Source organism: Candoia aspera, chromosome 3 (genome assembly GCF_035149785.1).
Source record: "Candoia aspera isolate rCanAsp1 chromosome 3, rCanAsp1.hap2, whole genome shotgun sequence".
Taxonomy (NCBI): Eukaryota; Metazoa; Chordata; class Lepidosauria; order Squamata; family Boidae; genus Candoia; species Candoia aspera.
In genome coordinates this window covers 147,499,191-147,571,279 of record NC_086155.1, presented here as the reverse complement: position 1 = coordinate 147,571,279, position 72,089 = coordinate 147,499,191, and the positions used below count along the sequence as shown (strand labels likewise).

General features: G+C 37.8%; 2 protein-coding genes across 2 annotated transcripts in view; both read left to right on the top strand.

Annotated features, from left to right (window-relative positions):
- The first annotated feature begins 12,987 nt into the window (after positions 1-12,987).
- SALL3 (spalt like transcription factor 3) lies at positions 12,988-34,239 on the top strand. Its single transcript, XM_063300218.1, has 3 exons — positions 12,988-13,042; positions 26,467-29,981; positions 31,836-34,239. The coding sequence occupies exons 1-3, from the start codon at positions 12,988-12,990 to the stop codon at positions 32,265-32,267; spliced, it is 4,002 nt and encodes a 1,333-aa protein (XP_063156288.1). The 3' UTR covers positions 32,268-34,239.
- Positions 34,240-55,347: 21,108 nt separating this feature from the next.
- The window catches only part of ATP9B (ATPase phospholipid transporting 9B (putative)), a 172,587-nt gene continuing 155,845 nt past the window's right edge, over positions 55,348-72,089 (top strand). The window contains exons 1-2 of the mRNA XM_063299021.1: positions 55,348-55,491; positions 68,688-68,861. Coding sequence (XP_063155091.1) covers positions 55,397-55,491; positions 68,688-68,861 — 269 coding nt within the window. The 5' untranslated portion in view covers positions 55,348-55,396. The remainder of the gene's footprint in view (positions 55,492-68,687; positions 68,862-72,089) is intronic.

Genomic DNA, 72,089 nt, shown 5'->3' with positions numbered 1-72,089 from the left:
CATGCAGCGTATTCAGGGAGGGAATTCTGATTGGCCCACCATATTCATCCAAGGAGAAACATCTTAAGAATTTGATTCTTACGTATGTGTATGGCCACTTCATAGAATTGCCAATGTATGATACAACTGGTAGGTATCTTGGAGAAGGCCTCCCTATACACTAGGTATGGATAAATATGTGAAGTGGGATATAATATGCCTTTGTACAGAATCCCCCAAGCTTGATCACACCCTTCTTGTCTGCCCAATCTGGAAGCTACTCCTTGATCTGAACGTGGCCAAGATCTGATACTTTGTTCAACAAAAGAAATATATGACATTTGAATCTATGTATTTAATGTATGTTTAAGAGGAGAACTAAATATATTTGTGTAGGCATGCACATGTTATTACAATCTAATACTTTCATTTAGCTAAAGATATTTATCCATCCAACTAACATATCGCAATGGAGAGAAACATATTTTAAAAATTAAATAAACACATATTAGAAATATATGTATTAAATTATGGTAGCTCATTACGAATACCATTCTGAAAGCAAAAATAAAACTAGAGTCTGATTCAATGGGGCAAAGCTTAGTTTGCTTTGCAAATTCATTCTCTGTGCAAGGAGACAGAAATTGGACAGAATGTTAGACTGAACAATTGATTTTCATCTCAAGAGCAGTGAAGATTTGGCTAATAATGGCCAACCCACACTATCAGAATATTATTGCACAGATTTAAGTAAATGCTCACCATCCAAAGGTGACACTTCATAAATTTTGCCTGTGTGTGTGTTTTTTTAAGCCCACAGCCTTTTATACATTTTGATGACAGAAAAACAGAAAGTCAATACTTCTGCTGCCATATTGCTTTACCTTGAATGAAAGTGTTGTCAGGTGACATTAGCAAAAGCACAGAGTACACATACGCTCTGTAATGTGCACAATTGTGTGGTTGTATCGTGAACCGTTCAAATTTTGTTTAACAAAATATGTTTTGACTCTGTCAGCTACTAAGAGGCTGAAAAAATAGAAGTGGGTGTCACAAGTAAATTCCCTCCAACTTCGATATTTATTTCAGCAGTATGAATGGGGTAAAGCATTTTCAAATTGTTTACGAACACCTAAATAAATAAATAAGTAGTTTGGAACAGCTGTCACCAAACTTTGGATTGATCTATAAATTAGCATATACTAAAGTGGTACTCCAAATTAATATTTTCCTGGCTAGATTAGGAAAAGAGCTCTAAATCATTTCATCTAAATAGTATCCTTATTGTATTCTTTGCAGTTAGAGGGCCAACTTTATTGTCGTGTTCTAATAATTGTTCTGTGGTTCATTTTTTTGTTTCTGCCAGGTAAGACTGTTCTTCTCTTCAGATCATGTTAGTAAAAGTTTCAGAGTGCTGGTGTGATGTGGCTGTTACGTTTTTACAATCCTACTTATTTAAAATGGTACATATCCTCTAATGGATTTTGGAGGTTCTAATCCTCAAAGTTACTTTGTATTTTGCCCATTAGAACATTGTAAATGTTGACACCAAACAATAAATCCTTCAGGGCCCCATCTCCACAATGACATTAGCCAGATTCCAGTCCCAGGACTCTACCTCCTTGCCCTACATGCAGAACACCTGCAATATAATCTCAGTTTGCCACCTTATTTTCTGCTTGTTACTCGTTGGGTTCATACATCATGCTAAGTCAGAGAGTGCTTGATTTAAGGTGTTGTGCAAATTTATCTATTGTTGTTTGTAAATCAAGATTTCTTGCTTAGCATGTTGGTGAGCTCAGTCAATTGCAGTTATTCAATAAACCATGGTTAACCAATGCTTGGTTTTGTATATGTAAGATATAAACCCATCTTACAGTACTGTCCTCTCAGTCTTGCACTGTTTCAGTTTCCATATAAGAAATTATATTTTTAATCCTCTCTCATTCTTTAAAAAAATCCCTGAAAAACGTTCATATCAAAGGATGTATTTTATTTTATATCTTCACTTTTTTCATTCTTTGTAACTAGCATTTTAAAGAAGCTTCCTTAGACCTATAGATTGTTATGAAGAATTGCTGAAGCACTGCTGTTTTAGATATTTTAACAGGATGAACATTCCCTGAAAATACAATGACTCCAATATGTTTCACTAATTTTAAAATGCTCATTTTAGAGCACATTCATACAGCTCACTTTATATATTATAGTTATACTTACCTATGAATCAAACATTTGTGAAAATTCCATAGACTCTGATAAATGCCAAAACACATTAAACATTAGTTATATTTTCCATATTATATACTACATTAACATATTTAAGCAATGTTTATCCAGATGTTCACGCACACACCCAAAAGACAGCAGAGAGGCCCCTGGAGAAGTTATTGTGAAGGTGGTTTGGGTGACTGTTAGACAAAATAGGATTTGCAGCAAAACTTTGCATTGTAAATTTCTTCCTTTCAAAATTGTCAATTCTTTTTTTCCACGCATCTCCATTTTGTGAGTCTCACTCCTAACAGTTCCATGCTCACTGAACATGCTTAGTCCTTATTAGTTATTTGCCTTTTTAAACATTTTTTTTAACATTTTGGGTATTTCCTCAATAGGATATTGTTTTGTATGTTTGTATTGTTGCAGCAGGATACCAACTGTTGTACTGCCACAACAATAGTATTCTAGTTTGGCTACCAAAAGAGTGGCCTTTTGAACATGAAAGTCATTATTAATACATGGAATAAAATGGCTTCTATTGTATACACACTTCAATACAAATCTTGAAATCAGTGTGCCATTTTGTTTTCCTGTTTTGGAATGATTAGTTTTCGATCCAGAATTAGCTCTCAATATAGCACACAAATACATAGTCAAAGGTGTGCAGAATATGGACACAATATGGACACCCTACAAATCAGAAGTTTGGTCTGAGCATCAACTAGGCTGGGAGATTTTTTAAAAAAAGGATTCTCATCAAGGTGCTGCCTGTAAATAAACAGAATAATCTAATTTGCAGGTAGGTGACCTATATGTCTGGACATCACTGATTATTTATTTAACTATAAATAATCAAATCAATCAAATTATATTGTATCATTTGATGAGATGATGTTCACTCTGCTGATCGTTGTTGTTGTTTTTACCAGATAATGTGAATTGATTCTAATCTATATTACCTTTGTTCGTCATGAACTCCTACACCTTACCTCTGTCCAAGGGAAACATGAATGTATTTTTGCAAAATTCAATAGCCCACAGCGTTAGCTCATAGCACTGAGATGCACTGTTGCATAAAGGGCGCAGCCACCACCACTTGATTAGCAAAGCTTTGTCGATGTGTTAGCAGTTCAGGTGTCAGAAGACTTTTCAGTTCCCACTCACAAACAAGCAACACTGAGGCACTCGCAGAATTCTATGTGCGTGCACCTGCACACATATCTAGGTCCATGAGCATTTGTGCTTTAATTGTGTACCTGTATCAAAATATAAGGATGACACATTACATCCATTTAGACACAGACATTCTTAAAGTTACACATTCCAATGTTTACAAATCCATGTGTATGGAAATTTCTTTAGTACAACCCTTTCTCTGTGTATATTGTAAATGTAGATCCCAAATTCTTATTCACAGAAGAGGCAGGGTTTTTTTTTAAAATGTAAATCTGGAAAAATACCTGCTGAGAACATCAATGAGCAAAGCATTGGCAGGTTTACTTCTAATAAAATATGTGCATCTGTGGGTTTGTGTGTGTGTGTGTGTGTGTGTGTGTGTGAGAGAGAGAGAGAGAGAGCAGCAGTAGCTATAAGACTGCAGTTTTGTGTAAAGACAATGGAAGGAGTGTGTGTGTAAAAGGGAATCCTGCCACTGTGTATGCTTCTGTAGATGACTGAATGACAAAAGGGAACTTCTGTATGCCTGTAAAATCAAACCCCAAACTAAATTCCCTGAAATGCTGAAAAATTTGCCCCAAGTCTGTTAGCTAAAAGTTTAGGGGTCTGAAAGGAGAATTGTAATTTGAAGGGTATTTTTGGTTCTAAGATTGTATATTCCTATTCTAGCCTGCTATTCCTTCTAATTTTTCATAATAGGACTGGGTACTTTTCTCAGTCTCCTGTTTTTCAAACAAAATACCTTAACCCTGTTTATTATACGAAATTAGGAGTGATAAAGCCTCAGCTGCGTGGAGACTTTGGATTTCTCTTCTCTGATCTTTGTGGTTCCCTTTTGATCCTTGAAGCTACAAGGCTATGCACGTGTCAGTCAGTCCCTACGGAGCCCCAAGGGGCTTCCTCTGACACCTCTCCCTTTGGCCATCCCCTATCTCAGACAGATGGATGCTGTCCAAGCTATTGCCACCTTCACCTTGCTGTTTCCTTCCTGGCTCCTGCACCAGGTCTAAGCGCTGCCATCTTTGTGACCCAGAACCACGGCCAGTGGGAACGAACACCAGAAGCTCTTTGTGGTGTAAGGACAGTGCAGCGTGTGCCCGTCTTCTACCCCGGCACCGATCCTGCATGTTCTTCCTTATTCCCCGCCTGAAAACGAAAGAACGCTCTCGCCCCGATTTGCCCTCTATGAAGTCTTTGCGCCAGCAGGAAAACAGGAGCCGTAAAAGTTGGCCGGGACGTTGGTGGCGGTCGCGGGGTGATCGACAGAGGGGGCGGTGCGCGCCACCAGGCGAGGGGTGGGAAGGCAACTCCAGGCGGGGAATCGGGCGGGGGAGCAACGGGGGGAGACAGCGAGGGAAGGCTGGCGAAGAAAGCCGAGAAGGCGGCCGGCGAGCCCATAGGAGAAGCGCGTCCTCTGTCTGAAAACTGGATTCCTTGGAACGGGCGGGGGGAGGAAAGGCGGGCTGGAAGGCAGGAAGAGCCGGCTGCGTTTGGAGGCGCTTCGGAGCACTGCAGGCGGATTCAAATCAATCCCGCTTTGAACGGGATTTGTTTCCAGTAATCCATAAAATCGCAGCCTCTCCTCCGTTTTATGTCACCCTACTTTCCTGCCATGAAAAAAACCACATCTGTTTAAGAGACGACTTGCTAGCCTATAATAATAATGATGATGATGATGATGATGATGATAATAATAATACAGTAACTAAATTCAGCAGCAAAAGAGTGCTCCTAAGAAATCCCTGGGAAGAAGACACATCCCTTGACTTTACGCTCGAAAGAGATGGGAGGGGCCAGACCTGGAGCTGGGCCAATAATTTCTCATTCGAAGTGTTTGGGAAGAGAGTCCCTCGGCGGCTGGCTTTCTAGTCTTTTTCTAGAATGCAAAAGCTGGCTGCAACTCGGGGCAGCTGGCCCGGGCGAAGTAAACTTATTGGGTCTGATCTTCGTCACTTTCCCACCCGTTCACAGGCTCGTTTCCCGCGGCCAGCGCCTGGAAATGGCTATGGAGCGTTGTTAATGCAACACTAACTGCCCCATTAAATATGGTCCACCTACACCGAGCACGGCAGAAGCGTTGTCTCCCTCTCACTCGCACCAAGGGTCCACGTGCCCATCTCCACTTTCTGGTACACCCGCTTAGAGTTGAGCTAATGCCACCTCTGCCACCTCTGCCTGAGAAAAAACAAAAAACCCGCAGGAAACACTGAACGAGCTGCGGCGCGTGTGTATGAGGGAGGGCGGGCGGGCGGGCGAGGCGCGCACCCGCGCTCGTGGGGACGTGTAATGTAAGGTGTAAAAGACACACGTGGATTTGGCTGTCCGACGTTTCTGCCCACCACTCGGCATATGTGCTAGGCACACTGTAAACTAGATTCGCCTTTGACCTTCTCATCGCCTAGGCTTCCTACCTCTCACATAATTGAGATTATTGATGGATTTATATAAATGGACCCCACGTTGAACGGGAATAGAGAATCTTTTCAAACCGTATTTCTTTCTCTTAAAAAAAAATCCTAAACTATTTAGCTTTAAATAAAACACGCCTTGTTTCTATGCAGAACTTCCTGCATCTATGCTGTCCAGGAGGAAATATGCTATTTTATTATAAGGAGTTTCTCGACGTATCCTCCTAAATATGTGACGGGGGCGTTGTTTTTTTCCTGTCCTTCCTAACCGATCTCCTCCCCCCCCCCCGGTTTTTTCTTTAAAAAAAATGAAAGACCTTCTCGTTTGCCTAATATTTTGGGATTTGGGTCAGACGACAGGCAGCCTCCTCCTCCTCGCCCCCATCCACCCACATCCCCACCCTTTTCTTTTCATCATCAGCAAATAAAGATTAGGAGAGCAGATTATAGAGAGCATTTTCCGTCCTCGGCTGATCTTTATTCCAGAGCTTTTGTGATGATATTGATGATGATGATCATGGCCAAGTGGACAGGTTGATTTTTGTGTTTGGAGCTAGTTATAAAGAATCAATATTATATCAAGGGGCAACTTTCGTGATAAAGGACTTTAACCACTCTGGCTATTCATCATAAGTCTGTAGCAAGCAGATAGGTCAAAAGAAATTATATTGCACTAAAGAGTGTGTCTTCTTATCTCTCCCATACCAGGGGAATAAGGGACAAGCCGATCGATACAGTAGCTGCCGTATACTTCTTGCAATTATCAATAGCTGATTTCGTCTTTTGAGGCCTGTGCATCTATTAATACCAGCTAATAAGAACCTTCTAAAAACGCATTTGCAACAAAATAGAAGCAGAGTTTTCCTACCGAAGGGCGCGGGTCATACAGTTACTGAAATATAACTTGTAACTTGCAAACAGATGCACATACAAGCCTCTGTGTTTGAAGGGGAGGGAGTGAAGGAAGCAAATCTCATGGGTGTGTGTGTGTGTGTGTGTTTGGGGGGGAGAGAGAGAGAGAATATGCTAACATAATAGATTATGTGTGTATGGAAACACAGAAAAACACTTCTCAGGGATCATTTCTCGTGATGCACATTAGTATTTGTATGGCTTGACACACAACTCCGTAGCATATCCTGAGAGTGGAGGGATAAATCCAAGCCCCTAGATACACTGTCTGCAATTCTTTTTTATTTATTTGTAATTATTATTATTTGTGGCATGCGTATATGTGCCAAATCGTAATGGTTTGGAAAGCAATTCCACTTGGAAATCCTTTTGCACTGAATTCCAGGTAAATATGCTTATTGTGGATTCAGGTGTAATCATTATGCCAGAATTAAGAGTCAGAGTTCCCCCCCCCCCAAAAAAAGTTCCCCAAACCCACTCCTTATGGCTTGATCTATTTATGATGGAATCTGCAAACAACACATTTTTCTTCTATACTTGGAAGGAAAAACACAAATGCCTACTAAGTATTTCGGGAGTTAAATGCAGTGTACAGTAGCCCTTTTCTTACGGGGGATTGCGGTCGGTTTCCGTAAAGATTCTTTAATATTCTGGAAAGGGAAATTGTCCAGGCCGGCACTGAAGGGGCGAAAGTAAGATTTTGGAAAGCCTGAATGCCGAACAGGCTGCATCCACCTAACGACGGGCATAACTGCTTTTCTGCCTAGGCGATTTGCCACTCTTTTCCCTTCCCCAAAATCGTAACAGAAAGGAAACATCTTTATAATTGACATTTGACATGCTGTTTGGATTAAGCTGTGGTAGACCAAGCAGTGATTCCCCTTTGATGGAAACATTTATCATCCTGATTGCTCCGGAGTGGAAGGTGGTGTTATCAATTACCCCTTCTTCCCCATAATAATATTAATCTGGTAATATCTCCGCTCAAGGGTGGACGGATTTGCCGTCGGATTTTAAACGAGCCCCGCGGAGTTTCGGAAGGTCAGTCTGTGAGCCAGCGCGCGCGCGCTCCAAGGAGGTTTCTGAAATGCAAAGTTTTCCGAAGAAAAATAAAGGAAAAGATGGGGGGGGGGCGGAAAAGAAGCAGAATCTGGGGAGGGGGTCTGGAGGAAGACCAAAAAAAAAAAAAACAACCCGAGCGCCCAAAGCAAATTCTTACAATGGGGAAGCAGGCTCCCTTCGCCCACCCCTGTAAGAATCAAAAACTGCATTTTTTCAAAAAAAAGTCCCGGTGTCCAGAGGATGTCTCCAGGAACTGTCAAACCCACTTTCGGTACACGTGAGTCTCTCTCGGAAGGGGTTGGGTTTTTCAGCCAGAGTCTCGCGTTAGATACCTAGTTATGCATATACACACGGGAGATTAAACTCTTTAGCCCTTTTCCTCTTGAGAAATCAATCTTGCAGATCTGCTCCCTCCCCCCTCCCGATGCCGACGCCGCCCTTCGCCCACCCCGCTTCCCAGTGGCACAAATAAACGGAAACTGCTTAATTGTGTGCCCCATTAATGTTATAATAAAATACTGCCCTAATTGGAAAAATATTATTATTAAGCAGACAAAATGATTACGTGTCTCCTTTTCAGATGGAAACACCATTGCAGAAAGAAGGACAATTAACAGATTAGATTTAATTGCAGGGGGAGGGGGGGAAGCAAGTTTGGGTTTGATGAGGATTCCTCCCCCCCCCCGTATCATTAAGTATTAAGATATTGCGTTTCCATAGCCCCCCTCGAGGGGTGAGGAATATGGATGCAAATGATATCTACACGTGCATGCTTCCTGGTTGGGTTTTACAGATTAGTCAGCCTCTTTTTCTGTGTCGAGGCTGGTGCTGTAATCTGCGTGCAGATGTTCAGTTAATCTACCGTCTAAAGTAGGTTTGAACTGAGGAACACATTTGGCTTCTTTTATTTCGGCTTAAAAATTAAAAGCAAAGGCTGTAGAAAAGTTTCTGTACGACAAAATGCAGACGTTTGTGTGTGCTTGTGCGCGCGTGTACGGACAGAGGAACAGACTGGAAGGATGTTAAGATTATAAAGTTTTAATTCTTGACAGCCTAATGTGGTTTTCTCCTGCAAGTACACTCTTCATATCCACTAGCGAGTAAACGTCGTTGGATCCAGGGATATTTACTCTCGAGTAAACACGCAGAGGATTGCGCTGTAAATCAGCCTTTCAAGTTTGAAGCCACCGGATTTGGCACGTTTCGCTCTCCAGCAAGATCTGAGAAAGTTTTGGGGAGGGGACGGCGGGCAAGCAAGTGTGACTTACAGAGGATGACTGATCCTGCACATAAAAGACTTTCCTCTGGAGGAGGCCCACCCCCCACCAAATCCGAGGAAGGGGGAAGGGGTGTTGTTTTGTCTTCCCGCCCCCAAGCGAGTTCAAAACTTCAGAAGTCCTTACACGCACAGAATACCCTTTCTTCTCACCTTCCCCCTCTCCGGAAAAAAGCAAACAAACAGATTCCGCGTGCTTAAGCGAACCCCTCAAAATATAAGAGTTACAATCTGAAACTATGCAAATATCGCTCACGCAAATCTGATCATTATTCCTTTTTAAGATCAATTGGAGATTATACATTCTGAAATGGACCTTTCCCCGTTTCCCATCCTAATTATTATTTTTTTTAAAAATCATTTCCATTTCTCTCAAAATCGGACTGGAATTTGTTTTCAAGGAAGCAAAACAAGAGTCGTCCGTGCCACTCATTGGAGAAAGGAGGCGGGTTTCCTTAAATCCAAACAAGAGCAGCCTTTGTGACTGGAGGGAAACTCTCCAGACCTGGCCAGGTTGAAATGGGCATCTATTTCCTTTCTGACAGGGCGACTGGGAACACCAGATCTGTTGCCTCAGGAGGCATAAGGTATCTCGAGGCACGCGCTAAGGCGAGGTTCAGTTTTTTTCTTCCGAATGGATGTCATTGACTCCAAGGGGCCTTTCTTCCCCGTAAATGGGCTTAAGGTCCTAGCCAAACGAAAGAGCCAGCCCCCCCTTTTCGCCCTCTTCAGGGTGGTCGACAGAAACACCAGCCCGGCTTGAATTCCCCATTGCCAGCCGAGAAGGCTTCGCAGCATAGCCTGTTGCCCGCCTTCACCTGGATGCCCTTTCCCCGCAGTTTCACATGCCGGGACTGAAAGGGACTGTTGGTGTGACAACGCCCGCCCCAGACCCCTCGTCCTGAATTGGAGACCCCTCTTTCCTCTCCCAGCTTCGTGGGAAATCGCATCTCTTTCTGCCTCCCACCTGAGGAGAAAGGGTGCTGGGGATGACCCAGCCGAGAGGGCTAAATGTTGGGCTCCCTTGACCCTGATCTGCGGAACCAAAAGTTAAACAACAAACAAACGACAGAACAGGGAAAAGTGAACGAGAAAGTCAAGATGAGTGGGTTGCAAACCGACTATACACGCCCCAAATTGCCGTGGGTGTGAAAATAAGAAGAAAGGCTGTTTGGGGGCTTATTTTCTTGGTGGAGAGAGCCAAGAATTGGATCCAAGGAGCGGGAGAAATAAGTATGCTTTAGCGTTTTCGGATTTGGAGCTCAAAAACACGAAATATTGAGGTGATCTGAAAATGTTCGTGTCTACATTTTTTTTAAAGGAAGAAAGGGAAAAGCAACGTCATAGCAGAAACCAGGTCACTTGAACCGAGAAGCTTAACTATATGTTGTTTTCCTGCAAAAGGGTGGAGGGCAGAGGCAAGAAAAGCCGAGTAACGTTGCTGAATCAGATGAACCCAATATGTAAAAGTTTATCCAGTGAGCCCAAAGTCCCAGGCAGAGGCCAGCTTTGGATGCCCTGAAGGGCCAGCGACAGATTGGGTGAAAGCAAAAATAAAATAACATGGGGAAGGGGGAGTTAAGGCAAAGCCAAAGGTAGTTGAGGAAACACCTTTCCACAAATCTCCGTCCGCTCCTTTCCGCGTCTCCTTTCCAGTAAGGAGGGCGCTTGCTGCCTGACCTCCCCAGGGCTTCCCAAGAAGAGAGGCTGAGAAAGTGCAGCGCCTTCATTCGCGGAAAAGGTTTACCGGAGGTGGAGCGTTATCAAAAGCAAGCAAGCAAGCGAAATTAAGCACTGATTGCAAAACACTGATACGGGGGTGGGGTGGGGGGAAGGGGTGTCGGTGCACAAGTGGAGAAGAAAAACCCTAAACATGCGGGGGGGGGGGGAGGTGATGCACCGTAGCTTTTGTTGCGAGGGCGCAGGGAAGACGACGACGCAGGCGAGCAGATCAGTGGATGTAGCAGCGGTGCAGCCCGGTACCGGAGGGGTGTCTTCCGCGTTACTTTTCCCTGAAAGGCGGAGGAGAGAAAAAAGAAAACAACTTGTGGCTGAATTTCAAATTCCCCCCTTGGGGGATCTGGATGGCAAAAGCGATTCAAACTAATCCAGCCTCATTCGCCTCTTTGCCCCGGACAGCCACCAAAACCGAGCGGGGAGCGGGGGAGGGAAAGGGATCCAGGCCTAGGAAGGATCGGAAGTTAGGGCAGGGAATCCCTCCCTCTTCAAAGAGGGCGAGTGTAGCGACTGGCCTCAAAAGCCACGGGTGGGCGAGGGTTTCTTGAGGGGCGCTCTCAGCGGCGGCTGGGCGGCAGCAGCAGCAGGGAAGGGTGGAGACGGAGGAGGAGCCGCCGCTCGAGCCCCGCCGCTCTCAAACTTGAAAGTTTCTGGTGCCGAAATCAGCGACGCCCTGGCTGCGCGCATTCCTCCTTTCCCAGCGCTAGGGGAGGCGTCGATTGGCGAGCGTCCGTGTGCCAAGCCGGCCTCACACCCAATCGAGGCTGCGGGAGCGGCGAGGAGGAGAAGGAAAGCGGAGGGGGCAAGGAGGAAGAAGGGGCGGCGGCGAGGGATACCCTCCTCCGCCCAGCAGCACAACAATCAACACCTTCGCCCACCAGCACACACCCACTCCTCCAAGGCTCGCTGGGGGTCGTCGTCGGTGCTTTCTTAATATTTTGCCGGGGACCCGGGATTGTCTCTTTCCAAACAAAAGCGAGCTCCTTGGCACGGGAGGCAAAGGAACTCAAGAGAAGGAAGACGAGCACAAGTCTGGAGGAGTGGCACCTAAGCGAGGGGGGGGCGCGGAGAAACCTCGCCACCTGTCTCAGAGCGAGAGAGGTGGACGGGAAAGGGACAGAAAACTTCCTACCCCTGGACAACAGGAAGTGGCCAGTCGCAGCTACAGCGGCACGAACGAGGCGGCTCTCGACGAGAGAGAGGCTGTTACACAAAGGAGGAGGACGAACGCAAGAAGTGAAAGAGAAGTGCCCAAAGTCTCCGAGTTTGGCTGTTTACTTTTCCCCTCCTCCTCCTCCTCCTCCCCCCCCCCCCAAGAGAAACAGAAGCCGTTTCCGGGCCAGCATGAAGGAAAAACTACGGGAGAACAGGACCTGAAGATTTAGGCAGCGAAAGAAAAGAGATAAGGAGGGAAAATAAATATATATCAAGGACATTTAGAGGCTTCGCAGAGAAACTTAAGTGCGATGCAGAATAACTTCTGGGTAAAGAGGAACCTGGAAAAAAGACAAAGAGTGATGTAATTTCAAAAAAAAAAAGCGAGGAAAACAAGGGAGCAGAGCTACCCAAAGCAAACCACGGAGATCTTGCCCTTCTCCCAGCAGTGAAGCTTGTGCACCTATGTTGTGTAAAGTCAATGCACACGCAGAGAGTGGTCCCCCTGGACTGCGCGCGTGTGTTTTGCTGCCGCCTGTGTCCCCTCGGTTGCTGCTGCCGTTGCAGTCGGTGCCTCTCGCAGGAGGCGCTGCTGGTGCCGGGCAGACGCAGCATTTGGCCGACTGAAGCGTCTAATTGCTGAACGCCCTCCCGCATTTACATATGCAGCCCGAGTCCACTGGAGCCGGGCCAATCCGCGCTTGCCCCCAGCATCATTAATCGCCATGCATTATTCACAATCATAATTACTGAACCCCATGCGCGAGCCGCGCAGCCGCCCTATCTTGCAGCGCGCTCAGCACAGCCCCGCGCATACCCCGCCCGGCTGATCCGCCGTCGCCGCTTGGCTTGCTTGTGAATTTATTTATTCAATTTCTCTCTGCACCACCCCCCCGCGCTAATTTGTTGCTGGTGAAATAAGGAGGGGGTGGTCCGACGCCACCAACACTTCTCCTCGCAACCAAATCTTTTCCCACCTACCTACCCACCCCCTCCCCGCAGCGCTCCACCTCTCGCCGATGTCTCTGCAAAAAGCAGGCACAAGAAGACACCTCAGCTAGCAGTATGTCTCGACGAAAGCAAGCTAAGCCCCAGCATCTCAAATCCGACGAGGAGCTACCAGCTGAGGTGCTTCCCGAACAAGGTAAGACAGGCGGGACTGGGTGGCTGGAGTCGGGTGCGTACGTGCGTCTCTGTGTGGTGGGTGTTTTCTAATCCTGGGATCTGGTGGATTTTCCTATCTGGAGAGAGTTGAGCAGCCCAGAGACGGTCCCCTTGGGAAGAGGTAGGAGAAAGTCGGGTGGGAGTAAAGTTAAGTGGCTCAGCCTAAGTTTTTTGCCTCCCCCCTCCCTTTCTGAGCAAGTGTTGTCTTCCCACGAAGTCCCTGCTGGCAAACTCGGCGTGCATCTGAGTGCTTGAATTATGGCTGGACATTAGAGGGGAGAGTTAGATCCTCCCCGCTCTCAGGAGTTGGAGAGTAGGGGTGAAGTACGTACTACAAAATCGCCCCCCCCCCCGCGCGCGCCGCTGTTATCGCCGACGCTCCTAGCCAAGCCTTGATTTGCTGCCTTTCCCCCCCCCATCTGCATTTATTCCCTCGTGTTTTACTTTCGGCTGAAGCCACCGCTTTCTTTTCCTCCTCACCCGCTGCCGTACCCGTTCCCCGGCTGCTTGTCTCCTTTTCCGGCAAAAGCAGAAAGTTGCCAGAAGAGTTGAGGAAGGGGGCCCAAGCGGCGAAATCCTTTCTGGAGCTTTACAGTCGTGTCAGCCCCCCGCACCCCGGAAGCGGCCCTGATGGAGGCGGCGGCTTCCCTGCCCCTTGACAACAAATAAGCCCCGCGAGGCGCTCCCTCCTTCGGCCTGCCGCGCGTCCGAGGGGAAAAATCTCTCTCGCGATTCGCTCCTGCTTTTACTCTGAAGTCACCCCCGCCGCCGGGCTTTACTGCTTGGCCGGCTAGATTCAGGATTACAGCTTTAGTGTAATTCCTGAGGTAACAGAGGGGGAAGGGCTCCTGGGGGCTTCCTCAGCGTCTTCCCTCCCACGCCCAGCAAAGATTGCGCAGGGTCAGTTATTCGAAGGAAGGGTTTGCTCTGGTCCGCCGAATTTTTGGAAATAGGCCTGGAGTGGTGGGGGGGCTGTTTCTAAAGGCAAGGATGTGTCCTATAAATAAGTAGAGGTGGTCAGATGTTCAAAGGCAAAAGATGTCTCTTCTGAATGTTTGGGAGGGAATATGGGTGACGCTTGGGAATAATTGTCAGGGCCTGGGGTGGATAAATTGTCTGCCCTGGGGCAGAGCTTAACTTGCCTTACGCCTGTTTTCCTTTGCCACAATTGCCATGAAGATGTTCTTGGTTTTCTTAGGATTTGAGGTGGATTATAAAATGTGATATTCGTTCTGCATTTATTGAAAAGATAAAACAGAATTTATTTGGGCCCCTTGAGGCCAAGAGAGCCTCCAGGCGTGCTCACAGTGCTTATAAAACAAGTTGCGTCTGGTTTCAAAATGATTTAGCTGCAGTTGGCCAAAGGGTTTTTGAGCTGTCTTTACAAAACAATTGGGAATAATTCTAAGCTCCATTATATGCATGTGACACTAAACTTTACCATTCAGTTTTTTCCTTTACCTCAGATTGCATTTTTTTAATTATGAAGGCAGAATGAAGTATTTCATTCTTTCTTCATACAGTTATCACTTACATTTCTGTGCTGATCAGGATAGTGATAAGAAGGTAATCATTGTGAGAATGATTCTGTTCCTTCTAAATAGCACATTCTAGCTTGATTGCTTTCATTTAAAAAAAAATTCCAAGCAAAATTAGACACTTAAATGTTTCAGAAAAAATACTTCACTGGGGAAGAGGGACTTGTTGGGGAAGAGAACTAAGCCACAAAAGAGTTTTGGCTATTTTAAATCATCACTACAACCTTGCAGATTAGAGCAGCATGAACTGACTTCCTAAGGTAAATGCATTTGCTACCTTGGCAATTATTCAGAACTTCTAATTTTTTCCACCTTTTTTTTAAATAAGAAAGTTCTTGAAAAGAAGGAAAAGGTTGACAGCTGCTGATCTGAACAGCTTCTTGGATAATGGTAATAATACAAAGGCAGTGAAACAAGTTTTGTGAAGTATAGTTGAAACCAAAACAAGAGATTCCTTATTTTAAAATATATTTTTAAAGCCTTAGGAGTAGTTCAGTAAAAACAGGGCATTTATCTTTAGTAAAAGAAAAAAAAAATCAGTCCATGGTGGATTGATAGATTGCTTGGTTTAAGAATATATACAATACTCTGAATACTTTAAAAGTTAACAAGGAAAAACCTCAGTGCCTCATTATGGCACTTCTGGTGAGTTAATAAATTGAAGAAAATTGTTCAACTAGGAAGGTTTTTTTGTTTTGCTTAGTGAGTCTTATCTATGTAGCCATGTCACCCAAGATTAGAACAGGAGATATGCTAAAAAGAAACGCTTGCATATGGTGTGTAGATTAAGAACAAAGAATCTTTTTGTCATGGAAATGGTTTTCTCTCTCTTTTTTTCTTTTTTGGGGTTTTGTTTTGTTTACTTCATCACATAGAATTTCTCACACTTGGTTTGTTTTGTATTGCCCTCAATGACTACATGATCAAATGAATGGATTTATTTCTGGCGAATGAGAAAGACAGTCTTCCCATCAAAAGGACTACATTGCATCCCAGTGAGGAATTTTAAAGCGTTATTATTGTGGTCACTGAATAGCTCAAAATCGGCTTTAACAGCAGCCTTAAAATGCAACAATGTAAATACTTCTCTATTTTAGAGAGTTGTGATCAAAATGTGCTATGCTCCTCCTTAATAAATGTATGTCAGTATATAAAATATAGTATTTCTGTTGATGACTAGTTACATGCGGAGTCCTGCTTGCATGTTGCACTTCCAATATCAGAACCCTAATATACCAAAATCACATCAGGAGCTAAATTACTTAAGTACTCAACATTTGGATCTGACTAAGTACAAATATTCTGCCTGTAAAAAGATTTAACTAGTTGTGTGTATTCTAGAATAAGATGATGTTGTAATTCAAACATCAGGCCTTTCCATTTCACTTTACAATTGCAAGCAATGCCACTGTTCCTGATCTTAGTTCAGCAGCAGGCCCAAAACAACCCTTTAGTATATAAAACAGGCAAAAAATGTTTTTCAGAGATACCCACCATATTAATCTTAGTTTTCTTCAGTATTTTAACTCCTCAGTCTCTTAAAGAATTCCTCAGGTTATTGCCATATCTAGTAAATGTGCACATTTTATTATACATGAGAAACACATTTTGTGCTGTATTCTAAGGATGTAATTCGTTAAGAAAAGCTGTTAAGAGTAAGTGTTCTTTTTTCTTTACAGATAGAATGTTACACAGTAGCAGAAAGAAACATGACAGTTTGACAGACTGAAAGATAAACATCAGGCTATATTTAAAGTTATATGAAGACCAGTAAATTTAGGTAGCAGCCTTACAATAGATGTTTTAGAAATACAATAAATAATTTGGAACTATAGAGCAACATGGCCTTTTTTTTTTTCTCCATGAAGCAGAACACTCCCAGAGATCCCAAAACTACTCAGAATAGCACAAGCTACTATGCTGAAGTGTTTGTTGTTGCACAGATAGTTCCTGCTTTTGGTAATTTGGAAAATGAATGCTTACATGCAGTGATTAATTAGAATCTGCATAGTAGTTGATGCTGACAAGCCATGAACAAAAGGTATTTATGCACAAAACATTAAAAGGATGCCATGTTGAAAGAAATGGTCATTCTAAAGAGTGACAAAATATCTGAAGGAATCGTTATAAATCCCAAGATAGTTAATTTGCTATTCTGTATGCTAAACGAGTTAATCTCAAGTATCAGAAGAATTTACATCTCCATTTAAACATTTCTCTAAATCAACAGATTACTAGTGCTGTAGAACAGTCTTGTTTTGTTACAACAATTGCAAACACTGCATTCGCTTAGGAACCAGATGCATTCACCAATTTCTTGGGGGAGGGGTACCACATAGCACTTTCAAGTGGATAATAATTGAATAGAAATTAGCTATAAAATTGCTAAGAGGGATTTCTAGAATGCAATTTGTACAGATTAAAGTAACATGGCTTTTTGTTTGGTTTCAGTTTAAAGTGGACCAGCTCTTAGAAGAATGACATGTGGTTTTCAAATAATTGTAAAATGCATTTATATTGTACTATGGACTTTTGCCACATACTAAATGTCTTTGTTTTAAAAACCTGCTCACCAGAACTGTTATATTTGAACTATGTATCTTTCCAAACTCCAGTTGCTTACATCAATTTTTTTTTATTCCAGTTCATTGTTCAGTTATTTTGTGGATTTGTTCCTTTGAATGTATTCTTAAAAACATTCCTGTTTACTCTGAAGTAAGTTCATTTAAATTCAGTGGGCTTATTATTATATAAGTAGATATAAGATAGCAGCCTTAAACTTAAATGTTCATAAAAATCAAATAGATAAGTAGAATGCGTTGCTTTCTATCATATTGTAACCTACAATACTCTTAAGAACATTAGAGATAACAGGAAACATTTAATTACGCATTAAATTTTGTAACTTTTAGCAAATTGTCTTTTAAAATAATAAGGCCCTTTTTCAGTTTTAAAACGGTCCTTTGAAATATTTGATTTATTATTAGTGTAATGGAAGAGAATTAGCCTATATTATTGTGCACAGCTGTATAGTAATTGTTTGCATATTTTATATATTATTCAAACCAAAGGATGGTTTAATAGAACATTAATTAAAATTGGCTTATTTTAGTATACAAATGCAAAAACAAGTTAGTATAATTTTTTTGTGCTATTACTCTTGGAAGGAGGGAAGAATATATGTGCTGCCATAAATAAAAGCATTACAAACATTACCATTAACTATCTGTATATAATTAATATGAGCTGAATATTCATGTTCTTAAACATAAATATTGATTACTTACCTCTTTCTAAAAATATTTTTAAATACTCTGTTGAAGTATAATTTTGAAGTCAGGAACAATACAAACAAAAAAATTGTTACTTCGGGTGAAGCATTAAGATAACAGAAGGTTTTGTTTTGTTGCATGATTTATTGACTGAGTGCCAAACCAGTAGTGGAGTATCTAGAGAATATTCATTGGTAAGAACAAGATCTATTCAATTTTGCAAATAATGAAAAAGACTGCTGTGATTGATATAGGTAAATAGCTTCTTACATAGTTTGAAGAAATAGAAGCTGAGAAATTAAACACACTGAAATGATACATTTTGTATCCAAAATGGTTGTAAGCATTAGAAATATGAACAAAATATCTAGGATAAATAAAAGTAACTTTTTTTTACAATACTGTAAATTATAATATGTAGATCCAAAATTATATTCACAATATTGCAAATTTATAGTGTACAGTTATATTTCTCTACAGATAAAAATTATTCCTTTCACTTTACAGCATTATTGTAGAAGACATTTTTATAGGGCATGTATATATATGTGAAAAGTGAAAAATACGCACATCTTTATATACTTGTTTGAAAGCAGTCCCTTTGAAATCTATTGATTTTTATTCAGAGTAAATCCAGGATTGTTATCAAATCATGACAAATCATGGCACACATGTATTATCTAAAATATGAAATATAAGTACTTTTGAGAGCATTTCTATTTTAATTGCATATAGGAAATGGCAGCATTAATGCAAGTCAGGCAGTCTTGTAAAAAGTTTTGACTGCTAATCGAGAAAATAATATCAATAGAAGCTGAAAGCCCACTTTTATGACAACAACAGAATGTCTGTATATTTAAAAAAGTAATGCATGCATGTTACTTTTAGTGTTTCAGACCAAACTGTTTGGTCTAAGTGTTGAGTGTACTAGAGAGTTTTTGTTTGTTTTCAGTGAAAAGGTAGGATTGCTGGAGTGCCAACAAGCTTCCAATCAACTTTCCCTGAGGGTGGATAGTTAGAAGTGCTTTGACAAGGTTTGCTGATTTAACCTTTGCCTGTTTTGCCCTGCCAGGGGTGGCCACTAGATGTCAAGCTCATAATACAATTAGTACATCTGTGCAGTTGACCTTGGCAGCATGGCTTACCACTTGTTGTCTTAAGTGTTAACATCAAATCGGAGTGTTATCTAGAGATGCTTCTGAGTTTTTATGTATTTTGTACGGCTTATCAAATGCCCATCTAGTTCAACTCACATGTTGCCAATGCTAAGAAAAGAGTAGAGGTGGTGGTTTTACACAGTATTTCATTGCTTAATTAATCTTATAGTGTCATTTACTTTGGTTATCAAAAGGACAGTAGTTGGTCATTAAGACAGTCTTCCTCACTATTTATTAATATTTCATTGCATTTGCTTTATTAGTGATATCAATTTATTCAGAATATTGGTTGGTGGGAAATTTCATAATATCCAAATGCTGGATTTTCAGTCTTGATCTTATAGCACATACATATGCAAATAGCTCTCCTGCTTTCAGTGAGTCAGTGCTCTATAGAAAATTCCATAGTATCAAATCTGCAAACATCTTCTCCTAGTCTTCAGCCTGTAAATGAGCCTGGTGGTTTATGTCTTTGAAAATGGGAGGTTACATGAAAATGTAGCAGTCTCTTATATTATTTAGATTCCTGTTAGACCTTGATTCCTGTTTCACCGCAAGATATATGAAATAGCCAAAGGTTACTACTGCATTAGCTCCCATTAAAAACTTGTATCACTGTAGTCTGAACACTGAATACCAACCAATTTACACAGAACATTGGTGTATAACTGAACATTTGAAACTTCAGCAAAACAGATAATTACATTTTAACATGTGATGCACTGATACATTTTATCAGCAGACAAAATGTAGAGTGCTTGATCTGTTCTTAATCTGAATTCACAAAGCCTTAGCAGTTGGTTAAATGTTGCATATGCTTTCAGCAGAAGGCACATGGTGACTATGCCACAGGTGGCTGTTAACTTAAATTGTAAAATTTAGGCCACTAAAATAGATCAAAAGAAGTATATCAGGTCAGTGCAACTTTTGCATAGCAAGAGTGCCCTCCACTGTTTGCATTCATATTGTCAGCTTATGAGGCCTGTGGAAAAGGGATAGAAATTTTGCTATTGCACTTGAAATTTCTTCTACATTGTTAAACACAGTAGGGGTCTCTATTTGTCTCCTCCTGTTTCACAGCTTGGGCTCTGTGTGTGATAATTCATCTTTCTTTATGGGATTCAAAGTTATCATAAAAAAATGTAAAAGAATTAATTTAAAGGAAAAAGAGAGGGGGGAGAAAGAAAGTAAAAAGTATTGTTTTCAATATATACATTAGTTATTCGATGAAAGAACTGCATACTGAAAGTTAAATCGCTATTTGTAACACTAGTTTTTAATAAGGAAATTATGTCTGACAACATATTAGGGAAAATTTGCCATTGTGCAAACTGGATATGTTAAAATCTGCTGGGATTTACTTTAGTAGTTATCAGTAATCTGAAACATAATTGATGAATAATTTGCCAATGCCCATATTAAAAGGAGTTATGCAAGATCTTTTTACACTGTGTCATTGTAGAAATAAAGGCATTCAGAGTTGCAGTTTTCACTGCACATGTTCCTCAAATTGGCTAATTGGGCCATTGGAAGAAAATGAATGTATTTGTAGACTGGTGTTGGGATTTTCTGTCTTGACATGCTGAATGAATGTATTTGTGCATAGTCATTTGGTGTGGAATAGGTTTAAAGAATAATTTTGTTGTTGTTGATAGCAAGATGCAGCCTGCTAATCTTGCCAGGTGAGCAAGGTTGCAATCCTGTGCAGACTTATTTGGAAAGAAAGTCCATTGAGCCTAATGGAGCTTAATTCTGCATAGATATCTCTTATCACTTTGTCTTATTATTTTGTTAAACTGTGCCTATCTTGCAGTGGATGCAATCATTTAAAAGCATATAAAGAAAACAGTTTCCTTAAAGAAAATGTAATGGTCTAAGTAATAATTTAAAAGGATCTCATTTTAAAAAGTAACAATGATATAATGAAATAGAGAAAGTGCTTACTGAGACTAGAATAGTTTTTTATATCCTATATGTTTGAAAGCTGTTTTGCACAGCTAGAGTTATTTAGGGGGGCATCCTTGTCATTTTAAGAATTTTGTTTCTGTTCATCTATTTATCTTAAAGATGTTTCATTAATAGTTAAATGGAATAGAGGTCAGTTACATTACTACTGGGCCTTCTTCTCTCCAATGGATAACCTGTACTACTAACAGTGGAAAGAAATAAATGCACATTGTTCTCATAAAATAAATATTAGGACAGGATGTATTAAAGGTGTGTGTCTGTGTGTGTAGAGATATATAAAAACTGGCACTGCTGTAAACTGAACACCTTTACTGATGCGAACCAAAGATATTCCCTTTTCTGTTTCTTTCAGTCTGTTTTTTTCCTCTCACTTTGCAGAGAGGAACATGTTTCATACAGGAATGTAATGAGGAGAAACCGTAAAGACAATTCAGTAGCTATCCACAATAGTATTGTTCCACGAATGCATTTGGAATTACAGGAGTGTCAGTTTTCACTCTTGTCCCTTACATACAATAAAATGCAGAGTCCAGGTATCGTCAGTTATTGTTGGCTTCAGTCCAAATATTTTGATTAAATTATTTTGGAACATCAGACATGAGCAAAGATGACATGAGCACAGATTCTCCCCACATCAACCTACTGAATTTCTCACATAGATTCAAGCCAGGTGATGGCATCATGAAAAAAGCCATGAGTAACTTGATGATCTAAAGAAGAAAACTTACTGGAGATATTTTATATTGTTATTACCTTATTTTTCAACTTACCTTAAAGGTTGAAAAGGTTGGCCTCAAAGTTGAAGCAGATTCCATACATTTCTGTGGAACATGATTCCAATAATTGGTTTATAATTGTAGTAACTTTCTCATAATTTATAATTCCTATTCACATTCAATTTTATGGTTATAAAGAATGTACACTTTAAAAAATAATTTATTTAATGAGAATATATAAGTCATTTTCTTTAAAATGAGAGTTGGAATTCTTAATATAATCAGACTTTAAGCCTTTCATGAAGAGGTATATTAAGTGTTTGTAAAAAAAGGTTGTTCTGTTTCAGTCAAAAGAGGGAATTCTGTTTAAAAAGCAATGTAAATGCCCAATTTGTGGGAATGTTTATTTAAATAATAAAAAAGAGCAAAATAACTGAAAAGCTAATTTATTACATATTTTACTTACTATTACTTCTTTTCATTTTTGTTTTTTAAAATTAATTTATCCTTTTAATACAAAACAACTGCATATGAAAATATTTTTATACACTTCTAAAGGTGTGTACAGGTATGAATAAATTTGCATATTAAATATTTAATAAGGAATTCTATTAACCTTTTATGAAACATACATGTATAAGAATCTTGAGGACAACAACTTAAAGTTTCTCCATTCCAAAAGGGTTGAACAATAGTTGTTAATAAGTTATCATGAAACATTAGAAATATTTTCAGTTATTTTATTAGTAAATGAAATTTTAGGAAAACTATTCCCAGGTAAAATATATCTGTTTTTAATAGGCTAAAATGTTTCTCAGTTTTTAAAGGCAGCTTTGATTTTCATGTCAATGCACTGAAATCTAAAATGCAAGGACAGTTTCAGTCAAGAAAAAATCTTCAATATCATAAAATTTAATTTGATTGTCCCCATTATTTTTATATGCACATGTCAGACTTGAGACCAAGCTGCCTGGGAGAACCAATTATAAAGTACTGTATTAAAATAGGAATTTTAGTTCTGGAATCATAAAATAATTCATTTTAAAACTCCAGTGTATATCATTTCCTAATACTGATACCCTAACATTTCTCTACAAAATGTTGGTAAGTACGTATACATATCCTATTTTATCCTTAGAGCATTACTGAAAACAAAGTCATTCCCCACTGAGCATCATGATCAAATAAGATTTAAGCACAGATTTCCTTTATCCAGACCTAGTTCCCGGCACCATTTTGGCTCTGGTATGCTGTCCTTTGGGATTTCAATCCTAAATATGCTTAGTAGTAACTAACATATATATTTTAAATTGTGTTATCAATATGAACTGAAATCCTGTTCAATATAAAAATGATTTAAAACCTTTATATACATGAAGATTTCTACCCTAACTGCCTAATGCTTTTTTTTTTTTTGCATTTAAAATGAGTACATCATGCTTGATTTACGCGTACAGTTTATAACCCAACTGAACTCCCAGATGTACCAGCAGACCATGTTTGGAAAGCTGTAACATTGTCATACATGTCTAGCACTTGAGTATCTCGGGCCAGTGTCTTTCTGAGGAAGAACAGTAGCCTTTATAGCCTTTACATGTGGAACAGGAGGCCATAACTGTGGCTTGTCCATCAAACATCAACACATTAGCAGAAAGAACACACGAAGTAATACTTCGTTTCTTATTTTTGTAATATAAAAGATACCAGGCCACACAGCTTTTTTAGAGTAAGCTACTTCAAGGACACTGATTTAAATTTTAGCAGCAATAACTCTGCCAAAATAATTTATAAACAGGTAAATTGATCAGGAAGATAGACTGAAGTCCACAATAGTTATTGTGCTTGTTCTCCTATATTCTGATTATGGAAGATAAAAGGAAACATGTATGTGAAACATGAAGGTGCACACAAGTAATTACAAATACTATACCACAGAAATATATGAGGATATTTTGAATGGCCAAGTGATACACTCCTGAGCATGTGGATTAGTTTTTCACTGCTGGTTTCTTCTTTCCTTGAAGAAAGCCTTGTTTTTTAGGACTTAAGTTAAAAACTTGAGTAAGCAATAAAAAGGTTTGCAAAAACATTTGTGCCTCTAATGTCTGATATTCAGTGCTATTTTGATTAATACAATACTAGAATGATTAATATATTCTGGAATCTAACTTTTTTCACATGTGTTAATTTGCTAGATTACAGCTAGAAGCAAACACCAAATCTGCAGATACAGCTAGTTCTTAAATTTAAGGGATGAATATATAGGAAGTTTTGTTCATTATTATTTAGTATATTCTATACTATGATGACATTTAATTTTAGCATGAAGTTCCAGTGATATAGATTAAATTTAAAATAACTTCCTATTAATATTAGAGAATCACAAATATGAAGCAAACAAGCAAAAGAAATAAAATTACGATTACAAACTAAGCTTTTATTTTCTGCAGTCGTGTTTTTAAATAGTGCTGACTCTTCATTTGAAAGCCAGTGTCACTAAGATCAGGTGGTCTTATCTGCAATTAAATATGTAGGAAAAAAGTATTAAGGCTTTAAGATTTGTCAGTTTAGTTATATATATATTTTAAATCTTTAGGTGACCAGTTTGGAGCTACAGCGTTTTCCACTTCTAAGATGGAGATTAAAGTTGTTCTTTCTATTTTATGAAATTAAGTTAGCTCGGGTATATTACTATGATAGGAGAATAAAAATTAAAAAATGGGCTTTATCTGCAATATTCAGTATTGAACTTCTGGCAATATATAAACAAGATTAATGTGATCAATATATTGATTAACTGGTTAATAGCATGTTTCCTATGAACTGCATAGCAAAAGGTTTTGGAGATGGCCTTTGAAATCATTTTTCACTTGCACAAAAGAGAGTTCAAACTCCAGGTGCAACAACATTAGAATTAAATCCTTTATTTTCTTCCCTTCCTCTATTTTCATGTAAATCATTTGTAGCTTTGCTTCAGGTAAACACAACCAAATTCCAAATATATATTCCATTTTTTGCTAAGCTATACTCTTTAGCCGAACTGAGTTTTAATATCCAGATATAATTCAGGTGCAAAGCGTAGCCACTTGCTGCTCTGAACTCTCCCTTTTGGTTATTGCTTGGGCTTCTTTAGCAATAGGAAAAAATTAAAACGCAAGGGTTATGAAAGAGGAAGACAGCTTGCAATACCAAGACTAGAGTGTTTTATCAGTTAAACAAGTGTATATTCTAAGAGGACCATTTCAAATGACATCCTGGCAGTAGGGTTTTTCTTGAACATTTTCCTAAATATAAAAATGAATTTATTTAATTGCTATTTTGATGTGCAAGGAACTGATGTGTTTGCGAAATCTGAAGTGGATTTTCTCACGCTTCTGTCTGTATAGTACATAATGATGTATACCTATCACCTTGTTCTATGGAACTGATTTGCTCCTGTCACTCTATCTGTAAGCTCACAAAAAGCAGCTATGCTTCAGTGATGTCCAGAGCATCAAAGGGAATCTGAATAATTATTGCACACTGAAGCTGTGCACAGCTTTCAAAGGATATCTGCTTTTATACATTACAGTAGTTTTAAAGTGAACCCTTACAACTTAATCATAAGTCGATTTTTAAAGTTTGTGTTCAGCTATTAATATGATCAGGTGTGAATTAGAATTCTGTTCATTAGATATGCTTGTTATTCAGCACAAGAGAGTAACGGGAGTCAGAGGAAGTAGCTGCCTACAACAGTAATTAAACATGTGTAACCAATTAGTGGGTTTTCCACTATGGCACAAGCATATAATTTGCAGAGTCTTTCTATGAGAATAGAAGAAAAAAGGTACTAAAAGTGTGTCTTGACTACAACATTCTCATGTTAAACATGTCAATGTAAATGAACTTTAAATATATAATTTCTGGTTTGTTAACAAACCACTGAACTCTATTGGCTAACAACAGCAACATGTAATTTTAGCACTTCTTCCCAAAAAGAAAAGGTATTAATTTGATTCATATAACTGGAGCATACAAATCACATTTTATATACCTTAACAGTTATGTAATACTTGCTTCATGGAATTTATAAATGAAATACAAAAACAAGAGAGGTGAAACTAGTCTAATTTTAAAAAAGGCATTCCATATATCAGCAGTATACATAGACATCTTTTTAAATTAAATAAATTGTTGATTTAACTTGTTATGTAGAATTATACTGAGCCTATGGTGTCTCTATGCAGTGTAAAGATAATAAATCTAAGTAGCACAAAGACCCCACTTGAGTAACAGAAGCCCAGTTTGTCGTGTCAGGTGCTGATTTGAGTTTGAAAGGTTACAGATTAGTTTAGCAATGTTAAGTGAACGGGCAAAGGCATCTCTAATTTTGCTGGAAATGAGGAAGCTTGATGGCAAAGGGGAATCCTAATGAGTCCATCGAAAGCTTGCTTTGTACCCAACAGACAAGGTAGCTGTGAATTGTATGAAAATATTGGAAATCAATTGCTTCTATGGAATTTCATTAAGAAGCAGTATCCACAACTGATAGGGCCTCATAATTTGATGGATTGCACTAAGAAAATGATTAGGTAGAAAGAGTCATAGAATACACACACTGAGGGACCTCAGAAAAGTTGAAGTGGTGTAATTTGTACAAAATAAAAAATATTGATTCTTACTCATGTGCAAAATTCAAAAATGGAGGGTGGGCTCTCTTGCAAGTCATTGGCTGATACAATCTTCTGATTTCCCCCCACCCCCGCTCCCTCCCCAGCAGTGCCAGGAGAAGGAGCAGATGATGGTGACAGTGGGAATGAAAGCCGGAGTGGAAGCGAGGAAACAAATGTTTGTGAAAAATGTTGTGCAGAGTTCTTCAAGTGGAGTGATTTCTTGGAACACAAGAAGAATTGCACTAAAAATCCATTGGTGCTCATTGTGAATGAAGATGAAGCAACTCCAGCACCTGAAGAATTTGCAGAGCCTTCTCCTGCAAGTTCACCTAGTGATCAGGCAGACAGTGAGGCTGCTGAAGAAAGTGTTCAGGCTGAGAACAATGAGATCTGTGAGATAAAGAATACAGAAAAGGAAGAAGAACCTATGGAGGTAGAACCTTCTGTAGAAAAAAGCTACTCCAATCAAGGCACCTCTAGCACAGCTACGCCACTACCTCAAATTAGTGAACCACCTTCTTTGACAGGTTATAACATGCCAAACACTAATGTAACCTTAGAGACATTGTTGAGCACTAAAGTGGCAGTTGCACAGTTCTCACAGAGTACAAGATGTGCAGCTAGTGCAACCACTGCTAGTGGGGTTACAGCAGTGGCCATCCCAATGATTCTTGAGCAGTTAATGGCATTGCAACAGCAGCAGATTCACCAGTTGCAGCTGATTGAACAGATCCGGAGTCAGGTGGCAATGATGAACCGACAGCCATTACGTCCCACTTTAAATACAACTCCTTCCCAAAGCACTCCTGTGCAAGCCACTAACCAGCTCCAGGGATATGCAGCAAACTCTGCTCTTCAGTTAGCAGTTGTTCCTTCTGCCATAGTGGCCCAAGCCACTGGCAACCCACCAACTGCCTTTGAGAGCTCTCAGCACATATCAAGGCCCACGTCAGGTGCAAGCACTCCTAACATGTCAAGCAATGGTTCTTCTGTCCCAAATGAAGCAAGCACACCATCCTCCTCTAATGCAATTACTTCTTCATTAACACCGGTTTCTGTGTCAAATAGTACTAGCAGCTCTTCACAGCCCCCAAATCCTTCAACTCCACCCTCAATAGGACCTGGAAATCTCCTCACCTCAACTTCCAGCCTGCCAAACCCACTTCTACCTCAGACTTCATCCAGTAGTGTAATTTTCCCCAATCCACTGGTTAGCATTGCTGCAACAGCTAATGCATTGGATCCTCTCTCTGCTCTTATGAAGCATCGCAAAGGAAAGCCACCAAATGTATCTGTATTTGAGCCTAAGACAAGTTCGGAGGATCCTTTTTTTAAACATAAATGTAGATTTTGTGCCAAGGTTTTTGGGAGTGACAGTGCTCTACAGATTCACCTGCGTTCACACACAGGAGAAAGACCCTTTAAGTGTAACATTTGTGGCAATCGGTTTTCTACTAAAGGCAATCTGAAAGTTCATTTTCAGAGACATAAAGAAAAGTATCCACACATTCAGATGAATCCATATCCAGTTCCAGAATACCTTGACAATGTTCCCACCTGTTCTGGGATTCCATATGGGATGTCATTGCCACCTGAAAAACCAGTTACTACATGGCTGGATAGCAAGCCTGTTTTACCAACAGTCCCAACTTCAATTAGTCTACAACTTCCCCCAACAATACCAGGGGTAAACAGTTACGGAGATTCCCCAAGTATTACTCCTATGAACAGATCACCCCAGAGAACATCCCCTGCATCAAGTGAATGCACTTCTTTATCCCCAAGCCTAAACAATTCTGAATCAGGCATTCCTTTGTCTGCAGAATCCCCACAACCAATTCATGGTAGTTCAACCATGACTAAAACTGAACCTGTCAATATTCCTGTAACAAATGCAAGGCTAGGAGATATAAGTGGTCAGGTTTCTGTAGTACCCACATCTACAGCTCCTAGTGCTGTTTCCGAAAGCAGTATTTCTACAAGCCTCCCAAACCCTGTGCTTCCAGCATTGTCTGACCAGTTCAAGGCTAAATTTCCATTTGGTGGTCTATTGGACTCTATGCAAACGTCAGAAACCTCAAAACTGCAACAGCTAGTAGAGAACATTGATAAGAAGATGACAGATCCAAATCAGTGTGTCATTTGTCACCGTGTGCTCAGTTGTCAGAGTGCTCTCAAGATGCATTACAGAACTCATACAGGAGAAAGACCATTTAAATGCAAAATTTGTGGACGTGCATTTACTACAAAAGGCAATCTAAAAACACATTTTGGAGTTCATCGAGCGAAGCCACCACTTAGAGTACAGCATTCATGTCCCATTTGTCAGAAGAAATTTACAAATGCTGTTGTTCTTCAGCAGCATATTCGTATGCACATGGGTGGGCAAATTCCAAACACACCATTACCAGATGGTTTCCAAGATGCTATGGACTCAGAGCTTTCTTTTGATGAAAAGAATGCAGAGACACTGAGCAACTATGATGATGATATTGATGAAAATTCCATGGAGGAGGACACAGACTTAAAAGATAGTACAAGAGACTCCTCCAAGCCACTTATACCTTATTCTGGATCATGCCCACCTTCTCCCCCATCTGTAATTTCTAGCATTGCTGCTCTTGAAAATCAAATGAAAATGATTGATTCTGTCATGAACTGCCAACAGTTGACCAACTTAAAATCTTTAGAAAATGGGTCAGGGGAAAGTGACCATTTAAGCAATGATTCTTCATCAGCTGTTGGGGATCTGGAAAGCCAGAGTGCAGGGAGTCCTGCCATGTCAGAATCTTCTTCATCCATGCAAGCTCTCTCTCCTGAAAATAGCAACTGTGAAAGTTTTAGATCTAAATCACCAGGTTTCAGTAACCATGAAGAACCACAAGAAATACAGTTAAAGACAGAAAAATCTGACAGTCCCCCACCACCTACTGTTGAAAATGGAGGCGCCCTGGATCTGACAGCCACCAACCCGGGGAGGCCAGTCATCAAAGAAGAAGCTCCTTTTAGCCTGCTGTTCCTGAACAGAGAACGTGGTAAGTTTAAAAGTACCATTTGTAATATCTGTGGCAAGCCTTTTGCTTGTAAGAGTGCATTGGAAATTCACTACCGCAGCCATACTAAAGAACGTCCATTTGTATGTACAGTCTGCAATCGTGGGTGTTCCACTATGGGTAATTTAAAACAGCACTTACTGACACACAAATTAAAAGAGCTGCCTTCTCAGTTATTTGAACCCAACTTTACTCTAGGTCCCAGCCAAAGTACTCCTAGCCTGGTCACCAGCACTGCGCCTACTATGATCAAAATGGAAGTGAATGGTCACAGCAAGCCGATCTCATTGGGCGAGGTTCCATCGCTTCCAGCTGGAATCCAGGTTCCTGCTGCACCACAGACAGTGATGAGTCCCAGCATCACTCCTATGCTGGCACCCCCACCACGCCGAACTCCAAAACAACACAACTGTCAGTCATGCGGGAAGACCTTCTCCTCAGCAAGTGCACTACAGATACATGAACGCACCCATACTGGTGAAAAGCCATTTGGTTGCACTATCTGTGGTAGAGCTTTTACCACAAAAGGGAATCTTAAGGTAAGAAGGTAAACTTCATATTAGAAAAAAAGCCTGTAAAAATACAACAGCAAAAAGGGTTCATATTGAACCTGATTGTTCAGCAGATGGTGGCTCCTCCTCCTCCCCTTCCTTGAGTCCAAATCGGCATTAGAAATGGATTGCGTTTAGATGTTAGGCTAAAGTTTTCTTTTGAATATAAATGATTCATTGCAAGCTAAAGTTTCACATGCTTTTTTCTCTCCTTCCTGTTAATAACTACAATTTAGTATTTAGTCTAAACCCTAAATGGTATTTAATCTTACCTGTGAATAATAGGAACAAGCCAATTTTGTAAAGCTGATCTGAAGATCAACCCCAGTTTGTCAGGTTCAAATGACAGTCCAGATGGAGGCTAATCTACAGTGTATGTGAACTCTTCTAAACATCCTGAAGCCACATTGGAAGGTGGAGGGAGAGAAGAGATTCACAAGCTTGAGGTTCCCTCTCACGCATTCATCAGGCTAAAGTATGACTTATCCTAGTATCCAAAAACCACCATTCTGAATCAGTATAAAATCAAATACTTTGTATATATCATCACACATCTAAAAATCAATCCCTTTTCATATACAACATATTCTATTTTTAAAGAGTCTCCCCACTTGTTTTGTAATGGCTTTTGAACTCTTACCTTATAGTGAAATTAGTGTTTTAATATTTTTAAAAATGGCTGTAATTAAATGAATCCTAAAAAGAATTGATGCAGTGAAATGTTATGTAAATCCAGTTTTCTCGAAAAAGTTTTAAATTACAGCTTCTTACACCATTGTGTCTTAGAGAAGCACTGTTTTACTGTAGTATTCTTTTTCAAATACTATGGTTACATATTGGGATGCAGTTTTTCAAAATTGGCAAGTGCTCAGTGAGAAGGCCTTCTTGGACCTTACAATTCTGAGGTTTTTTCTATTATTCAAGGGCAATACAATTCTTTTTTATACTAAAGAAATGTAAAAAGTAGGCTTATATCTCTGCACAATCTATGTAATTATAAGAGTATTGGCAATCGAGGAGGAGCCCTATAATTGATGCTAGACCAAACCTAAGTAAACTTATTTGTAACTGTGCTATAGAGACCAAGAAGATTAGTTCTAACAAATACATTCTACTGTTTTTTTGAGGTATTTAGTCTCTGGTAATTTTAGATGAGTCAAGCCTAATATAGTTTGGGTACAAAAGATCCATTCATGTAAACAGAAGATACTTAGGCTTGTTTGGGAGAGCAGTCTTCAGTACCTCTAAAAGATACTCTGGAGTGTCCCTGAACATCTGGAACTGTTTTTTTAGGAAAAAATGAAAACTTGCATGTGAGCTAAATCAGAAAATTCCTTCTGCTTGCCTGGCAGGAAGTTTGCATTCAGACCATTGCGAGTAGAGAGAAAAGAAAATATTTATTTATTGGAGAACCAAGCAAAAATAGATAATTGTTTCATCTTTTTTATTTTAAAATAATTTGCCATGGGTCTTTGTGGTTGGGCAGCAACATCTATGCGTAGTTGCTTTGCAGTAAACTTCATAGAACAGAATTGCTTCCATGTAAATGTGAATATAATTGAATTGCAAAAATACACATATCTTTATTCTTAAAATGTTAACAAGAGTTTTGCAGGATTAGGACATAAAAAAGTCCTTGAAATACAATGTAAGCCTGATAATCTTAAATAATATTTCTTGTGCATAAGAAAATTAATGTTTAACGTTATTTGACATTTTAAATTATAAAATTAGAACATTTTCCATTGCTGGCTTTTAAAATGTATGTGTAGCATCTGTTCATAGACTATATAAATCTCTTTGCTCCTTTGCCCATTTTTTCTATTTGTTCTTCCTCTAAAGGTTCACATGGGAACTCATATGTGGAATAATGCTCCTGCACGGCGTGGGCGTCGACTGTCCGTGGAAAATCCCATGGCTTTGTTAGGTGGTGATGCTTTGAAGTTTTCAGAAATGTTCCAAAAGGATTTAGCAGCACGGGCAATGAATGTTGACCCAAATTTTTGGAACCAGTATGCTGCAGCTATTACTAATGGACTTGCCATGAAGAACAATGAAATTTCTGTCATACAGAACGGAGGCATTCCCCAGCTACCAGTAAGTTTAGGCGGAAGTGCCATTCCGTCTTTAAGTAACGTTACCAGTGGAATGGACAAAGCTCGTACTGGTAGTAGCCCTCCCATCATTGGTTTGGACAAAGCGAGTTCTGAAACAGGAGCCAGTCGTCCATTCACAAGGTTTATTGAGGACAATAAAGAGATTGGCATAAATTAAAAGCATTCAGTACAAATAACTGTTGGACCATTGCTCAATACAATGTTTGTTCTTTCATGTACAGTTTGGGGAGTTAAACTTTAGTTTTGTGGCCTAATTGCCTAGATAACTATGATTTATCAATAGCAGAAATACATAACTTCGTGTCTGCTGAAAAGTTGTCTCGCAAGATTTGCATGGTACTACTTTCAACAGTGAGCTGACCATTAGTGAGAACTTATGAACCTTTTTAATTTAAGTAAATGATAAATCATTGGATAATTCCATTAGGGACTGATGGAGGCCAAATTGTTTCAAATGTTGTTTCAAAACAAAGCAAAGATGCTACTGGTTGAGTAAAAGTGGGGTTCACAATGGCATTTTAATACAGCTCTATCTTTGCTGGTTTTGTTCTGCTCAACTAGAAACTTGAACTCTGTTTTTAGAATTCCTCTAATATTCAATAAGTGATTTAGTACCCTAATGCTGTCTATGATTACAGTATTCTTGTCTGTAGTATTTATAATGTAAAGATAATGCGGGTAACAGACAATATACTAGCCCCATTCTTAAATGAAGCTTTTGTACGGCAAAATACACCTGGCTATGTGACTTTTTTTTAAAGCAAGTTTTGTTTTACTATAAATAAGTGGTTTATTTCAATGCAGGCAAAATTGTGAAGTTTTATTGGGAAAGATAGCATGCTTTTCATGTGCAAGTACCTGTCAGTAACAAACCATTTTAATTTAAATATTTGTAGCTGCTATGTGGACAGTTGTTCTATTAAATGGAAAAAGTGTAGTGTGAACTTCAGTTCATAGTTGGAAAAACAAGTTACAGACAAACCTTATTACAATAGATTATTCACAACACTATAAGCAGTTGTGAATAAAACACTTCATGTTATCAAAGGCTGTACAATAAAAGGCAGTGTTTGTATAATGTGGTTGCAAACTCTTAATTTATACTATTGCACTTTTAGTATTTTATATTTAGGGAGGTTTGTCTATAATTTGAATCTGAACAAAGATGTAAACTATTTTATAAATAGTACTTTGGCTTGAGGAAAAATGGGGGAGGGGTCTGTTGAGTTTGTCTTTAAGGTCAAACAGTATGAGAGATCTGTGCTCCTTTAAATAAGAAAACCGCTAAGAACTGTCAGATTCTTGGATATAATGGGGCCTGCCATTTCTTAGACCAAAATGATTCATTTAACTTTTCTGTAAGCCCACCCTCCAACAGACCTTTGATATGTTAATCTTAGGGCTGTGATATCAGTGCAAGTCTAAGAGAGGCTAAAGAAAACATTGTGTAGGCTTAATTTTGCTGTAATCTGTTCTGTCTCTTTCACTCCCACCCACAAACTAGATGCTGACTGCTTAATAGCACTGGTATGTAAAGCAAAACAGAAAACAAAAATTCCAAATATCATTTGTATCTTGTACGTAAATTCCCAATCTCACTGTTTTATTTAATATTCTAAGATTTACTACAAAGCACAATGTACTCTGAATACTCTAATATAATTTTCATGTGTTTAAAGCATTGTTTAAAATTGTGACTAAAGGGAATGTTTCCACTCTGAACTAGGGTGCTGGTGAGGCTGGGGCATAATCAAAACTTGAACAGTAAATGTTTTGTGTACTACCTCATTTTTGTGCATTACAAGCATGGTGGAGTCTGACACTATGAACTTCCGTCCAACAAAATTGTTCAAGGGACATTATGGGTAGCTGGGAAACAGCACACAATGTTTATGCCCCTGAAGAAAGAATCAGACAGTGAGGTCTTCTCAGTTGTGACTGGAAAAAATAGGACAATCTCTTTCTTGTGCAACAACGACAAAACGTTACTATAAGAGGATGGACTGTTTCTGCCATCATATCACTGAATGAAAAATTTAAGACTTATTAGTGGTTTGTTACTATTTTGAAATGAACAATGAATTATTATAGCTCTGTTTTCTACAGCAATGATAAGCAGAATATAAATATGGACATATACATATATTAAATATGTATGTGGGATACATATATGAAATATGTATGTGGGGTGTGTGTGAGTGTGTGTAGACATACACACAGGTACACACGCATCTGTATACTATAACACGTTCTATTATCAATGAATGAGCAACATTTGTGTTTGGGGTGTTTCAAAATTGGAAAACAAAGAAAACTGAGGTGGCTTAGTGTTGCTGTTTTTCAGCAAATGAATGTTTTTATTTATCTGTGTCCATTTCTGGTGTGCTTTTTTTTTTTTTTTTTTAGTGTTTGGTACCATGTAGTGTTATTTCTTCTCCCTAAAGGATGTGCATATCTTAAAAAGAGATGTAAAGTGTTGTAAATAAGATGGCTGATGAAGGTACAGTAAGATTGACCCCACTTTGTATTCAGGGTTAGGTCCTTCCTCTCTGCATGGTGAAGAGAGACACTATTTTTATACTGTGATACCATGTAGGGCTAGGAGCCTCCCTGAACCAGCTAGGAATTGTTACCTAGATCCAATATTTTTTATGATTAAATCTGTTGGCTCGACACATCTACTGATTGAAATGGATGTCTTAGTCTAGGTTACTATTTTTGTCACATGAAATTGAATAAAATGCAGGATGTAATATTATTTATGAATTGTGTTCCATGCTTATTCACTAATAGGGTGAGGTACAGGAGCAAGGATGTTCACAGCTCTGTAGTTAAAAAGGTCGGCACCTTGTATTTACACTATTTTCACATATGCCTAATATTGAAAAGCCACTTCTTGCAGTAAAAAAAAAAAGACAGACTCCTACAAACTACCATATCAGCAGTGGAAAAAAAGCTGTATCAAAATGACAATGCTTTGAAATAAGTTATTTGTAGCGACCTACCTTGGAAGCAATCATTCTATTAAATTCAATTTATGCAAACTACAATGCATACTCTGAATGGCTCTGAACCAGTAACTTCATGATACACAATTGTTATTGCACATTGAACTATCTGTGCAGTTTTGATGTCAATTTTTGTCCTTACCAGATCAAAGATGCTGAAGGAAAAACTGCAAGGAAACTTAAAAGGGTGTTGCGTAGAATCGCAATATATTCCAGTGGGTAACTGAAACACAGCTCATATTACTTTATTATAAGCTGGGATATGCTCTCCAGCAAGTCAATTGGCCTGGTTGGATGCAAAGAATTATTAAATAGATCAGTCATAGTTGCTTGAGACTGAGACACTGTAGTAAATTTTCTTGAACCAACAGAGTAATTAAGCAGCTGTAGTTTCATAAGCTGTAAGAAGCTACGATGTCAAAATGGCATATGCATTATTGGCAAATGACAGAATTACATAACTGCATTGTGACATCTGATGCAGGCACAAAAGTTGTGTTATTTACCTGATAATGATGTCACAAGTATTTTGTCATTTCCCTCTCTCCCACAGTCACCCATGTTTAGCAACCTTTAAAATGTAGCACATAGTCTGACAAAATATATTTTGTATCTAGAACGCTTAGCTTATGAGAAATGTGCCTGTCTACTGATAGGGAAATGCATAAGTTGCGTATGTTCTGATTACATTAGATATCACTTTTCAGAACTTTCAAGATGGAAATGAATCCTTGGTGGGAATCTTATTAGTTAATGGAAACAGTATATAATACGGCCTGCAGATGCTAATATCTTTAGAATAAAAAGGTTCTTCTAAAATGTGGGATTTCTCCCCCCCCCCCATGTATTAAAAGGAATAGTCATTTTGCAGAAAATGGAGGAATAAAAATAAAATGTAAAACTAGGCTACTTGTGTGAATGTTCACTATGCATATTCCCCTATTCTATTAATTACCTTTCTTTTTATAACTCATATAATCTATATTAAATAATCATTTCGGAAAATTAAACAACTATAGCTAAGGCATTATTTCCTGACCTAAAACACCCCAGAATTTCCAGCTACCTTGATATTTGGCTGACCTGGGAAAGCTGAGATGTTCACCGTTGAACGTCTTCAGTGAGAATAATGCTGCTGTAAACATCAAATTCCATATTTAAGTAATTATGAATCAATAGGTCATTTGGATAGTTCATCCCACAATTAGTTCCTAAAACCATTCTAGGGAACTTGCTCCAGTGTATCTGCCACAGACATATATTTCTGTCTACAGAGTTAAGGCTTTCCTACTTTTCATACTCTGCGAGGATATTTAAATAAATATTTCTATTAATATGTGACTGACAAAGTAAAATATTTTAAAGAAATAAAGGAAGAACTTTGTATCCAAACCATTTTCATATATTCTGTCTTTTCTTCAACCTATATGGGAAATAAAAAGTAAACTTAAATATTGTAATAGTAAGAGAATGATTTACCAATGTGGAAAAATTCCAATGTGGAAAAAAGCAACTGTTGTCAAAGAAAATAATAGAATGTTAATGAATGATAGACATGAATGATCGATTTATGATAAAAATCTTATGAAACAATTAGATAGATAATTACATCAAGCTCCCTTACTCGTTTTGCTGCACCGATAAGGCAAAGGTAAAAATTCTCTGTAACTTGTCAGATTAAATCCAGATACACAAAGTTTTTTGAGGTGAAATATTTTTCTTTGTTGGCAAAATAGGTTTATCTCATGAGGGTCATGCCTGCTTCCTAGAAATGAATCTGAAGCCAAAGATGCAATCCTAATCCAATTTATGTGGAAATTACTGTACAATCCTATGTCAGTTCTCTCAGAAGCAAGTTCCACTGATTTGAATGGGATTTACTGTCTGGTAAGCATGTATCAGATCAAATTACATATCCCATTGATATTTATGGCAGTGCCACATCTTTGTTAGAATCCTTAGCTATTATTCTATACCTTTATATACTCAGCTTTATCAGTCCACTCTTTTTGCTGTCATTTCTCAAACCTGCACAAGTCTGAGGCCTTGTCAAAAATATTATAAACAGTTTATTAAAACATTTTTTTATTTAGATTACGGGATTTTATTAATTATGGCTTTACTGTAATCTTGATTTCAATGGTTTACATAAATTCATTTATCATTTTAAGGAATCATGGCCCTGCAAAGTTTGAGAACCCTCCCCACCCCCAGTTGGCTTTTAGTAGCTAGAAAAAGTATTAGGAAATGGCGGATATAACCCTGAAACCAGCTCAAGTCCTGTTTCATATGAGGGGAACTCCCAAAATTTCTATGATCCAGCATTATTAAGATTCCCAATCATACAGAGGTCCTATTCTTTCCCAAGAACAAGTAGAAACTCTTGAAGATGTTCCTGCTCAATGCAGGGAGAAAAATGAGTCTGGGTAACTGGCCCAAGCAAGGTAACTGAAGCAGGAGCAAATACATATGGTTCATGCTTAAGTACACTTTTTGGATACAGTACCCTAAGATGTGTACACCTATCATTTGAAATATCTATTTGCCATGTTCATGGATGTCTGTTGGTGCTTTTGTCAGAATGATAAAATGGAGCTTGCAGCATAATGCTGCTTTTTTTCATTCTGCCCCCAATGGACACCACTGATCAAGTTTACACTGCAAAGTTTTATGTTGGAAGTAATCTTAAACTGAGCACACAAAATGATGTGATGGCCTTGTTGCCCAGCTAGAAATTTTGCAGTATTAAAAGCTATTCCAAACTGATTGAGAAAAGTAAAGTTCTGGTCTAGCTGTCCAGAATTACATATCCAGAGCTTAACTTTCGTATTAGCTGAGCATTTCCTGTTTTGCTGAGTTCTATACTCTAGTAATCTTAGAACACACATTCAGATAGCAGCCCTGAATGGTGGGAGATTCAGTCCAGGCAAAAGTCCTTCAGATAACACATAATTCAACAATACAATTCACTACCACCATCATCCAATGATGTCAAAATGACTTGTGCAATATGATACTGCACAAGTGCAAAAATTGTGTAATTTATGTCATGGCAGATGTGTTCTCATTTGCTTCTCCCCCAGAGATGACTGGGTTCACTACCACAAAATGTAATGAGGACTGCCAGTGTTATAGAAAACAAGACTGTCACTGGCTGTTAGTCATTATTGCCATATGATACTTACGTATGATAGTTATATGATAATTAACATTATTAGAGATGGCATGAATCCAGATGCCATAAGCAAACAAGCTTCACACTGGCACCTAGATAGGTATTTCAAAAATGGGCTGATCCCATGTTTTAAAACTGAATTCAAAGGACTTTAGAGGGTTTAAAACTGCAATTTTGAACAAAGATATTGGAACCATATCATTTTTAGAATCTTGGAAGATCACAAATTTAGAGTATGCTAAAATTGCCATTTTTCTGGAAGCATAAACAACATAGTAGGGATACGCAAGATTTTATTACACACAGAACATTTAACTTGGGCAATATACGTTCTGCAAAATTCATCAGCCTCCTTTGCAAAAATATTGGGATGTTAAATGGAAGAGAATAAAAATGTCCTCTATCCAACTGCTCTTCTTTCATGGCAACACAGATCCTAACATTTTCCCAGCTTTCTGCCCTCACATTTGATTTATATAGCCACCCATCTTATATACTGCACTGTAACCCCAGGCAGCTTACAAACAATAAGATTTCTCACAAAATTTCTCACATATGAGAAATTAATATGACCCTTTTACAACTACTTTCTGAACTGGATTTGTGAACAAGTAGCAGACAGTACTGCCTCTCCCCTGAATTTCTGCAATAGCTTTTCTATAGCACACCACTCAGTGTCACTTTGACATTTGTTTAATTTCCAGGCTGCTTACCAGTAAGATTATGGATTGCACAACACATACGATGTAAAACACTTTTTAATAAAATCCACAACTAATATGGCTGTTGTCATTCCAGATACCTTGAGCTAAATGAGACCACCGTTACTATTAGCCTTTCATTATACTCAGGTGAGTTTCCTCTTCTTAGAGCAAGATGATGGTGGTGATGATGATGATTTCTGGGTAATTTGTTAAACAGAGTAACAGCTATGGTAATGTAGAATACTTGACTATTTTAAAATAATGGAGTATACTAATCCAATAAAATATGACTACGTTCACTTTATTAAAATTACATAGAAATTTCTATAAATACATGCAATTAGAGTGTTTTAGAACTTACTGTAATCTCTGTCTTCACGCAAACACCTTGAACAAGGCATTGCAAGGTCGTAGGTACAGCTGTTTCTTTTAAAATGGTACAGTACTTTTAAAATGGACAGCAAAAGTTGCTTTTAAAAAGAAACTAGAATCTGCAGGTTTCACTTCTTCAGTTTTGAGGTTCAGAGTAGCAATTTCATTGCTTAATATTAATATGCAGATAATACTTCAAGTAACAGCAACTTGTGTTTAGGAAAGGCAAAGACCTATCAGTTCGATTTTCTTATTCATCTCATGCAACACAAATCTATAAGATAGATCCCACATGATTCCTGTCCTCCTCAGGTTTATGTATAGTGTGTGCATGTAAGACAGAAGTTGAAGCATTGACAGCAGAAAATTACACTTCCCTCCCCTTTATACTAATTCAAACAAGGTGCTTTCTGATAATGGCTTGGAATACCAATTATAAAATGGAGTTTGAGGGTCACTTATCCACATGATACAGGCCTTTTCTATTAATGTTTTGATTAGACATCTCTTAAGAATGTCAAAATGGTGTTACCGAGATTATTTGTAATTATGTACCAAAAATTTGAAACTTACATGAAGTATGGATTTATTGAGCATCAGGAACAGAGAAGAAGCTCACTGTTCAGTGTTGAATTTGGAATGCTGCTCCAAATTAACAATATTGGATCTTGCTTTTTATCTATGAACTGGTCATGACTGATGTAGTGGAAGGACTAATTAATTATTAAACAAATTATTTTATCAAGGTTAATGATTCATTTAAAAATTAGGCTGAATTAGATTTCTTCATGTTTTTGTGAACAAGAAATCTAATTTTTTATTTTTTTATTTTTCCTTATCTTTTTGTACAATAAGGCAAAATAATAAAACAAAAAGAAAAATAATAAAAAAGAAATGGAAATAGATACTATTTTTTAAAAAATGTAGTTTGGCAATGGACATACTTATATTCAGAGGTTTCTGATAAGAAAAGATAACACCTTCCAATTATATGATCTTCATTCTAATTATCTGTTCTTCATTGTTTTACAATCAATTTAGTAATATCACTTTTAATTAATCCATATAATGTCTGTTGACTCTAATACCATTATTTGATATCACCCATAAGTCCCAACCCCAAGTTATATGGAAGCAATAATTACACACTGAAGGCTGTCTGGAAGAGTTTTACTTTGATAGCCTTCCAGAATGTTGTCAAATCGACTCTAGGGGGAAGTTGTTCCACAAGCTGAGGGCCACAACATAAAAATATTATTGCCGAGCCGCTCTCTCTCTCATCTTGCATATATGGGAAACTTTTCGTATTCCTGCTAGGACTAAGCATACAGCATAAGACAAAATTCTGACCTTCAAATAGGTTTTTAACTGTCTATCCAGAGATTGAACAGAAATTTCTTTCCATGTAAAGCATGTCTTCTACCACCGAGCTTTGGCCTCTTCTCAAATCCTGGGATGAAAGTTCATTTGACAGGTTTTATATTAGATGAATGAATGAATGTTTTTATTACAGTCACTGACCAGAATTGCAAACAAAAAACACATTAAAAATAAAAATAAAGTAAAAATAAAGTAAAAACAAAACTAGATAAAATATTACAGTTGGTGCTGGATTCATCAGCAGATAATCAAAGTCTGCCTAATTTTACAGGCAGTATAACAAAATTTAGCTATGTTCAAGGAGACTGAATCAAACTGATCTGATAACAACAATGGTAGATAAAAAAGATCAGAATTTCCAGGGTGTTTTACCAGGTAAGGAGTTATAAGGCAGGCCCTTGAGTCCTTATAGAGGGTACAGTATAGCAGAACATGAGCTGTAGTTTCAACAGCTCCTTGTCCACATGGGCAAAATCTTAGCTCATAGGGGACTTTTGGGCAATCTGTGGGAAATCTCCTGTCTTTTCCTTTTCCCGACAAGTTCGAAAGGACTGGTCTATTTGCCAGTCCTTCATTCTTCACCCCAGTTGTCCAACTCTGCTGTTCATGGAGATGTCTTCAGTCAGCCATGATTCATCTGAAAGCTGCACAGCCACTGTTTTTTGAGCATTTTGTATAACATAATTTTGGTGTTATACAAAATTTTGGTGTGTACTGCATTTGGAGGAGCTGTGGAAAACCATGCCCAAATATTTAAAAGACTTCACTTGTTCAATATTCTGGCCATTTATCCTCCAGGCATGCAATTTAGGTCTCTCTTCAAATATCAGGATCTTAGTTTCACTAGAGTTGATTTCAAGTGCTTCCTCAGAGCAGTAATTGGCCAAAGCATTCAGAGCTCTTTAAGTCCAATGAATGCTTGTGATAGAAGTACGATGTCATCTGCATACAAGAAATACAAGTTGCAATATGTCTGTTAGCTAGTTTTTGGGGATGATCTGATTGATTTATTTTGGTCACAAGGGGATTTATGTACAGATTAAACAGGGAAGCTAAAATACATCCCTGCCTCACTCTTCTGTAAGTTGGAATCTCATTAGTGTAGTGGCCTTGCATACTGCATTGAACTAGAATTCTTATAAGGATTATGCATAAGCAACAGTAACTGTCTATCAATGGTAATATTCATAAGCTTAGTCCATAGCCTTGCTCTGGGAACTAGATTGAATGTGGACCTAAAATCAATAAATGCAGTTTATAATATTTAGCTTGTTTTAGATGTGTATTTTTTGGCCAGGTGTTGAAGTATATGCTCTAGGGTGATCCAGTCAACTAATCTGTTGTATAAGCAACTAGCATACAGCTGACTTATTATACTTAAAAGGCTAATATGCCTATAATTATCGGGTAGGTCTTTGGTGCCCTTTTTATAAATGGGTACTATGCGGACTAGGCCCCAGTCCTCTGGGATTTGCGCAGTGCGATCAATATAAGTAAAAAGGGAAGCAAGAATTGGGGTCCACCATTCCAAATTATTGTGTAATATTTTGGGAGTAATAAAGTTATCGCCTGGAGCTTTACCAGGCTTTAGCTGATTTATAAGTGTCTTTATTTCAGCACTTGAAACCAAGATCCAATTAGGGAGCAGGTTAGCCTTAAGGTTTAAGTCAAATTTAGGACACTCTTCTTGTGAATATAATGCTCTAAAGTGGTCCTCCCACACAGATGCAGGTAAGAGGTGGAGAAGTGAAAGGGGCCTGTCAATTCGGTGAGAAGTCATCAGGCACCAGAATAGGATGGGATTCCTGGCTTGAGATGCTGTTATCAGTTGCTGCTGGGAAGGTGATCACTGAGATGATTAGACACTACTTCACTAATGAGCTTGCTTATAGCCTTCCTTCAATCCCTGTCTCGTCTACTCTGGCAAAGCAGTTCACCAGGAAAAGGGGAAAGGCTCCTATAAAGAGGGATGTTGGTATGATCCATATCTGCTGAAGTCCTTCTATATATTGTATGTTTTCATTCTATTTGGAAAGATTATTTCTAAAAGTAGAACAGACTTGATTTATCATTGTGGTAATAAGTTTCCATATTGCCTTCTTGCATTATATTTTGTTTTGGCTTTTTGGAATGAGAAGCTTATCTTAGTCTGATTCCATTTAATATGGTTATATCTTGCTGCAAACTAGAACCAAATGTTAATCTCAGGGAGGGAGGGAGGGAGGACTATGATCCCGAAGGACCACCAGTTCATTTGCTAAGAACTCATCATAAATGGAATCCCTGAGTTAAATGGGATCTGAGATGTCTGTTAGTCTGAATTTATCTAAACTTGTACAGTGAGAAAAAAAAAAGAGTGCTTTATCTAGATTCCTGTAATTACACTGATAATACCCAACTGTTATGGCATGAATTTTCATATAAAACAGCTAACACTAACATTTTTTCACCAAGAAACTGCATGGTACTGATTTAACAATTGCCTTTGAAATACAAAAGCAAGTTTCTGTTTGGTTTTATGGGTTTTTCTCTCACATTAGAGGCTTCAAGTATAATTTCCTTACTATCTTTTTTATATAATTATCTTTACCTTTCAGTTGTGCAAATGAACTTAGAACAAACAACAAATTCAGTAGTGTCTGCTTTGAACTACAGATCTATCATAGTTTCGATTTCTTTTAAAATTTAGGAGCTTTGAGACAGGGTAGTATATTCTTCCTCAAGTGGCTATTGAAATAATCCATATTTTTCCTTTATTCTAATTCCTAACAATAAAACAAGTTCATGTTTTCTTTTAATCTGGGAGTTGCAGGTTAATATTTTCCATATACACACATTTTTCATATACACATTTCATATACACACAAAAATACACATTTTTCATATACACACACACACTGCAAAAGATCACAGCACAGATAAAATTAGAACTGATTTGAGACACGTTCTTAACTTCTGACTGTCTGACTTCAGTTACTTTCATAAAATCCATAGTCTTGATGGGCCCCAAAGAATTAGATTAATTTTTTAATGGATATTTATCTCATATTTCATTGTTTGGAACAAGGGATATCAAGTCATCTAAAATATACGGTCAACCAAATGGATACCGACGACTTGACACTTGCAAGGTGTGTTCCATCTGCTGACAGCATCTGCATTCTAAAATTGCAATCCTAGGTTTACTGCCTTAATGAACTTTAAGGCATAGCACTTTGCATGGTCTTAAATTATTTGTATTGTAGCTGTAGAGGCAAATACAGGATCACTGCCACAGTCTTCTGTAACTCTTGTTTTTAGATTTAGATCCTCATAGAAAAGACACCCTGATCGATTTAGAGATTAGTACATTGGGGAAGCAGGGCTGTTCAATGGCTCAACAGGAGGGATGTGCAAAACATATCATTCCAAGAATGGTATGTTCTGGAAACCCCAGAATGTACCTTTTTTTCTTTCCTGACCTGTTCATTCCAGGGGTGATTTGACAGTTTTCCAGAAATGGTTTTAGGAACGGTACATTTTGCATACCCCTATTTCACAGATTTAAATCATGATCCTGTTAGGGAGGGGGTGGTTCATCAGCACTAGTATTCCCTTGATACTATAAAAGTATATATATTATTTACATTTTATTTACTCTATTTACATACCACACCTATCCCAGGATCCTTGGTAGATTACCACCATACAAAATGAAATACCATAGTATCCCATAAAACATCACTAAACTACTGCAAACTCCAACCAGCCCAGTGTCATTACTATGCCTCAAAAACCCACCTAATTAGAATTGTTTTGACAGGCTTGTCCAAGTCATGAGGGAGTCAAATCTATCTCTGGGAGCAAGAGTATCAGGGCCACCAGCGAAAGACGGCCTTTATCATACCTACTTTTGGACTCAGGAGAACATACAGTAATATTAGACAAAGTAACATTAGTTCAGTCGGGTATAGAGTGCACAAATGAACTAGTGTTGTTTTATATTAAACTCGATGTCTTAGCTAGTAAAACACACTTTAGCTGTTATGGAAATTCCTTCATCTCCAATATAACTATATATCAGACAGCTGGTTGATCCACTAAATACTTATGCCTGAGGCAGTTGCAAGAGACTCACTTTTCTGGCTCCACCATGTATTATGTGTTTTCTACTGATTATGTGGTGCCCTGATGAATTCAATTTCCCATCTATAAAAGCTGCTTTGTTAATTCAGACAGAGGTACTGAATAAATATATGCAATTGAATTTAAGTATGATTAGTTTCCTCTGAAATTAGACAGTTTTTTACACATAAAGATAACTTTTGTAAGCTGATGCCCTCTATGAATTGGGACTGCAGTTCCCAGGATTCCTACCCAGCAGTGTTTTCAACATCCCAAAATATCTGGAGGGCATCAGGATGTGAACAACTGAGGGAAGTAACTGTGGCTGCATCAGGATCCAAATGTTAAGTGATTAGGAATACATTTTAATGAACAGCTTTTAGATGCCCAACTTCAGATATGTTCAAAATGTATGCATGAGAAACATTGAAATGGAGATGAAGACCTCTTCTTTAAATGGATAGCTTTCTATTACTAACTAAAGCTACAGTTATTTATATGGCTATAGTTTCAAATAAGGAAGTTATACCAGCAATTGTTATACCAATGAGCTATATACTGGAGACATTCATATATGTGTTTCCCTCACCACCACCCCAATTTCATTGCTGAGTTGTTTAAACATCTTCGGTGCCAGTTTAGCAGGAAACCCCCTCCCTTTTCAGTGTAACAAATGTTAAATAAGTTATTAACCAAAATGAAATTTCTTATAAGGACATAATCAACATGAATATAAAAATGTTGTAGATATCATACAGAGCAAACAAATTGATATTTCTACATGAACATGGAATTGTGTATCAAAATGTACAGAAGGCAAAAGTGGATGACAGGTTTTCTTCTCAGTCTGGTAGGAAGTTATTGATTCAAGCCAATTTAGCTATCCCAGTTGTTTGAACATCTGCCAGGAGGTTGCTATCTAAATAACCTTCTGTTTTCCTGTGTGCTGTGTTGGGGGGTTGTGTAATTATTTTTTTGTAATAAAGACAGAGACTCCTTAAAACATCAAGAATTACTTCTAATCTGAATTATCCAAATTCCACTCTGGGAATATATATCCAGATTACTCACTGTTCCTTTAGAAGAGGAGACAGATGTTCATGACTGTGAAACAGATATTTCAAGTTATGGAGCTGTGGGTTGTTCTCCTCCCCCTCTTTTTATTCCTCTTATTCTGCTACTCTATGCTCAGCCAGACTTTGAATACACAGTGGTAGGCATATGGACAATTTTTAATCTCCTGATGAAGTAAATGTTTGCATATCCTCGGTAGCAGGAGGACTACTTACACTAACAGTAGTACACATACTGCTTAGTTTTCATTTGGCTGCCAGTTACAGAAAGAAAATTCTGTCAGAAGTATAACAGAGATGAAGGTTGGCTCGTTATAAGAAGATGAAGCTTTCAAATATGAGCAGACAAAATTAGAATTTGTTGAAAACATACGGAGCTGTTTTAATGACCTCTTTTTTTCAGTATTTTATAGATTTTGTACACAATCCTTTAGAAGATCTTCTTTTAAGGCAACTTTCTATGTACACAGAGAGAAAGAGAACGTAATACATCAGTTGCAATAAAAAGTGCAATAAAAATGGTACAGCTAAATAGATTCAACTCTTTACAGATTTAGAGGACAAACATATGAATAAAATGATGATGAAATACCTACACCCCCACCTCAAATAATATGAAACAGATTTTCGAAACAGATTTTAAAGGCACAAGAAGCTTCTCATAATTCCATAGGTTTCCATAACCCACTGCAGGAAAGTCTCTGATACTAGTATCTGAAAATATATCTAAGGAGCAGAGAGAGACAAAGGAGCAGAGGCTGAAATAAATTAAATGCTACATAAATTCCTATGGGTGAAGATAATCCTTTAGAAGACAACTAGGTTCCTGATTATTTAGGTAAAGGACGGAAAAATCTAAACCTGCCAAATGGCCAATCCAACCCCTCAGGGCTTCAAATGACTGCTCCCCATCCCGAGAATTAGACCTGTGGTGCATGCCCTGTTCCCTCCTACAGTGCATATGCAAGAATCAGATACAGCAAATGCAAGCATGATCCACTCCACACATTCCTCAATTGGGCATCATGTTGAGTTACTACTGAAGAGTCAGATGGTTCAATGTTTACCTTCCCTGTTCTGGAGGTAGATCCCATCAAATAAAGTAGAAACTATAAAATTTATATATCATTATTGCATTATTATATCATTATGACATTATTACAACAGCTTCGTGTGGTGCAGAGTGGTAGGTGACAGTACTGCAACCAAAACTCTCCCCACGACCCGAGTTCAATCCCAGCGGAAGCTGGATTCTCGGGTAGCCGGCTCAGGTCGACTCAGCCTTCCATCATTCCGAGGTCGGTAAAATGAGAACCCAGCTTGCTGGGGAAGGTGACAACTGGGGAAGGCAATGGCAAACCACCCTGCTATAGTCTGCCAAGAAAATGTCGCGAAAGTGGTGTCCCCCCAAAGGGTCTAACATGACTTGGTGCTTGCACAGGGGACCTTTCACCTTTTTCACCTATGCTTACAGAGAAAAGTGCTTTTGATAGAGTCAGTTTGGTGTTGTGGTTAAGGCACCAGGCTAGAAACCTGGAGACTGTGAGTGCTAGTCTTGCTTTAGGTAAAAGCCAGTTGGGTGACTTTGGGCCAGTCTCTCTCTCTCTCTCTCTCTCTCTCTCTCTCAACCCTATGAAGAAGGAACTGCTAAGCCACTTCTGAAAATACTGCCAAAAACCCACAGGGAATTGTCCAAGCAATTGCCAGGAGTCAAAACTGACACCTCCTCCTCCTCAAATATAATCATGAAGACATTTTTGGAGAAGTAAATCTGACTGAATCCAACAGGGCTTATATCTGAGCAGATTACGCTGCAAGTTCTTACAATAAACTTTTCTGAAAAAACAGATACTTCAATATAAAGAAACATGTGCATCGAAACCATCATGCAAGCAATCAATTCTTCTTTCCAGTATCTTTGAAACCAAACATACATCTACGTAGAAAAGAAACAAGAACTGAATAAATTATAACTGTATATGTGGAAAAGGCTGACTGGAAGAATTTTAAAAGGTTTCAACAGTTAAGAAGGAACCGCTACCTAAAATACACTGTATTTTTGTTTTTAGTATAATTCAATACGTATATACATCATATTATGCCGCCCAATAATAATTGCTGTTACTAGCAATACAAACTAACAATTTCTATATCGGTAGGTGTGGTGGATATCAACTGTTTCCAGCCAGACAACTGGTGATTGTAAAGCAAGCTTTCCAATGACACTGTAGCAAGCAAATAATAATCTCAGAATGTGACTCGGTATCAGATCCATATCTGAGAAACAGACAACATCTGGAGTAAGTGTACATTATGTCTAGTCTCGTGAAACATTTCAGAGGCTGCATACCAAGACTTTTAGTATTAAAAATAACGAAAGCCAGTGGAGACATTTGTGTTATGACAGACAGAAAATTTTGTTAATGTGTTTGCTTATTCAGCTATTAATACTGAATCATCCAAACTTCCACAAAAGTTACTATAGGTTAAAAGAACAGAAATGCTTAATAATGAATTCTATCTTACAGAAAATGACTGACAGTGCAATCCTGTACACCTGAGGAACAAGACAGTGCAATCCTACAAGTTTATTTTTTTAAAAAAGACTGACCCACTGAATTAAATTGGAAGCATTTTTAGGATTGCAGACTGAGGAAAAAGGCCAGACGGTATTCATAAAAATAAATATTCAATATTTTCTCAAAAAGCTTGCCTTAGGATTATTACTACAATGTTAATAAATTAAACTTATTTTAAAATGCTGAAGAATACCCACATGTATGGAAATTAAGCTGTCACATACTATGATCTTAAAATTTTAGGTTCCAAACAGATTAAATGGTGCAAGCTTAGCATGGTAATTTTAACTTTACATAAATGCATTAACAGCATCTCCCTGAAAATTAATGAACAAAAGTATAGTGGAACAAATTCAGCACTGCACTATTTGGGTAAATACATTAAGTTCAGCTTATATCAATGTTTGGTATTATAAATAACTAACAAGTTGAAAACTGAGAGAACCTGTCAGTGTGGTTGCACAGAGCCAACATCATTTGATGGCACTTAATCCTTCAGTCAATCTACAATTCCTGTCCCACTGGAAGAATCCACTAAAGATGAAGATAATCAGAAGGATACACACCAAATCAAGGAGTGGAAAACTATGATGGCTATCCAAATGCATTTCAGTCTGAGGGTACCCATATCCTTTGATTGTCATGTCTACTATAGTTATTCTGAAGAAGAAGTAACATATAAGGATTGAAATTCTGGCACCAAACTTCTTTCTTTTTCACCCACAATTACACTGGCAGCAGTTTATTATCAATATGCTTTTAAAAGCTTAGATATTTTAAAATAAAAGATAAGTATTTTAATTTAATAGTATGATTAAATTATAATAATTTAAGAATTAAACTATTAAAATAATTTTAATAGTAAGCGCCTTCTTAGAGATGTCATCCACTTATCTCCCAGAGGGAGGAAATGCCTCTTCATAACTGAGATCTGCCTCAACACATACTTGATATAAAATGCCACAATACGTAAGTGATATAAAATGCAGTTAAGATCTTTTTCGCATACATATACAGTTTTGATACGGTGGGGCAAAAGTTCATACTCCTATTATCTAGGCAAATTAAGATCTTTCATCTAAGAATCATACAAAGCATTCATTATTCAGCGATAGTCTAGGATATCAATGTTGTTGAAATCCTAGTCTATCAACAGTTACTGTGGTTCTCTATATAACTATATACACTAAGACAGAAAGCCCAGCTGTACTGTACATTTTGCAGCTGAATCAGAAATGCAAGTATCCTTTCTATCTATTCACTCCCTTTGGTATTTGTGATACTCGGTCTCAACATTTACTATAATTGAATGACATACCGTGGTTCAAGCAGTTGAATATAGCTGTCATTTTCCACCCACAGCATCTAAATTGCAGAATTTCAAATCAGTTTTAAATCTACCAACAGCCTATGAAAAAGCCATTTGAGTTACTAGAACATGGAATAACAGGAATATTTATCTATCTATGGTAAAAGCCATGCCTCTGGGTCTTTTCCAAATGCATGGTTATCTCTGTACACATCACAGAACATTATTACCTTTATATTTCATCTCCCCCGCCCCCCAGAATCTCAACACAATGTAAATGATTCCTCCCACTAGAACACAGTAGAGATAGGTAAAGCTAAGACAGAACAGTTGACTCAAAGTCATTCAGTGAACTTCATGGCTGAGTGGGAATTTAAGCATGGGCATAGTCCTAGTCCAACACTCTAAGCACTATATACCATCTTTCTACCAAGCTTCACTAAAATGGATTTCTATGCCATATCATAGAAAATTGGAAATAAAAGATGAGTGGACTGGTTTTTTTTAAAAGCAACTGGGAAAGGAAGGGAGAACAACTTGGATCAGAAGAGAAAGCAGATTTGAATCTATCAAAGTTGGTCTAGATGAATTAGAGGAAAGTGTGCTTCCAACATATGTACCCCTCTCCTTCTCTGTCTTTTATCTGTTCTTATCCTGGTTCTGAAATTGGAGCTTAATTAGTCTAAGATTTAGAGATAAGGTAAGAGGGTTGTGGGAGGAAGTCAGTTGACCTGTCTTTCCTAACTCAGCTTGAACTTCTCAGAGAATAGCATTCAACACTACTAAGGAAGATCTATGCAAGTCTTCCCTTGTGAATTCAGGCACCCTTTACCCATTCCAAGGATACAACTGATACTTTTGTTTTAGGATGAAGCACAGCTACTTCTGCAGTGGAATGTGGTATCCAGCTCCCCACCCCAGGAATACTAGCTAAACAATCTGAAGCAGGAGGCAGAAGAAAACACCATAACTTATCCAATTGAAACTACAGGGGAGATTAGGTAGACAGAGTAATTACCTGAATTGGAAGTTCGCCAGGACACCAGGGCCAAGCAAAGATATACTTGCACACTGTAGCACAGGGTGTTTAATGACTGCATGTGGCCGAGATCTGAGTTTCGCATCTGCTACCACAAGATGTCATTTCTTTCCAGTCTTGTCTTAATTTAAGAATTATATATTACAGCCAAATCATAGACTTGCGTTAGCAACATTTCATAGAACCTTCTTCAGTGTAATCAATGTAAGTAATTTACAAGATAAAAGAATGTTAATAGCAAAAACTGTATAATTTGTGTGGCTACAAATTGCACCTGTCTTTCACAGGAAGAAAGAGGCACCGCTGTGCTGCAAGAGCAGATGAAGCGCAAGGTCAAGTGTAAGCACTTCTGTTTAACACGAAGCTTCTGGAAACATCCATCCGGCTTTCAGGGAGAAGTGGAAATTATAGCCAACAAAGTTATTATAAATAATTGTTGTGTCTTCTCTTCCCAGTGGGCTTGATAAGGCAGTCATAATTGAAACCTATAAAATATTAATTGGAAGGTGTCTAAGATGAGACTTTTGCAAGTGCAAAAGTTTTATACTTTTGCTTTGTGACTTTCAAGCTTAGAGGCTGGCTAAACAATCATCTTGAAATGCTACACTGGCATGTATAATATCCAGGAAGAGAAGTCTCTTGCTAAATTGCAATGAAAATGCCAGTGATGAGAATTCTGGTTATTTTTAATTAATAATGGTTATCTCCTTCATAATCTAGATTATGAATATGAGAACTGAAAGAAAATAAGCAAAACTATTATAGTTGGTTTGCTGATGATCATGAACTAAAAAAACAAATTGCCAAATTGCACTGTGTGGTATAAATAATATCTCCCTTTGAGATTACTGGGAATAATACAGTCAGAAAAAATATAAATGTGAAGTGGAATTGTACAATCTGGATCCTAGAATCTTACATGGCCCCCAAAGGCTTGGATGTTGCTGGCATTTTGTAATGGAATAATTATGCTAGCTATATTTGGTTAATGCAGTTTAACTGTATCTGTCCTGGCCTTACACGTGCTTGCTTGCTTGCTTATTTATTTATTTATTATCCCGCCTTTATTATTTTTATAAATAACTCAAGGTGGCAAACGTACCTAGTACTTCTTCCTCCTATTTTCCCCACAACAGTAACCCTGTGAGGTGACTTGGGCTGAGAGAGAGTGACTGGCCCAAGGTCACCAGCTGGCTTTCAGGCCTAAGGCGGAACTAGAACTCACAGCCTCCTGGTTTCTAGCCCAGCACCTTTACAGCTAGACCAAACTGGCTCTCTTTTTAGAGAACGTCTAAATGTTTAGTTTTAAAGAATGTTTAGTTTTAGAGAATGGTCCTTGATCCCCTCCCCCCAAAAGTTTGCACACTCAAGGGAAAATGACATTCATTTCAGAAAAAAACCAGCATGTTAACTTGTTCTTCAAAAGGACTGACCTGGGTAATATCTGGATAGGAGACAACCAAGTAATTCCAGATATGTAGGACAAATTGTGAAGTTGATAAAACACCCCCAAGACTGGTTTGGTTTATTTATTTAGATGGAGAACTAATCTTAGTTCAGTTGATCACTTGCCAGTGCAAAATAATTGGCTGATATTTCATTATTGAAGGCTAGAAACCAGAAAGTAATCCTGATAACAGGAAATTCCTTAGTTTCTGGAGGATAATACTGTTCAGTTTTCTTGGGGGGGGGGGGCTAATTTAAATGATGCACTCTGAACTTAAAACAAGACACACACACAGAGATGGAGTATACCAGTTCCTTGTAGCCAGAGTTGGTCAAATATAGTGCTATAGCCTGCTAAGGAAAAAAAAAGCAATAAACAATTTGTTCTAGATACATGGTGCACTACTGCTACAAAAAGAATCCAGAAGCTAGAGCTGGTGGCTGAGGTGAACTAGGGTATAATGTGGGATTTTCAAAAAGGCAGCAGAATCCAACCTCAAAGGTTATAGGGAGAGGTCTGATCAGAGGAAATTTCAGCAAAAGACTAAACTAAATCACCTTGGAAACTAAGAACAAACAGAAAGGGCTGAAATAAGAATAGTGCTGCATCACATTTGTTCTGGTTGTACAGCATTTGATTGGGTTGAAATTCAGGGAAAAAACAACAGAGTTTATTAACTGATAAAAATTTTGTTCATAGCAGAACCAAAATTAACTTCAAGGTTATGTCATATGGTATTTGCCTGAGGTGAAATTTAGGGAAAGCAACTGACAGCTTATTAGATGGTAAAGATTCTCTACAGTTCTTGGGGCCACTTTTAAAAATGGTCCATAAACTTAGTTCAAATAGGTAATGTTGGAGGAGTTTGCCTTGATTATACTGAAGAATTAATCTACAGAAAATACCACAGAATACATGATATGCCTTAAGCAAAAGATGGAATAGTCAAAAATCAGTTCAAGACAGAAAAGAAGGAGAATAAAGAAGGCTCTTTTTGCACAATTAGTGGAACATTGGGAGATGCCTGTGAGCTGAGTGTACCAAGATTCCAGCAAGGTAACGCACAACACTGACAGAGCATTTCTAAGAAACAATTTACTGTAATGGGAAGTGAAGTAGGATTAGTAGTAGTCTCCTGATTATTGTTATAATAGAAGCTAGAAAGTCAGCTGGCAAGATCAACCTTTGGTTCACCAAGAACACCATACAATTGTATTGGATCTCTATATTGCAAATCTAGAATTCATGGTGCTGAGACGTAATTCAAATATTCTTTCAGTTCCACATTAGAAATAGTGTTGGGTGGGAAATACTAACAAAACATGAAAAGGAATAACAGTGCAGATGATCCTTGGGAACCTGAAACTTGGTGTAAATGCTTTGCAAGAAGAGGAAAAGCAACATTTACTCAAAAGCAGATCTTGAAAGGACCACCTTAACAATCCTCAAATGTTCATTTTTGTGAACAGTGAAAACAAAAAAAAAAGCAAAATGCACCCATTTTAATTTCCTATTGTTTACAAGTTGAAATCAACTTCCTTGGATATAACTGTTAATGAAGTTGACTGATTTGCTATCCAATCAATGAAAGGAAAGAAACAAATCACACGTTAAATTGGTTCCATATAAAAGTAAAACTTAAAAGCATGGTTTATCTTAATACCTCATCCTCTTTGGTGACATCACCATCTTGCTGCCATATCAGCTGTGGCTCTTTGCATTACTGTACTTTTGTTTACCCTGGCATTAAACAAAGCATGTTCCCTCCATGCCACACACACACAAATACCAAGACACTGTCATATCTTGTGATGTAAGACATGAATGCACAACTATATTAGGGCCAAGGGCAGGGTGTGGGTCTGGGAATATGTATCAATGTATCCAAAGAAAATATGTGCAAAACCAAAATATAAATGTTTTTTTCTTAAATATCATTTTTGTTTTGTTTCTCCCGATCTTACTTCTAAATACTTACTTTGTCCTAAATTTAATTTTATTTTACTTATCAACAATTGCACAAAAAGCTTTAGAGGGTCCTGGGGAGTGAGAAGAGTTTAATGCCCCCTCTCATAATTTTCCCTCAAATGACATACAACATGCAATAATAAAATAATGCCTCAATAATTAGTTTGGTGAGATACAAAGTTTATCCAAGAGCATCTCTTGCCAGTGCCAGTTCAGAATATGTGGCTTATTCACTTGACTGGGAACTGTCTTACTGCATTTTATTTCCCCTCTCGGAAGAAATCTACGCTATGCAAATTATACTGACGACCACATGCATTATAATAGAAATCTTCTCACATCCCTATCCTACAAAGCTTGCTAATGTTAGTGTGCATTGAAGAAAAGGGTGGGGAGATAACACAGTCTCCGAAATCTCATACTACAAACTGAATCGTGCTTAAAAGCATTGTTTACCACTTAGCTTTCGACTAAACGCGCGCAGGAACGCAGTGTAAATGTCCGATTCCCCCTGGATGACCACTGGAAAGTTTATTACTCATTTTTTTAAAAAATACACACCACCAACTTCCTTGGCGACTTACGAGGTACAGTGAAAATCTGGCTAATTATATAAAACACAAAAATAAAATAGCTACTTTAAAAAGCCTGGGAAAATAGTTTTTGAACCCCCTCCTCATCTGTAATATGTTGCCACTATTTCTCAGAAACAGCGCAGGAGAGCAGACCTCCTCCATACATGCTTTACATGATTTCCCGATCGCTCGGACTTTCGGTTTCCCTTCGCTCCTGCGTCTTCCGCGCTGTTCCTCGTACGCCTTGCAGTCCCTTTGCACACTCGCGCGAGCTCCTCATCCACCTGGTCTCTGGGAGAAAGCACGAACGTTCCTCAAAAGCTGATTGGTCACGACACTCTACCCGCTTTCCACTGTACCCTCGCCCCCGTCGCTCCCTCCCCTTCTTCCCCTTTTCTCCTCTCTCTTTGCCTTGCCCGGCATCGACTGTTGACTACGTCACCGGCGCATTACGCGGCGCCGTGACGTCAAGGGGCGTCGACGATGACGATTCAATCCCTCCGGCTGAGGGCGGGGGAAAGAATGAGTGAGAGATAGGGGGTTGGGAAGAAAGATGGCGGATCAAATCCCTCTGCACCCGGTACCGCGCAGCACCCAACGGAGGGCGGCTTATTACACCAAAGCCTCAGCCGCGCAGAGGCATAACAGGTACCGACTGGAAGGAACATGAACGGAAAGGGAAGGAGAAGTCATGGGGAAGTGGTTGTCAAGGGATACCTGGGGGGAGGGGAAGGGGGAGGGGGAGGGTGGACCGTGGGCACAGACCAACTTGAGTGGGGCGAGCAGCTGCTGCTTTTCTCCTTCCACCCGTCGAGGCGTGAAATGTTTCTTCTCTCTGCCAGGAGGCCAGGACCTGGATCATTGTAACTCTCTAGGCCTTTGGACAGCTGCGTCTGAGCAGCTTGCTTTGTTTGGACATCGGCAGAATTGTCCCATCTGTCAGGAGAGAAGTTCTTGCTTTTCCTGTCACGGCAGTCCGCCCTTTGTTAAATTTGCAGGTGTCCCTCTCAGCCCCTGCGTCCTCCACTCTTCTGCAGGACCTATGCTCAACCCCAGAGCCACCTTTCAAATCTAGAGCTTCCTTGAACTTAGGAAGATGATAAAAATAATAAAAATACTTTTACACTGGCCCAGAAGCTTCTCACTGCCAATGCCCTTTGGGTTTTGAGGGGAAAAAGTTTGAGGTACAGTGTGTTGTTCCTGATAAGGAAGTAGTTCTTGCTACTTTCCCTTTAGAAAGAAGTGTGGTGAGGACCAGATGATTTACAGTGGTCTCTGCCCCAAAGGTATCAGATGAGAAGAGCAAAAGCTGTGCCTACCAGAAGGTGCTAGGAGTCAAGCCATATCATTTACCCTTAAGGAGATTGCTTTCTAAAGAGAGAGTGTACAAAATTGCAGTGCATTAGTGCAGTATGGGATTCACCCATTCTGCATTTGCCTTATTGTACAGAGAATTTATTTGTCTTAGTGATTCCTATCTTTCTCTGTGGAATTAGGGCTGCTTGCAGGAGAAAGATGTTTAACTCATATCCCAGATACTGATTTTGCAAGTAGACATTTTTTACAAAACTTTAGCCCAATTCCAAAACAAGAGACATGGAAGATGGGTTGGCAGCATGTTTCCAGGAAAGAATTACTGGGAACAATTGAAACTTCTTCTGTTAAGAATGCATATTTTGTCAAAAGTGGTTTTGTTGTAATTATGCCTTTAGAAACACATGTGGTATTTGTAAAGCCACTAGAAGATTTCTTTCTTACTTTCTAAAAACAAAGTTATCCATCACTGCACAAAAAGATAAGACCAGGAGTCCACATGTTTGACTTGCTTTGATAGCTAATCAAAATTTGTGCTTGAAGTAGACAGCATTTTTCCTTGACTAAGGTTGTTGATACAGCTGAAGCTGAAACATTTTAAGCTTGGGTCAAAGTTTCTGTGATGCCAAGGTTTTAATTGCTCTTCCTGGCATTTATGTAGATGAATAGGGATTGCAGCACCATTAGATTATTAGACAAAAACAATTGAATGGAATTTCTGTTTGGTTTACCAAACATATGGGAACAGTTCTTGAAACTGCTTCTATTTGTTACTGGAATATATTATTGTATTTACACATTTAATGTAACAACTATAAATTTATAACTGACATATAACCACAGATTTTGAGGTTAGTTTAAAAAGTATAAGTAAAAAAAGAGTACTGTGGAAAGAAATCAGGGTTCCTAACTGGGCCGTATTTTTCCAGTGGCATATGTCTTAGTGACAAATACATGGCAGGGAGGAGCCCTTGCTGCTCACAGGGTCCAGCTGTTACAGGCCATACATGGATCATCAGTCTTTTGCAGATGATGTAATAATAAAATGGGTGACTTCTGCTTTACTAGTCTTGAACCAGGCTGTGTTCATCATTTGTACCCCCTCGATGCTCCCCCATGGATGACAGTGTTGTTTTCTAATTGCATTTGTTGCCTAACAAATAGCTTCTAAAACAGAGAGTTGGAAGCAACCTCTGATAAAATAAAAAGAAGTACAATTAGAAAATAATCAGGAATCACTGATTGGAACATTCTAAATGTGAGAAAAAGAGACTATATTCATAATTTAGATAGTGAAGAACCATCTTTAGATCATAGGCTTTGTAGGCTGCTATTTCAGGGCTATGAAATGAATTATTATGAGAGAAACTTTAGAGAACTCTTAGTACTGTATCTCCAATATGAATACTTCTGTAAGACTATATACAAGATCTTAATTGCCTGAGTACTTTTTTTAAAAGGGAAATTCTTGATGGCATTAGAGCTACCAAAATGTATTAAAAATATTTGGATGAATCACATCTTATTCTAAAGCAGAGATATGGCATTCTGACATTGTTATCAAGGTATTTATGTGTGGAGATGCAGCTAATATGATTCCAGATTTAGTTATTCATATTATTTCATACCGTAAGCTTTAACAGCATTGATCAAACTCCATGCTTTTGATTGGCTGAGGATGTGATGTGTTATTGGCTTTAACAATAGAGATTTAAATATATCACTATGTTTTTTAAAAGTAGAATAATAGAGAATTGGAAAAGGCTATTTAGAATATCAAATCCAAAATCCCGTTCCACTCAGAAAACTAAATTAAAACATTTACAGCTCTCCAGTCTCTACCTGAACTTATCCAGTGAAGGGTTGCCCTCTGGGTACTTTGTTTCCCTTTGTCTAACTGCTCATAAAATTAGGAAGTTTTTCTTAATATTCAACCACCAGAATCTGCCTTTCTGTAAGTAAAGGTCATTATTTTGTGATGAGAAAGAATAGGTCCTGGCTTTCTTCTCTGTGATAGCAGTTGAAGTTTTTGAGGACTGCTGTTATATCCTATCTCTGTCTTCATTTCTCAACACAAAACCTACCCATTTTCATCAATCTCTCACCATAGCACTTGTTGCCAACTGACAGCTTAAAAAGGATTTTGTAAATTTTAGTTACTGTTAGTGTAGCTCTCTGATTTTGACAATGTGTTTATATCTTACCTTGTACAGTAGTTAGACTAGGAACTACATATTCCTAAAATGTCCTAAATATTATGCCATACAATTGAAGGAGATGTATTTAACTTACCTGTCTGTGGGTTACAAATTTTACTGTGGGTTTGCAATAATAAAGAAATAACGACTTCCAGAAAGGTACTATATGATAAACCTTTCTATATTAGTATAAACTTTATTAATAAACTATTGTTAACAGTTCTTGAAAGATTCCTCTACTAAATTCCTTGAATTTTAGTGATGAACAGTAGCTATTTGGTATTGCAATCAGAACAATATTGCCTATATTTGTCATGTTTTAACTATGTGTTTGGAGGAAAATACTATTAAAGAAACAAGGACTATGTTTTCCATATTGACTGATCTGCGTATTATACTGTATGTACTGTTCTAGTATGCACTGTCAAATCAGTTAGCCAAATTGCCTATATCTCATAAAATTGTCCCATGTTAAAACAGAATACTTCAGAATATATGCCCAGTAACTTTTTTATGGCCAGGGATTTTAGAAGGAAAGAAAAACCGCTTTTCATTGTCATTACTGATCTTCTAATTGAGGAACTCCTGATAAACTTTCAAGGTTCCTTAGAACATGATTGCAAAATTACTGAGCTAACTGTTGTGCTTAGTTATGCATTGGCTTTCTGAGATAAGAGTTAATGCATACTGTAATTGAGAGTCAAATCCTATGTTTCAGTTGTTTTGTATAAACCTGAGATCCTTGCAGATCTTTCTGAAAAGCCATTATTTTCCCTTCTTTGACAAGCCCAAGTATAGCACACTAAACATTTATTTTAAAAATCAAGATGAAAAAGAATAGAAAATGACACTCATTTATTTTTCTTCCAAAGAGATCTTCTCCAGGAATTGTCTTTCTCTGGAATAGTCTTCTTTACAACTGAATTGAGTATTTTTCTTCTTAGCCTGCAAGGTTGGTGCAATATAGCTTTCTAAAGTGGGGATGACGAATATATTTGAGAGATAAGGCAGTTACTGGGTTTGGGGATGGAAAATAACTATAGAGATTGTCACACAAGGGGAAATAACTAGGTTGTTGTTCTAGAACAGAGGAAAAAGACTATGAAGAAAGCAACCAGTACATGGAGAGGAATAGAAGTTAAACTAAACTGAGAGGGACTGAAACTAGGACAGCTTGCTATTTGAGTGCTCCTCTGTCATTCCACTAATCAGATCTATATTATTCCCAGAGAAGGCAATTCAAAACTAGGAAAGCAATTGATTGCCAAAAATCTACTACATGTTTTTCTGACAATGTAATTAAACTGTGATAAAACTTCCTTTCTTATGATCATTCTTGCCTATTTTTTTTTAATCTACTTAACCATTTGACAAGTGGATTTATTGAAGACTATGCAATCTACATTTTAACTAACTTGAATTGAATAACACTTGATAATTTGACCAGCATTCCATTTTAAAATTATTGATTTATTAGATTTATATCACACTTCCATTTTGTGCAACTCAAGGGAGCATATATAATGCTGCCCCTTCCTATTTTCCTCATAACAAGAATCCTGTGAGGTGTGTTGGGATGAGTGTGTGTGACTGGGCCAAAGTCACCTAGCTGGCTTCTGTGCCTAAGGGAGAACCAGAACTCACTTTCTCCTGGTTTCCAGTCCTTACTCACTATGTCAAACTGGCTCCCCACAAAGCAAGTAGATTTTGTTGATTTTTCTAAACCATTCAACATACTTTGGTATTATCAACCTGGTATAATTATCAATAGTTAGATACTGGAGGTATTATGGAGAAGCAATTCCATGCCTACTAGGGTTATCAGTTCCCAAAAATGGGGCTGTGGGATTATTTCTCTAACAAATGGCTGATATGCTATAGTTCTACAGGGTTCAATTTTGCACTGTATGCTGTTTAAGATTTACATGAAATAGGTGTGGGAAATAATCTGGAAATGTGGGCTTGACTGTCACCATAGTGCAGGTGACATTCAGCTGTATTACCTTTTTTTAAAAATGGAATCTAGCTGAGACACAGGTTTTTTTCTAAATCAGTATGTGAGTATAAAAAATGAATTTGGTCAAGACAAGCAAAATGTTGTTAATGGATGGTTTGTTTGCCCACCTAAGAATATTGAGAATATCAGCTAATTCTTGACAATGTTAGGTTGATTCATGGAGCCAGCATTCACCATGACTCCCATTGCAATTATTTATTTTAAATTATTTCTGAGTTCATTGAAAAAGTAATCCTGATGGAGCATAAAAAATAAAACAGCATAAAATAGAACAAAACCATGAAAAAATATTGATAAAAGCATGTATACAGTAATATTGATACAGTATAGCCTTGCTTCAGTTGAAAAATTAACTCCTGGTGACATCATGGACACATCCAACCTTATCAAAGTGATTTACCATTGCTCTTTTCTGGGATGCCTATAGGCCTGGTATTTCCTGGGATGCCATCCAAATAATAACTGGGTCTGACTTTGGTCAGTCATCTAGCTGGGAAAATATTGATAACAAACCTACAAATTCACAACACTGTAATGTCTCTTGAACAAAAAGATGCATATTCAGGAAACACTGAACCCATAATACAGAGACTTTAACAGCCACTTCCTCAGGAAGTGCAGGGGGGAGAGTTTACAATGACAAAAGCAGTATTGCAGCATTGCAACGGAAATCCCAACCCTTTTGAATGTGCATTGCAATATTGCACACACATGCAGAAGAGATGGAGGTTGCATGTGTGATACTGCTTCTGTCATTTTGATAAAAGCAGTAGGATCCTGTAAAATATTAGAAAGAATGGAATTTTAAAATTAGGGACAGCAAGTGAAAAAAAATTCCATATTGCAATCTACAGAATATAGTACCATCAATATATTACCATCAATCTATAGAATATAGTACCATCAACAAAATTTCCCTTGATTATAGTGATCTAATAGACCCCCATCTCTCCCCCCACTGTTCAATCGTGTCAGATTCTCATTGACAAATTCCTGCAGTTTTCTTGTCAAGGTTTTTTGGAAGTGGTTTGCCATTGCCTCCTTGCTAGGGCTGAGAGAAAGTGACTGGCACAAGGTCACCCAGTTGGCTTTTATGCCTAAGGCGGGACTAGAACTCATGTTCTCCCAGTTTCTAGCCTGATGCCTTAACTACTACACCAAACTGGCTCTCACAATAGACCTACTAAGGTAGAGACTGTCTTCCTGAATTTATATCTTAACTATAGTTAGTAACTACAGAGTTGATATCTAATTTTTTTTTCACTTTCACACATCACAGATTGAAAGCTAGGAGCTTAGATGAAGTATAGTATGCTAAATTCTTCTCACTAATTCAGTGCAGATACCATTTATGAATTGGTTAACACATGGTAGAATAATCCTCTGCTGGCTTGATTTTAAACCCGTGATCATAAATCACAACGTCTGGTTTAATACAAGAAGTTAAGCCCAAACCAAATAAACCACATTACATTGTTAATGTGGACTGATTCTATAATTCTTCAATACTCTATTGATTCATTTGTATTATATGCCTTTTAGAAGCTGCAAGCAGCATCTTCTACATAGTTGCCCTTTAAAAGAGAGGAAGAAAGGTAAAAAGAAATGGATTTGTTCTTTTATTTTCCAGTTCAGCACATCTGTTTTTAAGCACTGCCCTTCTGAATCTTGTTTCTGAAATACACTACTTTAGAACTCATGTTTAAAGGTTGTCCTTTAAAACTAAGTCTGATTGTTTATCTAATCTATTCTCAAATAAGTATTTTTGATTCAGGTTCAGTAGTTAAATGTGTATGTGACTCATGCTCTTGTTTATTGCCTGGCCTTTTTAAATCTTTATATACCTTTAAAATATCTTTATGGGTTTTTTTTTTGGTTTTTTGTGACTGATAACAAAGTACTTAAACCTTAGACAAAAATAGTAAGCATTCTCTGGGTTCATATAGTTAAGCTTTGTCAATGTCTTTGTATTAATATATCAGTCAATTCTCGTGGTATCTTTATTTTAAGATCAAAACAGAGATTATGTCTTGTTTTCTTTCAGTGTTATCCCAGAGAAGTAATAAAACAAGATACATCAGTTTATTGTTTCAGTCAATAGAATTGTTTCAGGTCCTATGAGTCAGGATTATAACACATTATTCCAGTTCAGTGAAGAATGCTCAAGTAAGGGGTACGATCTCAGTTTGTATTAATGATAGCTTTTCTGATAAAACAGAAGTTAAGCGCTTATTACAATATTAAATTGAAAGACTGAGGGTATTGAGGACATGCATTTATCTATATGGAATCCTTATCTGCTTCCGGTATGCTTATATCGCAAAATCTAATGTATGAACTATTAAAACATGGATGTCCTTCTTTGTTTCTAGAATTATTGAGAAGATATCTTCACGTTTACACAAATTACAAATTGTCATATATGAAATCTGTCATATATGAGAGTTCACATGCTCTTTGGTGGAAAATTTAATGAGTGGTACTGCCTCCATAAATATAAATTAAGTAACTGACCCTAAAAATATAACATTCTATTTGTTATATTACTGGAGAAGTATCATTTATAATCTCTGAGCCCTTTTTTGTAGTAGAGTGGTATTATGTATGACATTTTTATTTAACAAGATATGTGAACAGATAGATATTTCAGCAAGAACTTAGTGCAGTCTGCCAAAAGTTCAAAATAATGTTATATAAAATAATCTAAGATATGGTCATAGCAGAATTTTTTCAATGAGTGTACTCCATCTGATCTGAAGAAAATAGTTATATATGAATGGGGACATTTTATATATGATTAATAGTTAAAGATTAAATTCATGTTGTGGATATGCATCCACTTCATAGTTTCTCTTGATGAAACATAGAACCATGAAAGTAAGATTTATAATCTCTGGGTATATACATTTTGGATGTCCATGTATGATAATCAGCTGAGAATCTCATGTGGAGAAATAGGTATGAAAATGAGTCATTCAAATTCAAAAGAAATACAGCAGACCCAGTATAGGGTTCACCCCTCATGTCCTTCTGCCTCATGAATCCATTTTGAAAGGACATGCGCACTTGACATTGCCTTTGTCAAATCCCCAGCCCATTGCATGGCAGCCTGAAATCATCTTTGATGGTTCTCCTTTAATGAAGTGTTTTCAGTCTTCCCCCAACCCAAGTTTTGCTATACAAATAATCTATGGTGCTTTGATAACAAGGCTAGTGATGGCACAATGAGGGACCGGAATCTGCTCAGCTCCTGTTGAAAGTTTAAATCTGCTGAGGGCACTTACCCTCCACCTCTGGTCACTGAATATTGCCCTCCATGCCCATTTCGGCTTGGGCTCTGAGAAAGGCTGAATATTTGGCTTGTACATTGTTTCCATTTGTTTTGATAATGGGAATCTATCTATCTATCTATCTATCTATCTATCTATCTATCTATCTATCTATCTCCTGGAAGAATAATATTTTAAGGCAGAGAGACTGGATACCTGCAGTTGCTTGCACAAAGTTGACCTGCCAACCAGATTTATTTATTTATTGGCCAAAGGACAGTCTGTCTCTCAGCATCTTCTATGTTCCTATAATCCTATGGCAAACAGACGAACAAAAAACAAAATTTTTCCAGTTGACAAGTTAATAAGCCTTATGAAAAGAGTGGGATAAAGCAAGAGGCAGCTCTATCAGTGTGTCTGAGCACCATCCTGAATGAGAAATAGTTGCTTATTTTATTCTTTTATATAAGACTGTCTCTGTCTCAGGAGTTTGATGATCCTATGATTCTGGCTGACTGGCCAGCAGGATGAAGTGGGCAAATATCCTGGAATCCCCCAACTCCACCTTACCACATGTTTTGGAAAATGATTTGTGGTTGTTTTTCCTTCCCATATGAGATCCTGGGTGGGAGGGGAAAAGAAGCTGAGGAATTCACTAATCACTGCCATGAAACTGTTCCTCTTTAAATCTGTAAGGATTGCCCCACTGTCCAGCTTTGTTGCAGAAGAGTAGTAAGGCTGTATGGGCAGCATAAATTAGGTTGACTAATTTTTCTGTTAATTCAAGGACATAGCTGTGAAGAAGTACCTACTGTCTCCATAAATTTTCATGACTCCAAAACCTATTATTCAGAAAAGAGAAAGGATATAGAAGGAATTCAGAGAGAGAGTAGAGAAGGCTTGTTAGTTCATAATTAATTAGCCATTAAAAACAGTGCACCTCAAAATTATAAACTTGCATGGTATTTAATATGCAAACTAAAATTAAACAGATCTTCCTCATTGGACTACTGCTTTGAACTTCTTGGAGAAACAGTGGGATATAACTGTAATAATAGTTACTTAATAAAGTATTTGTAGCTTCATTTTATTTATTTATTTTATTTATCAAATTTATCACCGCCCAGCTCCCCCACAAGGAGGAACTTTGGGCGGTTTACAATAAAAACACTTAACTACAAAATAATATAAATACTATACAATAATATAAATAAGTAATAAAATATAAGCATTAAAATATAATAGAATCCAGATGGTTAAAATTCTCTCTCTGTCATAAACAGAACAGGGCAGTTCTAAGGAGCTACCATCCCCAAGAGGAGCTGTTCTCCTTCCTGCCCCAAGCGTGATGACAAAGCCAGGTTTTTAAATTTTTACGGAAGTCCAGGAGTGAGGGGGCCTGCCTCAACTCCAGGGGGGAGAATGTTCCAAAGGGCAGGGGCTACTGCAGAGAAGGCACGCTTCTGCGACCCTGTCAGATGAAACTCTCTAACATGGGATCCGTAGCATGCCCTCTCTGCATGCCTGGGTGGAGCAGGTCAATGTGATGGGGATGAGACAGTCCCTCAGGTAGTTTTGCTGTTACTTAGTAGTTTGTACAGTAATGTAAAATAAAATAACTTTTAAAATGTAGACATAATTTAAAGAATAAAACAGAAATTGGCAGTGCTTATGGGCTAGAGGCACATTTAGAGCATATGTGAGACTCACTCAAAATGGTTGCCATGATGAACATAGCCATACAAAAAACACCTATTTACCAAAAATAAAACAAGTCCCCAACTGCCACCCGACAAGTAGAGCAAAAATTACTATCCCAGTAATAAATATGCAACAAATATGACACTAGAGACTGTTGCTTTTCTTTGCAGAACGCAATCTTCATATTTAATTTTTTCAGCGCTTTTTAAAAGTCATTGGAAGGTATCTAGGGCACATTGATGCCTGAAGGCATCATGTTGCCTTGTAATTTAATGTATGTTTTAGTTATCCTTTTAAAAGCTTTTAAAAATAATCTTGTATAAATTTCATTGCAGATTTTTAGATACAATTTAATTTTAAAGTGCCTAATATCTTTCTTTTCTTTTAGTTTTTTAGAATTTCTTTATTATTTACTAAACTATTTTTTGCAAGATACCTCTCTGATTTCATATAAGCACTTTGAATTTTTCATTCTTCATATATTCATGTTACTTTTAGAGCTTCTTTATTTTATAACAAAGTTTCTAATGTTGCACTTCATCAATTGTCACTGATGAAAAAACATTTTCTCAACCAAATAAGTGTATAGGATACAGCATTACAAAGAAATTGAGGGGTTTTTTTGCTGTGAAAAATCCATTATTCATCATTGCATTGTTTTTAAATACTGTTGTAAAAATTTTTAAAACAAAAGGAAAATTGCTTTTGGAGAAGAATAAATTGCCTTCTAGTTGAAAGGCTGCATTTTGAAGTCAAGTTACTAAACATGATACTTGCTTGTTATCTCAGAAGCTGGCTTATGTATATTATTAAAATAGCTGTCCTAGTTTTTAAAATATTTTTTAAAATGTGGGATTTTTTAAAAGATGAATTAATAATTTACCTTCTGTAATTGCAAGATATGTATGAACTTTAATATGAAATAGGAATATATACTTTCCAGCAGATATTAGAGTAGAGGCAACATTATGCTAACAGAAAAATAAAAAAGAGGCATTATTCTTATTTGGCAACTAGAGGAACAAGTAGCACATGCAACAGTTAACTAAATGAGGTCAATAGTTGCCTAGTGTATCAGAATATTGATTTTTTTTGCCAGAATTCAAACATAGGTTCCACAAGCTTTATGCTAATGGAATAACAATATTGTAGTCAGTCTAATGAGTGCATGATTTGTAATTTTCAAACAAATTTGGGCAGAGATATAGTAGACAGAATGGACAAAATTTTTCTCTCTCCTTACCTCCTAACTATTGTGAGAATAGCCACAGTGTGTCAGATCAGAGAATGCCATATAGGCCGCATTCTTTTCTCACAAGAATCAAGAAAGTCCTCTAGAACAGTGTTTCTTAAACTTTTTGCTCTCAGGACCCCTTCCCACTTTTAAAAATTATGAAAGACCCAAAAGAGCTGTTATTTATATGGGTTATATTTATCTATATTTACTGTATTAAAAATTAAAATTAACACATTCGTAGAATATTTATTGAATCATGTAAAAAATTTAACGTTTAACATAAAATATTTTTCATGAAAAAAACCTATTTTTAATAAATAAAAATAAGAGTGATCTTTTAAATTTTTGCAAATATTGTTAATATATGGCAGATAATTTTGATTTCGCGGACCCGAGTGCGTCTTGGGGGACCCCTAGAGGTCCTTGGAGCATATATGAAGAAACTCAGCTCTAGAAGGTCGATAAACAAGATATACCTGTAACTGCAATAGCACAATTCTGTTCATAATTCCCAGAAACTAGGATCAACACACCTACTGCTTTTACTGTTAATAATAATTGGCATGTGATAGTCCTCTCTTTCCAGAATTTGTCTTATCTCTTTTTTAAAGCCATCTAACTGTTACTACATTTTCTGGGGTTAAATTCCACAAGTTAGATCTCTTATGATTTCTGTCATTCTCACTTTTAGTTTGTTTTAACCACTTTAAATCATTTATTGTCATCAGTAAATTTGGCCATCTCATTTCTGAATTCTAACTTCAGGTAATATATGTACAGTTAAGAAAAGAAACCTAGTCCCAATGTATATCTTTCAGGCTCTTACATCCTTTTCTTGTGACTGATTCTTACAATTTGTTGTTTGTTGTTTAATCAGCTGCCAGTTTGTAAAAGATGACTTATTTCCTGACTGCTAATTTTTGTGAAGGTTAATGATTCTGTAAAAAGACCACAATATCTATTAGATCACTTCCATCTTCATCTGTTTTGATGCTCTCAAAACATTCCTTAAATGTTGGTGAAATAAAACTTACCTTTGCGGAAGCTTATTTTTATTCAGCAAGACTTTCATATGCTTGACTATATGTTTAATACTTTTATCTTTAATAATGCTTTCCACTGATTTACCTAGAACAGATGTTAAACTAACTTCTAGGCAATTTTCTAAGGAATCTTCCCTGGATTTTTTTGCTTTATGGTAGTACAATATTTTCTTTTCTGTATGTTGTTATAGTAATTGAATATAGGGACATATTATATATATTTGTTAGACAATGAGGAATTCTTTTAGAATTTCCGAATAAATGATATCGGATAGGTAACTTTGTTTCTAATTTGCCAGAAATAACCTGTTGTAGATGATACTGGCCTCAGCTTCTCAGGTTTCCTTCTTAAAAATACCTATATTGTAATAGATGAATCTATTCCAAACCTATAGTGAAGATAGACTCAATATATTCATTCATTCTTCATTCACACTCTCTTAATTTCTTTATAAACCAAAAATCCAACTCTGGCTGCTAAATCAAAGACTTTGGATAGAAGAGATTGTTGTCTGTTGCCTCTGCTACTTATTGACAATTCTCAAATGTTCATTACTGTACCTATCTTAATTTTAATGACTGAAACAGAAACTTTTATAAGTGAGTGTGTCTTTATGACAAAAAATATATATAATTTAAATATAGTTGGATTTTCCCCTTTGTTGATGTATGTGGTATCATTTGTGGAATCATAGCATGTGTCATTTTGGCATAATTGCCATGTCTTGCAGATTTTTGAAACAACGAATGTTCAGGTTTCCTGAGTCAGGGAGTATGTATCGATTATTAATATATATCATTTTTTACTGTTGAAAATAAGGCTCTGGTTATTGCAGCAAGTATTTAGATTGTACAGACATAAAAACTAATTACCCTAATTAACCTATATTTGTCATTGGTTCTTGATGTAATCCCTCTCAGTTCACATAACACATACCAGGTGTTTTCAGGAGTGTCTACCAATTTTTTTCAAAAATACAGAGGATTGGTAGACACTTGAACTCCTTTTCACTGTGACAGTGTTGGATTTATATTCCATCTTAATTATTTTATTTGCTTTAATAGATACCCAATAGAAGATGAGCCTTCTCACTTGGATGAAATGCCTCTAATGATGTCAGAAGAAGGCTTTGAAAATGATGAAAGTGATTACCATACATTACCAAGAGCCAGGATATCTCAAAGAAAAAGAGGTTTAGAATGGTTCATCTGTGGTGGCTGGAAATTTCTTTGCACCAGGTTTGTGGTTAATTCTGTTGTTTTGTTTAAATGCAAGATCACTTGATTTCTGCATTGGGTTTAAATAAATATAGATGGTTTTATAAAATAAGTTAAAACAAGGTTTTGCTAGATTAAAGACTGAAAATGTCTGAAATCCATGGAGGACAAATAACCTAAAGTGGTTAGAAAGAAGTTTCAGTCCATTAAATTCAAGACAAGAATTGTCTTACTCGCTAGCTTCAGGGGAAAATCACTGCAATCTGATGAACAAGGTCTTGGGAGGTAAGTTCCCATCATGATACCTTAATATTTATTGCAATGACAACATTATCTTCTGAGAGGTAGGGTGACTCTCTTAGTTTTCTTATTACTGTAACAGCCTTTAGTGACTTCTTTAACATAACGTTGGCCAGAAGTATAAAATTGGAGGTTTTTCTCAAGGGCACTACTGGAAGACTCAGCTTCTCACATCACCACCGTAACCAGTAATCATGGTAGGTGGCTTAATAGAAGTTTGGGTGGTGGTGGTTTAATTCTTCAAGAGACATATGTTAATCCAAAGTAACAGTATTATAAAAGGTCCATTTTACTCCCAGTTTATTTTAGATGTGCTGTTTTTCAGTTGAGATTCTTCCTTACATAAACTTTGCATGAGTAAAAGAATCAAAACAATGATTATAACGTTATGTATATATTTTGTAGCATTACATTAAAAAGCTGAATAAACAAGATTCCTCATACTCTATTGCCAAGATTTCAAATAGTACCTCTCAAACTGAACTCAGTAAGGAACTAAAGTCTAAGCCTCTTTAGGAAGCTATGCAGCAGTGGAAGCTATGATCTATACCTAATATTAAACTTGGTAAGTGGAAAATTAAATGGGAAATGTTAATTTTCCATTGAGATATTAGCAGTTTATATATAAACTGGATATCCACGCAGAGGAACTGTCATGGATTCTTTTTAAACTATACCCAATTTGATTGCCTCAGGCTCAAAAAATCCACCAAAAGCACAGGATCCTAGACAGTTGGATTTTCTATATCTCCCTATAAGGGTTGGGGAGATGTTTTATTCTGAAAAAGTATCTACAATGTAAAAGTGAAACTTACAAATATATAGGTGTTCATGCTGTTTACTCTCTCTCTTACTAATGATACTATACAATGTTATTCTACTCTTTACTACACTCTATACTATTACATCTACACTATACTAGTATTGGTATATTACTATTATTTTTCTACCACTACTATTACTAGTATACTATTACTATTTTAGAGCAATGTTTTATCCTTATGGACGTTAAATCTTTTTTCTGGGATTTTTTTCTATTACTGGGCAGCTTATAAAGCAGTTGTTCCTTCTCAACGTTGTGCTGGGCTTTGCTTTGCTTCTTGTTTCCTCTGGACTCCAAAGTCTTTGTAAGGAAAAACAAAACTTTTCTTTGGCTGCTTTCGCTGCTGCTAAACAGGCACATCTCTTTCCACCACCTCCCCCACTCCCGCCAAATGCTGCAGGTTTTATAAGCCACTTTATCTTTTTCCCATTTTGGTTTCACTAATTGACAAACAGGACAGGATCTACAGTAATGGGCCACATCTTTACTAATCCCTGGCCAATAAAATCTGTCTAATATTCTAAATGTGGTCCGATCTCTACCCATATGTTCAGACCATGAATTTTCATGGGTAGTTCCAATATCACCTTGCAATATTCCAGGGGAACTACTATTTGTTCCCTTGTATATGGATGTAGCCTAATTTGAAACAGCAACCCTATTTTTCTTGGAATCTGAGTGTTGTTTCCCTCCTGTTCTGCTGCTAACCAACAACGTTTTAAAGTGGAATCTTTCTTTTGTAAGGGCCCCAGGTCATTTTCCCATTTAGGCGTGTCTATCCCTATGGGTTCACTTCTAGCTTTATCAGCTTTTTGTAAGGCTTTCTTCTGTCTAGGACATCCCACTTCCCCTATTAAATCAGCATGGCTAGGAAGGATTCCAGGTTCCTTCCCCTCCTGCTTCTTCTTTGCTTCTGCCTTAGACTGAGCTTTTGTGGTTACTCCCACTACTTTAGCCTCCTTTCTGAAGCCTTTTGTTTTAATCCAACCCTCAGCAATAGGAAAATCTTTTCCAAGCACTAGGTTACATGGTAATTTAGGGATTGCTCCTACCACCATTACCTGTTCATTTCTCTTTGTTTGTATCCTGGATTTAACCGATGGAACCATCTCAGTCTGCCCAAACACACTTCTGAGAGGCTCCTTTCCTATATATACCGCCTTTTTTACTTAGCAAGGATGTACTAACATCCTTCTACTCCCAGTATCTACTAAACCTGACAGACACCCCATTGACTTTTGCTGGAACCATAATTTAATATCTTTGGGATCACTTTCCCTCTGCATATGTTCAGGAAACCCTAAGGTGAATGCGTCCCTTCTGGAGACTGTACCCCTTTAAGTAGGTCTGTCAGCCCCCTAAACTCTTCACTCCTTGCCTGTCTCTCACTCTTTTCTCATTCTAAGCTCTCTCTCTCTCCAGAGCTGCTCTTCCTCTTTTGTAATTAACCAAAGCCTTTCCTTTTGTTGTTGCCTTAACATTTCTGAGACAATGTTGGCCAAAGTATCTGGACCTAGCCCTTTTTCTGGTCATTCTACTTTCTTCTTTAACTACAGTCTTAAGCTGGACTCCTGTCTCTGTCCTAATAGTAGCCTCCTCTGTGTCCAAAGGAGAATCAGCTCCTTCTACAGTTTCCATCCCTGTTTGTTTGATGTAGGTTCTAGTGAGGGGTCTGGTTTCTGTAGCCAGAATGTTGGCTATTGCCTGCAGTCAGCACTGCAAGGGCCAAATTCTTCCTTTAGCAATTAAAGTTTAAAGTTTCTTTTTGTACACAGTACTTAATAGGTCTGAGTGTCTCCCCCCACCTGTTTCAAGGCTGCAGCTTTTATAACTCACTCTGCCAGCCTGATGCTGGGGAGAAGGCTCAAATAGGAGAGAAAGAAGGCAACACAGGTGCCTGCAATTTTTCTAAGCAACCTGCTCTTCCACAGGAAGAAATTAAATAATAAAACTATAGTAAAGCTCCTAAGATAGAAACCAACCTTAATAATTATATACATTGCCTATTTTATCAGAACAAGGCTATGAACAATAAGATACCTTGGCAACACGTTAAAGCCAAATTATTTAGGCTTCCATCATGAAGTGTATTGTAATCAGCTTTTCTTCCTCATATGAGCAGGCTA

Bases quoted from the DNA above. Each gene is read 5' to 3' on its own strand.
- SALL3 (XM_063300218.1), top strand. From the start codon at position 12,988: ATGTCTCGACGAAAGCAAGCTAAGCCCCAGCATCTCAAATCCGACGAG. The intron at 13,043-26,466 runs CAGCTGAGGTGC...CAATCTTCTGAT, and splicing joins CAAATCCGACGAGGAGCTAC to TTCCCCCCACCCCCGCTCCC. The intron at 29,982-31,835 runs GTAAGAAGGTAA...CTTCCTCTAAAG, and splicing joins CCACAAAAGGGAATCTTAAG to GTTCACATGGGAACTCATAT.